General features: G+C 39.7%; 4 protein-coding genes across 4 annotated transcripts in view; 3 read left to right on the top strand and 1 right to left on the bottom strand.

The window, feature by feature from the left end:
- The window catches only part of synpo2la (synaptopodin 2-like a), a 9461-nt gene extending 1517 nt beyond the window's left edge, over positions 1-7944 (top strand). Inside the window, exons 2-4 of the mRNA XM_070916392.1 lie at positions 2142-2293; positions 2634-3352; positions 5315-7944. Of these exons, the coding sequence (XP_070772493.1) occupies positions 2142-2293; positions 2634-3352; positions 5315-7944 (3501 nt within the window). The remainder of the gene's footprint in view (positions 1-2141; positions 2294-2633; positions 3353-5314) is intronic.
- A 5070-nt stretch (positions 7945-13014) lies between these two features.
- Positions 13015-18018, top strand: myoz1a (myozenin 1a). The gene is made up of 6 exons (XM_070916296.1): positions 13015-13095; positions 14890-14976; positions 15506-15693; positions 15927-16197; positions 16977-17142; positions 17218-18018. The coding sequence occupies exons 2-6, from the start codon at positions 14892-14894 to the stop codon at positions 17447-17449; spliced, it is 942 nt and encodes a 313-aa protein (XP_070772397.1). The 5' UTR covers positions 13015-13095; positions 14890-14891; the 3' UTR covers positions 17450-18018.
- Positions 18019-19273: 1255 nt separating this feature from the next.
- Positions 19274-32060, top strand: hhat (hedgehog acyltransferase). Its single transcript, XM_070916438.1, has 11 exons — positions 19274-19394; positions 19498-19562; positions 19663-19776; positions 19870-20064; positions 21089-21301; positions 21659-21836; positions 22366-22516; positions 24242-24277; positions 26829-27030; positions 27528-27672; positions 31975-32060. Exons 1-11 carry the CDS (start codon positions 19274-19276, stop codon positions 32058-32060), a joined length of 1506 nt encoding a protein of 501 aa, XP_070772539.1.
- Positions 32061-39127: 7067 nt separating this feature from the next.
- Positions 39128-71879, bottom strand: kcnh1a (potassium voltage-gated channel, subfamily H (eag-related), member 1a). The gene is made up of 12 exons (XM_070915523.1): positions 71807-71879; positions 66157-66280; positions 62876-62982; positions 62381-62509; positions 60634-60752; positions 60013-60405; positions 54562-54719; positions 52249-52520; positions 48054-48253; positions 45853-46105; positions 43029-43225; positions 39128-39997 (listed from the first exon to the last, which is right to left on the bottom strand). The coding sequence occupies exons 1-12, from the start codon at positions 71877-71879 to the stop codon at positions 39128-39130; spliced, it is 2895 nt and encodes a 964-aa protein (XP_070771624.1).
- Between the last annotated feature and the right edge of the window lie 210 nt (positions 71880-72089).

Genomic DNA, 72089 nt, shown 5'->3' with positions numbered 1-72089 from the left:
TTACAAACACACATATCCACACACACTTTCAATAATTGTTGACCGAGCAGAACTACTTTTCCAGGTGGCTATTTTTGGTTGAGAAGCAACAGGTCACGGGGTCAGCCAAGGTGTGTGTTTCAGCTCAGTACTCAAAAATTTACCTCATGCACTATTTTTGTACGGGTGCTACTCAGTATCTTGCTGCTTAAAGAAGAATGTATAACTTATTTTTGCAGGTTCGCGTGCAAAGGAAATCCTGATTGCTAAACCTCTGTTGTACTCCATATTGTTCGTGTTCAGGCATCACATGAGCTGTGAAAAAATGACCAGGAGGGAGAAACCAACTTGCTATGGTCAACCTCTTCGGCCCTTCAGACTTTCAAATAAATTTGTCCTTAAAATTTTTAATTTTTAAATTAAAACCCATGACAATATCACAGAGTATATTCTGTATTTGCATGTTCCAGCAGTTCAGTGACGTTTTATGATGTCCTGGTCATCATTTTGTGCACATTTCCTCAAACAAGACATACAGTTTTAGTATCTTTGAAAACTGTGCAATGATTGCTCCTCCGGTTGGTCAATGGGATTGAAGAAGCATGCACCCTTTATGTATATACTGTATCTTAAACCTCTCTTATCTATCATATACCTCAAAAATATAAATTAAAAAGTTGTTCAGATAAAGGTAATTAAATTGGTACAACAATTCTAAATGAGTAAAGGAAATGTTTCAGCTTGAAGACCTCACAAATACTTTATGGTTAAATATGTTTCACAAAGATTCCCCTTTGCCGGACAAACAGGATTTCATATAGACAGTATTTAGCATCTTAAGAATGATTGCTCTTTAAAATGTTAATCCTACATGTAGTTGACTTATGCAGAATGTGGTAGTATGTACACAGAGAGTCCGGACACCATATCACCTTTATAGCGGTGGATGACAGCTGTTTCTGTCCGACTATCCAAAACAGCTTGCTCCTTCACCCCTGAGAGCAGGAAGGCGTTATCTTGTACTCATACTATACCGTCCATAACAGGTGGAGCAGTCTGGGGCTTCACTGAAAGAGCTGGTGTGTCAGAGCTGGGTTTGTGCCCGTGGGCCTGCATGTGTGTTTATTTATATGAGTTTAGGTGTATTTTTGTATCAGTCCATGCAGTGTGTGTGTGCAAGCATGTAAGGGTATTATAACTGTTATGACTTGCAACCACAAGGTGACTAAATGAATGAATAACTGACTTCCTGTACCACAAGAAGGCACAGGCCACTTTGAAAAGCTTAGCTAAATAGGGATGTGGGATTTCATTACAGGCAAACCAGAATAGCTGGAAAGAAAACTAATTAGGTCAACCAAAGCAATGCTTCTTTATCTCTAAAATCCAACATACAATATTAATTTAATACATGGCAGTGGCCTCATAGAGTGCAATCAACACTGCAGTCATTGTCTTTGAAAAATCTGCTTTGAATTTATCATGGAACATGTTGACATGGCTTACATAGACATGAGGCAATTTAGGGTGGGCATAACGCCATGGTCCTGACAGACCTTGGGCACAAATAGCAAAGCACCAAATGAAGATGGCTGCTGGCTGGCATTTCCATGTTAAAGTGTGTTTGAGTGTCCCACTCGAGCTGCAATATGTGGCATATGTCCGCAGCAAGATTGAGCTGTCAGGACAAAGTCTGCTCTCTGTCAGTCATCACAAATCAAGACAAGACAGCAGCATACCTCTGTTTTTTTCTGTCCCGGCATTTACAACAGCCGAACATACAATTCTAAGAGAAATAATAAAATAGCAGGAAAAGAAAGACAGGAGAAGAGTGATGATGTTTGATGTTTGTACCAGTTGTCTTAATATCCTCTTTTAAGTATCTGCTGTACATCAGAGCTCTTTAAACCAAAGCTACCTGAGACTTGGCCTTAAGTTAGAAGTCATATTTGATATGATCATATGATAAAATCCAGGAACAATAGAATATAAATACAACAGCATCAAGCAGGCCTTGCATAGCTGCACACCTTGAATTACTCTGCTTGTGCATTGAAGGGTCTTGGCTGTTTGAAAAACACTATAAACACAAAACTAAGAAATGTATATGTCCTTCCATTTAATTCAAGTATTTGAAATTATGTCTTGTTTTGCTTGTGCAGGTGCGTAAACGCAGCAAGGCATGCAGGGCTGGCCTGCGGGAAGCTGATGAACTGGTGTCCATCAACGAACAGCCATGCGGAGCGCTATCTCATGCCCAGGCTATGGACCTCATCGACAGTTCCCCTGGGATACTACACATTCGGGTCAAAAGGTCAGAGGAACAAAAGAATCACACTCTTACTAGAGATACCATCATATCAACATATTGAAACAGAACAAGAAAAAAATATATAATGCACAAGTCAAAGATTCAAATCACAAGACAAAAAACATGCACTTTTAACAAAGTGCATGTGTTTGACACTACTGTATATTACATTTCCAAAATAAATCAACATTAGGTCTCACAAATGTTTCTGCTGCTTGTGCTAACATCCTACTTACTCTAACAGACAGAAGTCCAGAAAAAACTAGAAAACTAGTTTCTAATATCACATCCAAGGGCCTTCATTTGGCCCCATCAATATTTTAAACCCTCCACTTGTTTGCAGGGTGCCTGCTGGTTTTCAGTCTGTGGTGCTTGTGACCCGTGCCCCATCTCCTCGTATAGACAAAGAGTACCGCGCTGCTCTGCGTGCCATGTCACCCACCCACCCCCACCATCCACCTGTCCGTGAGGTCCACCGTAGCCGCTCCTCCATAACCAGTGGCTTGACATCTCCACCTGGTAGTGAGGCTTACTATGGCGAGACTGACAGTGATGCAGACGTGGCAGGCTACGAGAGGCAGCGCCGACAGAAACGCCGCAGCCCCAGCAACTCCATCCCGGGGAAACCAACAGGACGAGCCTCCCCTGAGGGTGGGGAGACGTCAGAGATGAGTGGCTATGACAGCGCTCCAGATGCACATGTTTACCCCCGTTTGTTGGATGGACGTGGGGAAGATGGGGATGGAGGAGGGGGGCTACCGGGAGTGGCACGGAGGGAGGTGATTTACCAGCCTCCTGGTCCAGGAATGTGGTCCTCCCAGACATCCACTGAGACCTCCTCCATCATCTCCTCAGCAGATGACCAGGGGCCAAGGGATGGAGGGCAAGAGGAGGATAGTGGCTTTCTAGAGCCAGCCAATGTGCCACTGGTATCCCCTGAGAGGGCAAAGGAGGCCCTGATGCTTGGCTCCCGCAGCCAGCTGGTGCCGATGGTGGGTCCTGTGAATAAACCCATTGACGAGGAGCTTACAACAACCTACATGGAAAAGGCCAAGCAAGCCAGTAAGTACAGCTGAGGAAGAACAATAACAAGGACCTGTGTTTCACATGGGTTCTCCACACTTGTATACACATTCCTGATAAAGGTTACTGGTTAGTTCAAGAGTCACAAAACTCTTTCAAACTCAACAAAAGGATAATCATCAATTACATTGTTATGTTTTGTAGCTGATACAGATTCTTCATATTTCAATCTTTCTGTTTTTTGCCCTATGTATGCTTATTTCATTTTGTTATTATATTTTTTTCTATATATTATATGTGCCATCTGCTTTGCAGCACAGAAATACATCACTGAAGTGAAGATCAGCTGATTTCCTCTCCTGTAAAAATATAGCTTTACTTTTCTAGGCAGAGGTTGTATGTGTAGCACATGCTTTTGTTGAAGCTCAAGACCAATATGCCCCAAACCTCCCAAAAACCCCCATAAAGGTTTGATAGTAAGTTCAAGAAGCCATACCTTGAACACCAAACTGACAATACCGCCATCCACACTACCTTCTGTGCTCACATTTCATCTATAAACCAAACCTCCGTAACAGTCAACAGCTGATTTAAACAGATAACTTAATCAGCAAACAGTAAACTTAATTTTGCAACAAACCTGTCCCTTGAAAATACTTATTTACAATATTCATCCTACACATAGGCAGAGCCAAGTTTTAAAGCAGTTCAACACCTTTTCTTGTCCATTAATGTCTGAAAATATAACTATATACTACTAACTTTACTATATTTACCTCCAGTTATGTGTGTAAAAATCCCAGCGATCAATCTGGGAGCACTGAAAAGCATCTACAGCTGCTTTTAGGTATCAAGTAGCAAAGCAGGGATACTCTCATTTCCCCTGCCCCTCCCTCCCTCTCATCTCTCTCTGTTTCTCTTGCTGTTCTTTCTCTTTGCTATTTTATTAACTGTATGAAAGAAAACAAGTGTGATGTTTTGCAACACTCAAGATGACATAGGTTGGCTCTCATCACAGTATGTTTTTATGCTTGTGGAAAAAGCACCAACTTAGAGAGATGTGCCTCCACTAAACTGGATGATACGATGGTATGTCACAGATATAAAAGGGAACATGGAACAGTCACCTTGACTTGTGGTTGAAGATTGTGTGTGTATCTAAAATGTCACAAAAGGAAGCTGATGTTTCACAAAGTTTACCACATATGATAATGTATAATTTCTAGTTACTGATACAAAGTCATGTCTTACTGGTTTTGGTATTTACAAACTTTGTAGAGAGGTCAAAAACTGCAGTAATGCAGTGATGCAACAACAGATACAAAGGACTGACACTGACTAAGCATTCTTTCCTGCAACTTGTCATCCTGTCCATCATCCATAATAAGAACCAGGAAAAGGACAGACCTGGGCTATTTGAAGTCAACAGGCTACTTTAAGAACTTAAATAACTTTAGTCTTATAAATCCCCCTTGCCATCACTGTGTGCAGGTTTAGCATCTAGTGTCCTACTTAGGAACCCTGTCCTAGACAAATTAAAAACTCCCTTCACATGGCAGTGCATATTAGGGTAACAGAATTGGGATGCCTATGATAATCTGCTTAATACCATAACAAGTTAAAGGATATGTTGTGGCTACCCTTTGAAGTTCTCCTTCCAGTCACCTACAACATGCAACTTTCCACTAGCTTGCAAATATTTTTAGTTAAGTTAGATGTCAGAGTACATAAGACCAATAATGTGCAAATGTATCCTTCACCCCAGCTAATGTGAGAAGCTGAAGGCTTGCCTGGAATTTTCCTGGAAGTGCCCCAGTGGCAAGTTAAGAAATGGATGTCTGTTAAAAGCATGGCGTTCAGGACAGGTTTAGATGCTCATGTCAGAGTCTGTTCTTGGTTTAAAAGTTAAATCTGTTAATTCATACTTATCTGACCACACTGCAGTACTTGTTATGCTATTGTGCAACTATTCCTAATAGCTATGGCTTTCATACCCTGCAGAACTGAACCGAGGAGATACACCGCAAGACAAAAATGTAAAGGAAGCTAAAAGCAAGTGTCGAACAATTGCGTCCCTACTGACTGATGCTCCCAACCCTCACTCCAAGGGGGTGCTGATGTTCAAGAAGAGGCGGCAGCGGTCCAAGAAGTACACCCTCACCAGCTTTGGTAGTGTGGATGAGGATAGGCGCCGGGACTCACAAGAGGAGGATGGAGTATTCCCTGGCAGTGAATCAGAGTTTGATGAGGATGGCTTCTCAGCAGTTCCTGATCCAACTTGGGATAGTGACTACTTAGATATGCTGGAGAAGAGGGCAACCGCAGGCACTGAAGGTCGTGGGGACCTTCGTGGGGTAGAGGACGCCCCAAGTCCAGGGTTGAGTGACACTGCAGGCAAGGGTGCCCAGTTGTTTGAGCAGCAGAGAAAGAGGGCTGCTGAGCATGCCAAGAAGGTAGAGGCGGCACAACCTCAGGCTACTCCACAGTCTCAAGTCCAGGAGCAGGCTCAGATGCATTACTTGCATCCAGAAATACAACCACAGATGCAACCAAATCTCCAGCCTCAGCAGATGATACCACGTGGCCCTACAGCCATACAGCAAGAGGTGTCTCAGGCTCCAGGTCCAGTTGCAGCCCATGTAATGTCAAACGGAGACCTATCCTACTCTGCAGTTAGTACAGCTAGTATGGTGATGTCACCTCCACCTGTAGCACCAAAACCAGCCACTGCCTCAGTGACTATTCTGACCAGACCTGCACCACCCGCTGAAACACCATTACCAGAACTACCAGCTAGTAATGTTCTCAACAGAACGGCACGTCCTTTCACTCCTGGCTTTATCAGCATTCGAGCTGCGACTGCCCCTGTAACGTTCCGACCACCTGTCACAAAGACGGCCCAGCGTCCTTCCTCAGCAGCTGTTGTGCCACCACCATTTTCCGCAGCCTCTGAACTAGCCATTAATGCTGCATCAGTAATATCACAGCTACCCCCTGGTCCTCCGTCAGTGCTCTCCCCACCATTCTCTGTGCCTCAAGGTCCCTTTGCCCCGACACCAGAAGCTCCCTCCACCTTTCACCCTCCAGCCATCTCCACTTCTGTGGAGAAAATGCAGTCATCACCACCAATAACTACTGTTCATCAGGCTCCATTTATAACTGTGGCCCCAGTGTCTATGCCTTCAATGCCCCTGGCTGCACAAGTACCAATGGCTCCAGCCCTGGTTCCTCCTGTATCTCAAATTCCTGGTTCAGCTGACCCAGTTGCCCCAGTGCCTCCACTTCAAGTGCCATTTGCTCAGCCTCCACCTCAATTTTCTATGGCACCTGTAGCTTCAGTGTCAGTGGTCTCCCAGCCAGAAGCTGTAGCTCCAACCCCTATTCCTGGTCCAACAGGTCGCACAGGAATCTTACTTGAGGCTCGACGGCGTGGTGGCAAGCCCAAACCTATGTTCAATGTGCCAGATGTCACAAAGAAATCCCCCAATCCTGATCTATTGTCTATGGTGCAGAACCTGGATGACAGGTCCTCCCGACACACATACGGACAACCACTCTCTGAAACCATCTATGATGGTGCAGAAGAGGAGAGGAGTAGTGAGGTTGGCATTGGGAGGGTGCCTCCTCCAGTGGCACCCAAGCCTAGGGTCATCCATGAGGCCCCACAGTTTCTTCAAGCAGGGGGTAAGGGGGCCCAGCTGTTTGCCCGCAGGCAGAGCCGCATGGGTATGTACGTAGTGGACACCCCACCCGAGACCCCTTACCAGCAGGAAGTGGCCTCGCACAGTGCAACCCAACCCCTTGACTCCTCCCCCAATCCATCCTTTCCCTCTCCATGGAAATACTCCCCGAATGTCCGTGCCCCTCCACCCATAGGGTACAACCCACTCCTGGCCCCCTCTATACCAACAGGGCCTCAGAGGGATAGAGGCAAACCAGACAGCAGGGGTAGAGGAGGCTCCCAAAAAGAGGGCATTAAGGCTCTGGATTTTATGAGACGGCAGCCATACCAGCTCAACTCTGCCATGTTCAACTATGGGGGCAGTGCTACTAATCTATCAGCCATGCCTTCTCATCAGGCCCAGAGGCAGCAGGGTGACTACTCAACAACAATGGTGGGCAGCTCGTTAACCTCACCTCGGCAGATCCCCCTCAAAACAGCCCGTGTCTTCGAGGTCAAGCGTTTCTCCACACCCACACCTATGTCAGCTCCCACGCTGGTCCCAAAAGTCATTGCACCCCGCTCAGCCACTACCCTCGGAGAACGCTTGACTCATTCCGGCATGATCTCCCCACCTCCTGCTCCTTTCACTCCAACCCCGGCCCCTTTCTTGACACCAGCCCCAACCCCAGCTTCACCTCCCTCCCAACCAGCTAGACTGCCCAGCCTCCCAAAATTCTCTGCCACCCCTATTCCAAACCCTGTGCCCCCTGCAGTCCCTACACCTTACACACCAGTATCATACACCACTGGGCTCCAGACAGCAAAGCAGTTCCAGAGTGCTCCTGAGCTCAGCATCCTTGCCTCTTTGCCATCACTCAAGTCCGACCCAGTTCAGGCACCCAAACCACGTTTTGTTGCCACCAAGGGAGGCGTCCAGCCCCGTGTCTGGAGGCCAGGGGCAATGTGAACAGCAGTAAATCAGTCACTTCCACGCTTGGACATCTTCATGTACTATTTATTTAGTGCTTAAATTACTAGTTAATCAACAACAATTTTGTTAATTGGGCCATTGTTTAAGTCAAGCAAAAATGGCACATTTGTATTGGTTTCAGTTTCTCAAATGTGACAAAATCCGGTTTTTCTCTTCTTACATCATTGTAAATTGAATATATTTGGGTTTTGGGTGGTTGGTCAAACAAAACAAGCATTTGAAGATGTCACCATAGGCTTTTTGTGATGGGCAATTCTCTAATCAATTAAAAAAGTGACAAATTAATGAAAAAGCAGCCCTACATCCATTTATTTAAGCCTAAAATTCAGCTGTAAACATAAGGTGATGAAGTAACAAGAGATGATTAACTGATTCAGTATGAACTTGAAATCCAGAAACCAGTCAAGTTTTTATGTAAGATGTAAGAACTTGAATAATGGTCATAGATCATACAAATCTACGTGCTGTTCAAAATGCTGCTTATCACATTTATTCTGCTGCCAATGCATTAACTCACATTGTATCTGAGTGACAATAATAGAGTATACCAGCACAAACTGTATGCTGTATAGTCCACCGTATGCCTGTCCTGGGGGAGGTTTGTGTAAGGCTTCTGGAGATCTCTTTCTACTAATTTAGCAGAAATACTAAACAGAGCCTGTACTGAATATTCTTTGAAACTTGAAATGTCTGAAAGATGTTGAAAATGAATCGTTGCGATTCTGACATAGGATTAAATCACTGAAGATGTTTGTTGTAGTATGTTGACAGGTGGAGGATCATAAAGAAAAAATAGCAGGCTTTAACACTGATAACAAAATGTTTTTTACCCACTCTGTGTGTAGCACTATCAAGAAGAGACCCATGATGACCTCGTCTTCTTGTCCAGGGGTTTTAATGATGCATGACCCCTTGAAAATTGTAAAAGGTTTTAAACGCCTCAGCTCTCTGTGGAACTATATGTTAAGACAAGGTTTGCTCTTGCAAGTGTTACTGAGGTTGTGCCAAATACCTCTGCTCACTATAGCAGGGGAGAAATGCTATTTTTTTAGCATGGGTCACATTCAACAAGTGCCGGGGCTGTCACTGAATATACACTTGTCACTGGATATCAGAGCTTCCATTAGGCACACCAGAGCCTCTTTAGTATGAGTGTGATCTTTGCAGATATATGTAAATTCTTAACTTTTATTAAACAAATAACACAGACGAAGGAATGTGTATTTTATTTTGTTTAATTGTGATTTAATCTGAAGAGGTGCAAGGGGACGTTGACTTACTGAGAGGCACCAGTATTTATAAAAAGGTTTAAGAAATGAGAGTGGCTGTGGAGGGGGATATAGGCAGTATATAGGTAGGCCAGTTTACTGAATGGGGTCATAGCACATCATTTCACATAAAGGGTTGTGGTCAGATGTGGTTGCATGGCAGAAAATTGGGAATTAGGGTTGGATTGTACATAGTTATGAAATCCCACAGCCTGTAGAAGTTAAAGGAGGATGGCCAGGAAAGTTTGGTTTCAGAAGTTTGTTGGTAAAGCTAAAGAAGCTGATGGTGAGGAGCACAGACATTGAACTGGTGTCTTTCCATTAACAATGGTTGTTATTAAAAAGTAAGGATAAATATATTCAATGGCTGTATACCTTGAGAGACTAGGTATATTAATGGAAACAAGTAAGGAACAAAAAATGAATATGTTGTTTTCAGTTGTGGAATTCTTGGGGGGGATACTTTTGTTATTTTTTACCATTTTACAATTTCTCTTAAAGCTTTTTCTTGTTTTCATAATATCATGGCTACAAAAAAATCTAGAGTGTGGATATAGTTACGTTGAGGTGTAAAATATGATGAATACATGTCTCTGAATGTAGTTGGATTAAATAATAAGTGTGAAAAGGTGTGTTATTAATGCTGACTAGGAGACATTTTTAGAGGAATAAAATTTGATTTGAAAGCTCTCCAGTTGTGACATGTCTGATTTTACACTGCCCCCTGTTGCTGATTGTGTGATCCTGCACTTCTTTTAATGTAAAGTACATGCATGCATCAAATTATATTATTAATAATTGAGCAGTGCAATAACTGTAACTGTATATTGATTTTAATAAAGAATACATGTTTAACTATACACTCAAAGGGTAAAAATGCTTTAGAACCTGTTTTTACAGGGGAAATAAAAACACACTCACACACACATTTCCAGTAAGTATTTGAAGCCTATCTGGCATTCATTTTTAACATAGCATGGCCTCCATTCACTGAAGACCATCTGCACATGAATGAATATACATTACTCAGTTTTTAGCTGATAGATATTTAACTTACTAATTAAGTGAAGACAGATCCTGAATTTATATATTCTGAAGGTTGTTTCATAGGACAAGATTGTCCTATGAAGTTGAGCTTATTTCAGCATATTCCGCCCCAGCCCCATAAAGACTTACCAAAGAAACTTATCGTTCTAGACTAGCCTGGTCTGGTTGGGCTTGGTTTGAGTACTTCATTCAAAAAAAGACATAATACAATAGGATAATTGAACAGTATTTCATCATAAGGAGGCTATTATGTCTGATATACAGTTTACGGAAATACAGATTGCTAACAAAATGAATTACTAGGCAAGTTAAGAAGTTAAGATGCAGATGATAAGGATAAGACCAGAGGAAGAAGATTACAACAAGCTGAGCAAACTTATATGGATAAAAGAGGAAACAAAAGCAGAAAAAACTATACGAAAACAGAAGTAATGTGCATGCAACAAGGCACTAGAGGGTGCCAGGTTGAAAGAGATTTTTTAAAGAGGAGAGAGAGAGACAGAGAGAGAGAGAGAGAGAGAGAGAGAGAGAGAGAGAGAGAGAGAGAGCGAGAGATGAATTTGTGAAAAAAAAAAAAAGAAAAAGAAAAAGAAAAAACCTAAATAAATTGAGCAGACTCAATAAGACTTTCATCACCAGCACCACCATGTCCTATACTTTAGAGAAAATTGTGAGAAAAAGTGTCATCTACTGAGTCACAGGGTGTGGCATGGTAGTTAAAGAGACTCTCTTTAATTGACAAATCACAGTATCTATCAGAAGTGATCATGAGCAAAACAACAAATGTTTACCTTTTCACTGTTTAGAAATGTATCTCCATAACAGCAGCAGCAAAGCACTTAAAAAGTAAAAATCCTATACCACTAGGCCCATGCAATGTCTGGCAAATAAACACATTTTCTCAGCGATCCATCATCAAATCAAGCAGAAGTGTGTGCAGATAAACTGTGCCATTGCTGCTGGGAAGTTAAGAACTATTTTCTGGCAGAAATTCTGTCAGTGCTGAAGTCAACCTATCTGGGATGTCCTGATATCCTGAGTTAGACCTGGTAGGGCCACAAGGGGCCACACATGGAAATGATGGGAATATTTCTTTTCTTGTCTCCATGAACATTTTCCACTGAGTGGTGCTGTTGAGCCTGTGTTGCTTTGACTGAGCGCGCAATTAGAAGGACATTTTGCTGCCAACCTCCACACTCACAGGGTGTCTATATATAGGGCTGTTAATATTCAAAGATTATTTATAGAGAAAATGACATTTTGCCAGGACACTATTGTAATTAAGAATGTGTTCTTAATTTAAGTGCTTAAAAAAAGATCATATAAAAAAATGAATCTGGCTTCTCAGCTTCTGAAAGGTTTCTATTTCAAAATGTACAGTAGTCTCCATGGTATTCATGTATAAAATCATATAATTTATCAGATGATCTAATTATTCACTTCTCTTGATGCTTATCAACCCTTAATATCTCCCTCTTTCTCTTTATCCTGATATTTGGTCCATTTGTGTGTCAAAAATGTTGATAATATGAAGAAATTACAAAAAATCTCAAAATAGTCTTTTTTTTCATAATAGTAATACTAATCATCATCATTTGTTCCAAACTACTTCACAAAAACATAACATTATAGCAATATAGAAACAGGAGGATTAGATTAAAATTAAAATAAAACATCCTGAGAAGGTCTATACAGTGCAGTGGGCAAGTTTAAAGATGTGATTTGAGGGAAGACAAAAAGTGCAAGAACTAACACGCACTAAACCAACATGCTGCATGCATGTTTAGCATGCATCCTATTTTTACTTTTTTTTTTTCTTATTTTTACTTTTATTCTTATTTTACCTTTTATATTCTACATATTTGTTGTCAAAACAATAGCACCTTCAGACCACGGCAAATTCCTTGCAATGTATGTTACTTGGCAATAAACAGTTTCTGATTCTGATTCTGATTCTGAACTGACATCATGTTCTCAGAAATATGAGAATGCAGTATCAACCATGCACAATACAGTTGACAAACCTGCAGTCATGCTGCAGTTCACAAGTCAAGACATGCATTGTCTTTATTGGTTATTGGCCTTTGGGTGCTCTCCAGTACTTTTGCATGTGTTTGCACAAGCTGTTTTAGCCATGAAAACATTAGTCAGTATCTGACAGCTCTGTCTCCACATGTCCAGTCATAGAGAAACTGAAAATGAGATAATCTAGTGTCAGGTTAGAGTAATGTAGGGAGTAAAGGAGCTCACCCTCACTTTGAAACACAAACTGACATGACCTTAATGTACACACATATGCTTAACCTTAAACTTGCCCTGTGCATTTGTACATACTCTTCTCTCCCTCCCTCTCAATCGCTGTGTACCCAAACACACCCCACAGAGACTTTGAGGTTATCTTATAGCTGAGTTCTGTTCCCCTCGTTCTTTGCTACTAAATATAGGCTTCTGAAGCATCTGTGAGAATGATTTTGTTCCCTTAATATCCCCATCAGCACTTTCAGCTGGCCAACAGAGACTTCTCCCCCCGCCTTGACGCCCCCCATCCCTATTCATACTCCTAGCCTCAACCTCCTCCTCCTCCCGTCTTGACACCAACACTGCTGCCACCCACGACCCTCTGGAAGATCTGCCATCTGAGTGTAGGGTGGGTTTTGCACTTTCCGGGACCTGGGTCCAGCCATACGTAGGGTCAGAGGCACTGAGGGATTTGTAAACTTGTGATCGAGATCACCAGCATTGAGCCTTGGGTCTCCTCTTCTCTGTTTGGTATTTATAGGTCTGTCTCTCCCAGGATTACAACAAAAACCCGGTGAGTGGATCTGCATCCCATCGGTGTGCTTTGTCCTACTAATCAACCAACAGCTTGGATTTAGATTCTGGCTACTACAAAAACGGGGAGAGGGAATAAAGATGTGCAACATGTTCCCAATCATAATTTCTGTGGGTTGTGCAGCTGATCTGGGGAAAAAAGATAATGAAGGAAGACCTCAACAACTCAGTAAACCAGATCATTAATTTGTTTTTGATGAGAATGCTTTTCATTCTACCAACAAATAAAGTAAAATGGCTCTGGGAGTCACTTTGCTGCTTTTAGATTTTCTCGGTACTTCTTAAAATGACCAAAAGAATGGGTGAATGTGCTGACCACCCCTCTCTGTGGGCGTTGCAGAATTTTATATGGTGTCACCAAACCCTGATAGGGGGGCGGTAAATCTGAGCGCAAGGGGCCCCTAAGCTTGTAATTATTTGAGGGAATTAAAACAGTATAACAAACCCTCCTTGTTAACTTCCACAACTACTCCAGATCTCACGTTTTGAGAGAGGTTCAAACATACAGAATTGTTTTCTGGAGGTGTGTATTGTGTCCTTAAGAATTGTGTCAAGCCCATTTGATAGTCGTATGACGCCATTACACGTCGCTAAAATGTCTTGGCTGGAAATGGCTTTTAAAAATAGCTGCAGTGGGTTGAGTTACAGCCAGTAGATGTGATGTGATGTTTTGCCACTTGACTGGGCCTTAGAGAAGCTGTTGAGAGTTTAAGGTGTTGTTACGCTTGTAGAAAGACCAAAAACATTGTAAAATAAACAAATAAGATAATGTAAGAACAAGATAGACATTCCAGACTAGGGAGGCACCACAGGTTGTAAGAAATTTGGTTGTTAATGTTAATATGCTTCAACAGTGAGTGATATCTCGACAGATGAGACAGAGGAAAGTATTGCTCCCACTTTCCCTGCCTACATTTTCCCATGCAGGCTGCAGATTGGGGAATATGATCAGATGCTATTTTATGATCTTGAGGCCTTCGTTTTTACTGCAATAGAGTAGCACCAGAACGCATTGATTGTCGATGTCTGCCTGAACCACAGCGTGCTTCTGTTTATGTTCACTCAGTCTGTGTACAGATCTTGTGTCCCCAAATAACTGAAACACACATATGTTTCCTTTGGGGCAGACATCTGTTTCACTGGGGAATGCGGGGAATCTGAGGGCACTGACATCCCCCTTGAACTTGAAAAATGAGCAGGGCCCAGGCTTGTCTGCCTGTCTGATACATTTAGGTCCCATGGATTCACTTTCAGGGGTTGTTAATGGCTGAGAGTGTTGATGGTGAAGAGTGCAACGGTCGGAGATGATAGCAAAAAAGTCTGTTCAAGTTTCTTTCAATTGTGTGAAATGTATCTTAAAACTGAAGCACGATTTAGTCATATTAGTCACTTAATTATTAACAATGTTGTGTGAAATATAATATTATAATATGTCATGATAACTCATGACAGCAAGCAAAGCTTCCTCAGATTGAATGCATTGAAAACATTGTTTGCTTAAATTTTTCTTCTTTTAGTTTCTCTTTTCTCTTTAGTTTTTTTTTGTATCAAACATCCTGAAATAAATCAATGTCATTTATATAAAATATATAACTTAACAACGTCCTTTTCTTGAGAAGCTTTAACTTTACTTTGTTTTTGTCTCTGGAGAGAAAGAGGTTCACTTTCATTACTTCCATCACTGCTGAATATTTTTGAAAAGCATGTTCAGTTTCAAATTAGTTTTTTTTTTCAACGGTTACTGCTAACACTGTGTTCTTTCCTGAACCTCCAGTCATGCCTCTGGGAACACCTGCCCCCCTAAACAAGCGGAAAAAGCTCTCCAAGATCATAACTGACCTATCACATATCACTCAAGATGGTAAGGCTGGCATGAAATTACATGAATATGAAACCAAATTTCCATATGCACAGTACAGCTGTTTCATATAAACACAGAATACATAAATAGATGGATGATAAGTGATAGGTACTGTAGGTTGGGTGCTAATCTTACAGGATAGGCAGGGTTATGTCCACAGTACAAAAAAAATAGTATAAGAAATAACAAATAACATCAGCAAAATTAATTAATATAACTCTAAATATATATATGAGTTATAATAATAATGAATGTATTCTGCCCAATCAGGATACTGTGCATTTTTACCTATTAAGTCATAACTGTTATAAAGGGCGAAGCACATGCACATAAATGCACAGAGAGAGAAGATGAGGAAATATTGTAGGCGTCATGAAACATGCAAACATTTAAACATCGGTTATCCTAAAGGTTGTGATTATGATTATGTCAGTATAATAATCCATCATCAGACAAGACTGATTACTTTAATGTAATGCATGTCACTAAACATTTCTAATACTCATTTGTATGAATGTCCCTTACCTAGAGTATGAGTCGGAGCCAGAGGCATCTGAGTTCGACCTGGGAACAAAGATCAGGACTCCCAAAGACATCATGCTGGAGGAGCTTTCCCTGCAGAAGAACCGAGGCTCCAAGATGTTCAAGATGAGGCAGGAGAGAGTGGAGAGGTTCATCTACGAGAACAACCCCGACGTCTTCAGCAGTGAGTCGATGGTGAGAGCGTAGATCATGGAGAAAACAAAACATAATCACTTTTCTGTCATTTCAAAGGCAATTTTTTTTAATTGTCTAGAAAAAAATAAAGGCCTCCAATACACAATCATGACTCATGATCAGTAATGTGTGCCAGGTGTAACTTAAAGAAGAAGAAACATGGTTAATTAGCAAATACTGTATGAATGTGCTTCATGGCATATGGTTGGTTATATTGATCATATTTCTTTCAGGACAACCTCCAGAAGTTTGTTCCCTCTCTGGGAGGTCAGATGGGAGCTCAGATGGGAGGTCAGATGATAAATGTTGGTGGGCATTTTCTTAGCAAACAGGCTGGACAGCTGCATTTTGGAGGGATACATGCCGGAGGAGGGGCCCCTGTGCCTCCTCCAAAGCCTGGAAGCAAAGGTGCAGGAGCAGGAGGTGCAGGAGGTGCAGGCGGTGCAGGCAGTGCAGGAGGACTGGGCGGGGGAGACGAAGCTAGTGAGTGGTCTCCACTAAAAGGTTGGTATCATTTTTTTGGGCTATTTTTAGGAGGATTCTGTATTATGGTAAATATGCATTCACAAAAAAGGATAGGTCTCCTGAGATGTTTTTGATTTTGCTTGACTGGTCAAAACTTAAACGTATTCATTCAAAATGAATGCATGGAAGGATGACAAAAACAAGAAATATGAATAATTAATGTACAAACATAAAGGTATAATTGAATAAATAGGTTTCTAATCCAAGACTATGCACTTAAGTATTAGTTGAATAATTATTCCACTTATTACTGCACAGACCTCATGACAGAGGTGAAACAGACTTGAAATTTTTCACCCAGAAGTGTAAAAATAATCTTGTCATCACCATAAGGTTGCCAGGCAACCAGTGGAGACTCCAGGAAGTCACTGCACACGGTCAAGAAATAGTCAGGCACATAACCCCCCCACCACAATGTGTTGTTTTTACAATTCGATATAACATGGCAATTTGTGAACTTTGAGGTGTTTTGGACAGAAGTAACCTAAGCTAAGCTAAGATAACAGCTGCTGGCTCTAAATATTAAGCGTACAGTGGTATTGAGCTTCTCATCTCATCTCAACACTAGGCAACAAAACCAATCAGGATTTTTCCCAAAATGTCATTTTCATCGACATAAATGATCCACAAACATCACAAATATTACTTAAGCCAGTCCATCAACTGTTTAATATAATTTTACAACTTTAAATGAGTGCTACAGTACTAACTCCAATTGAGTATGTCATACGCTCTAGCCATGGATGTATTCTTCACAGGAGGTGGAAGGGATGACGCGAAAAAGATGCTGATTCATGTGAAGACGTACGTGTCGCCATGGGAGAAGGCCATGAAGGGTGATGAAACTCTGATAGCCACTCTGAAAACTTCAATGCCTGGTCCCATTGAGAAAAAGGACATCTGCAAGTACAAATGCTTTAACAGGTACTTCTCTCAAGGCCTGACTTTGCTTTGTAACAAATAGGGGGCTTTAATAATCTTCTCACCTTGCTTTGTTAGGTTTGCCATGCCTTACGGCGGCTTCGAGAAGGCCAACCAGTTCATGAAATTCCAGCTGCCAGAAACTGAGGCGACCAAAGAGGAGCCTGAGCCTGCTGTGTACCAACATGACATCGGCTGCCGGCCTTCCTTCAACCGCACTCCTATTGGCTGGGTGGGCAGCAGTGAGGCCAGCAGTATTCATATGGCGACGGATGCTGTGCCCTTCGATGGAGAGACCGACGAGCTGTGAAAAAATATTCTTACTGTGATTACACTCACTGTGCACGACACATACACATGCGCAAGCACGAATGCATGCATACACGTTAGCAGACACACACGCACACACACACACACACACACACAAGATAGACAAGCTTACAATTAACTGTTACATTGAAGAATATGAATCTCTCAGTGTGGATAACTGAAAGCGTACCTGAAATGTGGACATGTTCTTGTTTTGCTCTGTATTTGGTTGTAAGGCAAAGAAACAAGATACAGATGTTATGGGGAGATTAAACATCAAAACGTTCTAAAGACTCCTTTAGTTTGCCAGAAAAGTTGGTGTGAAGTTGCAGATTTTGTCACCGAGGAAAGAATGTGTGAAGAACAAATTTATGCTATGTTACTGTTGTGCACGCTGTCTTGATGTCAACTTGTTACCATATATGTTATTTCACAGTGCCTTTTTTGTTGTTAAGATCTTTTATGGAGCTATGAAACAAACCTGTCTAATTCAGGATGCATGCATGGAGTCAATTGCTGATCCATTAACCTACTGTACCAACCAACAGTTTATCCACAATAAACCCTTTCAAACTGTAACAAACCTCTTGTAGAGTGATTAAAAAATGTATTAAAATAAAATGAAAGTCATTAACTACAGTACTTGCACTTGGTTACTTTCCACCTCTGGCTAAAACCTGCAGAAAATACAGTATTTTTTCTGACATAAACTGACGAGCCACTCCCGCACAGCTGGGGGCGGTCATGCTCTACGAAGTTGTTTACAACTCATCATGAATAAATCAGGGAAAACGAGGAAGAACTCAGTACCTTTGAATGTTGGGTTGGATGGCTGGGTGTACTAACGTTATGTCCCTACGGTCCAAGCGCTATCAAACAGTGCAGTCTACAATTTACAGCAACGCAATGGAAAACAGCCCAGTATTATTAGGTAACAGTGCAACTTGTTCACATCATCAACTAGCGTAGTTTAGCTAACGTTAGCTAACTGCCGTTCGAATAGGATTAGCTAGTTTACGGAAGTTTTCGGGTGACTTAACAACGTGTGAATAAAACAAATGGCCAATTCACCACGAAAACTTGTACACAGTCGCCGACTTGGTCTTAAAGCCTGATACTAGAGGTCTTACCATACTCTCAAATGCCAAGACGATGCTAAGTAATGTTAGCTGGTTTGGTCACTGGAGACGTTAGCTAACGTTACTTTACTTTTCGGCAACCTCCAGGCTCCGTGTTGCTTAGCAACGACAGTGATTGGTATTTGTCAACGGTTTGGCAAAAACCTCACGAAGCTAAACTATTACAGTCAGTACGATGAAAATAATAAATAATAATGAATAATAATAATTCTATTGCCATACGCTACTTCTGTCAACAGCAGCGCACCATATAACGCTTTATAACGTGTGAAAGTACGTTTTGAATCCAGGTTATTTGTGAAAAAAGAGTCAATCTCAGAATCCCACGAACTACTATATATCATATAACGCTGGCGTTACCACAGTTGGTGTTTGGGGTTCAGGAGTTTCCTAATAAAGCAATGTAATACAATTATATTTAGTTTGATTTATTTTAAATTTACACGAGTCTCTAACAGAGTGTTTTAGAAGTGTAAATAATGGCACAGCGCCATTGTTTCATTTGCTAAAGATATACCAGTAGGTGCTGATGTCTCTTTTTATTCATCCAGTTTTTATTGAACACAGACACTGTGTGTTTTTATTACATTTTAAGCAACTCAATGTTAGTGCCAATTACTGCTTGTAGATCAGATTAACTGACTGACTCTGTTTTAGGTGCACTAATAGCACAGTGATCTTGCCTGATGACATCTAAATCAAAGGCCCAGTTGGCAACCCTGCCATGGACAGAGATCCTTGCGTATTGGGTGCTGTCCTTTGGCTCTCATCTGTACTCTTTCTACCAACTGCACAGGTTCTCCAAAGGTAAGGTATATAGACAGATAGTTGGTCAGTATGTTGGTTCAATGAATTCAGAAGAAAAGGTTAAGAAAAGAAATGTTTCCTGTTTTTGTTTTTTTTATCTCAGAGCATGAAGCAGGATTACAGAGAGAATTCCAGTTGGAAAAAGGCCTTCTTAAGGGTTTTAAAAGGGTAAGAAAATAAGTTTGTTGTGAGTAAATTGTTAAGATTAATACCATTTTGACTGTTCAGAGGCTTCAGATGTGTTATAAAGGTTAGTTGTATTTGTCAGGACCCATTGGATTTTGAGTGGAGTTTCTGGACTGAATGGGCTAAGAGGTCTTTGCTGTGGACTCTTATTGGTCATGGCGTGGTATCAAGATTGACCAGCATATTCTACCCTAAGGTAGGAAGCAGCTGCTACAGTCTTGTTAAGTGGAATATTGTTATTAGCTGGGAGGTGTTTTAATCCAACACATTTTTGATGTTTCTCCAACAGTTTAGGGTGCCAGCACTCACAGTATATGGCCTCTTAGCAGCCAGTGGTGTGTTGGGGATTAAAGGTGTTAGTGTGCTGCTGGTACATCTGGGCCTGTCCTTTACTGTGGCCCAACTGCGAAAGCCCGCTCTGTCGTGGGCCTGTAACCTGCTGCTGCTTTCCACACTTCAAATCCAACCACTTCAAGAGATCCAGGTGGGTTGTCTCACCTGGATTATACTGTTAAATTGTTTCACCTACCATTTGGTTATCACTAAATGTCATATTTGCAAAGAACACAAGAGGGCACAAGATACTAAGGGGACATACAACCACTTGGCCACTCGGTTCCATTATTCTATGTTCATACCACAAGATAAATGTTAAGTGAATTTATTGAAAGCATATGTATCAAGTAGGTTATTTTCAGTATTTCCTGAGGATTAGAAATTCAGTGTCTTTGAAAATGGTGGCTAACAGTGAGAGGCAGTGGGAGACATGCTAAGAGACAGTCCTCAGTCAAACATTTATTGCAGTGAGAATGAAAGAATAACCACAGCAAAGTGAGATTTTATCAAACTGCCTTTTCTTTAATACAACACAATGAGGAACACAATGAATTACAAACCAAAATTATTAAATTTTTTGATTTTAATATGACTTAACAAACTCAATTCCATTCATGTTTACATTTATTGGTTATTATGGACACTGGCTGTTAGTATTTCACCATGTTTAGGGTGTAAACCTTTGATCTAAAAATGCCCTTTAACTGCACAGCATAATCTGACGCATCAAGCATGGTTACATCCAGGCAACTACGCTGCAGTTATAATGGTTAGAAATGTTAATGTACTGTAGTAAATGAAAAAGACCTTACAGAACTATGCCTGCATCTAAAAAAATTGCCTCTTTCCCTCCTGGGCTCACTCCCCCACACACATGCAATTGCATACAGTCCTGTGTGCAAGCATGACTTTGAAAGCAGCGATATTCCCAATGCTGTTGAGCAGAACTCGTTAAAAGTTGTCTTAAGCATATGTTTATTCGTATGTGTTGACAGATTTTCATAACCAGTTGAGTAAAGCCGCTGTAATCTGCTGATGTTCTCATTTTGATCGGTGTCATATTTCGAATAAAGATATATCGTTTTTAAATCTAGTGTCAAACTGTCACTATTAATATAAGGATTCCCCAGGAATGTGTTAAAAATAATTGGCCTTCCCTCTGTATTACACAGAGAGGCTGGTATAAGACAGAGGAGGAGTACTATCTGCTACTCTTCAGTGTTGCTGTCTGTGGCCTACGCTTCATCAGCTTCAGCCTGGAGCATTGCTGGTGCCCTCTAGACCGTGGTGGAGTTGTGCAGCTCGGTTGGTTGTTTTCATACACCTTCTATCATCCTTTTTTCTACAATGGACCCATCATCACGTACAAAGACTACATTGAGCAGGTAAGAGAGCCAGCAAAGGCTACTCCTGAATTTAACTGTGATTTAGTCTAAAATTGCCTCTTTTGTTTTTGTCTGGAGGAGTCTGAGGCTGATTGCTGCTTCTGAGTACAGGTGATCTCAGGTCACGTTTTTAAACGCATAGTAGACAACACATCCGTGATGAGCTATTTACAAGAGCATAGTAACTTGAATCTTTCAGATTTGTAGAAAAATAGGTAACATTTATTTGGTCTGATGTTGTCTGCCTGCTTGTTTTCATTCACATCTTTGGAGTATATTTACATATCCTGGTATTTGTTCTTTTAGTAAAGATTCAAACGACACCCTTAACAACATATTCACTCTTTACACTTGCAGATGTGCAGACCTGCTGAGGAGGGTGACAGGGACAAATCTGCTTTTAGTTACCTGGTGCTCAGTTCAGGAAGGATCATACTGTGGTGGTGCATTGCAGAATACATGATCCATGTAATGTACATGCACTCCATCCAGTCTAATGAGACCTACTTAGAAATTCTTCCTCCTTGGGCCTTGGGTAAGTTTTTATACTGTATGTATTTTTGGCGTTTCCCTGCCACTTCAGACACACACTAAACATGTTTTTGTGGTGCAGAATTTAAAAACATGTAACCCCCACAGGATTTAGTTGGTTCTAATCTCCATCAGATATGCTGATGACTGACTCTCTCATCTGCCTTGATTCATAATCCAGTCGCCACGATCGCTGGTGTGATGTTGTTTATGTTTTAAGTGACAGAATTTGTGTCTGTTAAGTATTTATTTATTTGCTTTTACGTATTTTCACAAATTGAAGGCAGAACCAGCCAGGTTAGCCTCTAATAGACTCTTTGTTTAATAGTCTTTGCAGGACACTTGGAGTCCTAAGTTTTGAGAGGTATATATAATTTATGCAGGTGGCTGCTGTACTGGCCTCCTTTTTCCCCTTTTCCAACAGGGGGTCTGAGGATAGAGGGTGTTGTATGCTGGGCAGATTGTATTGAACTTGTCTTAATCATTAAATTAAGAACTATTAGTTTGAACATCTCCTTTTCCTCCTGTCACAGGTGGTCTGGCCCTGGCACTTGTCCAGTTCTTCTATGTGAAGTATCTGGTACTGTTTGGCCTTCCATCCATGCTGGCTACTTTGGATAAACTAGTTCCCCCAAAGCTTCCTCGTTGTGTCAGCATCATGTACAGTTTCACAGGGATGTGGAGGTAAGTTAATACCACTGACAAACAGTAAATACATTTTGATCTCGCAGCATTCCTCAACACTTAAGTGACTAGAAAATCAAGCATCCCTGGTATCCTTGAGGAAAAGGTATATTTAAAGTCAAGTGCCTTAAGTGCTCACTGTGCTTTGACAATAAGATTCAGACTGGGCACGGTGAATTGTCTCATCTTCTGTCATTACTGGCAATCAAACCAATAGGACAGGTCACCTCTGCACCATCAACATTATATCATTCTTTCAGACTCGAGGTAAAATGGTTTGTTCACTGGGAGCGTTCCTACATTTACGGGCCACATCTTGTCTTTTGACAGGTTAGCAGCAGTATTGTCAAATGCCATGGATCTGACAAATGCCAGTTTGTCAGTATATAACGCCGTCCAGCATGACAGCATAAAAGAGAATTTTGCTTTATTTTTCAGGTTACATCAGTGATGGTTTATCATGAGTTTCACACCTACCTCCACAAAGAGTGGACATTATAAAAGTAAATGTCATGATAATTCCACCATTTTTTAGGCTCATTTGTTTTGTTACAAAGCAAAGGAAAAATACTGCCTGGTTTATACTGAAGGGGTCACAATTGCTCAAGTTAATGAACACACGTTGCAGTGCCACAGTGTTACACAGGGATAAAGCACCTTAATCAGCAAGACTTCATATATAAAAAGGTATAAGACAATGAAGTTTCCACTGCTTGAAAAAATATATCAGGGCATGGGAATATTTTGTGTCATAGTGCTGTTTGTGTTTAGCTTTGAGCTCCTCCAGGATGCACACCACTTCTGGAAGAAAGAAAATACTTAAATATCTTGTAATATACACTAGCTACACCTAGCTAAAACTAATGTACAATTGTTTTACAGACAATAATGCATAATTAAAGTGAAGACACTGAAGAATGTAGATCAGATAGTGAGAACAATGATAATAAAGTTGAGTCAACGCCTCTGTAAAACAGTTTCCACAAAGGCTGAACATTATAACCTTCATGAAGGGAGGATTTATTGCAGGACTGTTGTATTAGACTGCATTAGTTTTAGCTACACTAGGTATACCGAATAAACTGAAAACTGGGCTTGTGAGCAAGGTTTAGACATACATGCAACATGCAGTTACATGCAAAACCTCATAATAAACAATGAAAAAGGCATTAAATCTGGTTTACTTCATGATTACTCTGTGAAATTACCAGGGAGTGTAGAGTATCGCAGCATTTTATGTCACTTTCTCATAGTGAAATCGCTCTGTTCTTAAATGTAATTAACAATGTGGAAATGCTCTTAATTTACAGCACATAAAGTTGAGATGGAAGGCTGTGTGTTTGGTTTTGCAGTAAAAAATGCACTGACTGTAGACTAGATTGACCAATGTGCTGACACCGATGCACTCCAATCCAGCCTGTGTGTGCTGAGCTGGCCAATGTTGACAACATTGATGGAATGCATAAAGCTGTCCACTGACATCACTGACAAAACAGCTTCAGTTTATAGGCAGCGCAAAAAAAAAAAAGGGAGAAAAAAACACTTTCTTAAATCTCCTCAATGACAAAGCACACAGACATGCATGAATCATACAGTATACAATACTGCACATGCCTCAGTTTCTTTGAAGCCCAGTGCTCAGGTGTTTCTTACTCAGAGCTATATAATTATTATTATGTAAATTTGTGACTCAGATATCCATTTTTCTTTTTTGTTCCCTCTCAGGCACTTTGACGAGGGCCTGTATCGATGGCTCATCAGGTAAGAGGCACTTCATGAGCGGTGGACAGACTAATTCAGATGTTAATGCTTACTAAAAATGTGAAATGTCATCTAAATCAAATAATAGTTCTTATGTTAGAATATCTATCTATCTTGCTGTCTATCTAGTCTGCCTGTCTATCTGTCTACGTTTTTAATCTAGCTGGCTATCTTATCTGTCTAATCTATTTTATCTGTCCACCTGCCTATATATTTATATATCTTTATATCTATCTATATTTTTTATTGCCTTATATTTGGACCAGTATGTGTTTAATCATACTGTATCTGTTATTTGTTGCACACTTGCTGTAAACAGCTAATTTCCTGCGGGGCATTGAACTTGTCAGTTGATAAACCTTAAAAAGGTGCTTTTCTCCAGCTGCCTGCCCGCATGTTTCATCATAATGGATAAGGATGCTGCATTTGCATGTAGGCTTTCTCATGATTATGAGGTTGCATGTCGTTGGTGAATAGTTCTTCTGTTGTGTTACTGTTCCCTCACCCTGGAGAAATGCCTCTTTGTTTAATATGTGCATATGTAATGGCAGCATTATGTGGTTGCTCACTTGTACTTTAGACAACGCAGATTATTAGTTTGTCTGCTTTTAATGATGCACACTCGGCTGAATGCAGCCTATTGGGGGTTTATGGTCCGCTTGGTAGAGGCGGGTTGCTACGTTAAGGCAACACTACACAGCACTGTTGTCAGACAGCACATTGATATTCTGTGAAAATGTTCCCTTGTCTTTGTTATTGTTTGCTAATTAGGTTTGTGTTTTGACATGTATGATGGTGTACATGTACTCCTGCTTTTCAGATGTTAAAGATGAGTTCAGAATGAAATGTAGCATATCAGACTGTATCAGAAGTGGCTCCAATTAATTTGCTAAAGATCCCCGAATTTAAATTGCAAATACAAGTTTCCATTTTAATCCATGTCCATTGGAAATTGTTTTCTCCTGCTTAATGGCATCACTTGTAATTATCCTACTGCAGATGCCAAATGATACCCATGACCCAATGCCCCGACGTTCTTTCTTGTGAAAGTGCTTTTAAAGAGGTTTTAATGCGGTTCTGAAATTCTGTTGAAATTGTCTGAAGAGTGCTAGATGAGCGCGTAGGTGTTAAATGATGTGCTCTACATGACTCACTGACACCTCGTCTCCCTGGGCAGCTAAGTGGCTCATTCTTCGCCATTCCATTAGGCTTTTGCTGTCTGTGTGCCACTCCGGTCTCCGGTCCTCTGTCTCGCACACATACAGTTATCGGCCAACAAAAGAGCTCTTACCGGCTGTTTGATTGAGTTATTACAGCTACGTATGAGAAGGAGCGTTTGATCCCAAAAATTAGTGGTACATAAATAAGTAGGGGCATGGATTGGGTTGGAGGGGCGTCAGCATTTAACTTCTGATTGCACTTAAAACAAGAATGATCAAGTCCACTGCATGTCTCTATACGAGCTCATACTGTCTCATTCCTGCTGCCAGTCTATAAAGCCTGCATGTTGATGTAGTTAGGTGTTACGTAACACATTGATTAATCAGGGTATTAATGTATAGCTAAAAATTATCATATTTTGATTAACATCTGTTTAAAATCCATCCACATCTAAATAATTTACATACATGGATAGATACTCAGTATGTTTAGGTATTCAGTTTGCTCTTGCTCTAACAAGAGGTTCCTCTCCATCTGTTTCTGCACCTACTTTCATCCTCCAATATGGCCAAGCTGGCCGGCCACTCTATTTAAGGCTCAGAAAATGCTGGCTCATCTTTCAGGAACATTGATTAGCCACAGGGTGGCTGAGATAATTAGTTCCCAGCTCAGCAACACGAGACGAGAGAATGTGAATGTTTGTTTCAAAGCGCGTTTGAATGATGTAGCATGTTGAGACTCTCTGTACCTCTGGGACAGACAAGGCTCTCACAATATCTGAGACCATTTTTCTCCACGACATGCAGCATGTTCTTTACTGATTGGTGGGATATTATCCACACCAAGTGGGCTATCGCATGAATACACAGCTGCTATTTTTAGATCACATGAAGTGTAATCTCATTTAAACCACAGTAACATTACATGCTTATGTTATGTGCTAGATATTTGCTGTTTGATAATTTAACTACATAAAAATATACTTTGCATCCTCAATTAATTAACCAAAATGTTGAAATCAGACCTAAACCCAACCAAAACAAGAAGCTAAACCAAAGTGAATTTGATGGGTTTGGTGTGAATCACAGAAACCACTTTGGAATCATTAACCCAGTTGCAGCATTATTAACAACTTAGCAGGATTGATATTCCCTGGAGTGCCTCTATTTTTGTACTGGGCGTCAGAGCAACACTTATTTGATTAAAAATCAATGAACATGACATGATAATTTATACGACAGGCAGACCAATTCATCGGTGCACTGTGGTGCCATTTCCAACCCCCCTTTGTTTTACATCTGTACTATTCACTGGCTGCAGTCCATCTGTGTCCTGCCCTCACTAAAGAACTGTCTGTTTCATTTTTTTATGCTATGCGCTCATGTTCCAGATACATCTATGTGCCGTTGGGAGGTTCACGGCATGGTCATCTTTACAAAATGTTATCCACTGGCCTTGCGTTCGGATTCGTCTGCCTCTGGCACGGTGGCCACGACTACTTACAGTACTGGGCCTTGATGAATTGGGCTGGAGTTCTGGTGGAAAATGGACTGAAGTCTCTTTTTGCCTCATCCTTTATTCACTCCATTGTTGTAAGTTTGAAATCCAAGCATTTACCTCTGACAGGTCAAAAATACTTGGTTAAATCAGATTAAAACTGTATATAGATATGATGCCATTCAGTTAAGGTATTTGAAGGTGATGAAATCTCTCCTGTAGCTTGAAATAAAGGGGCCATGAAATCTGATTTAATAAAAGATGATGCCTGGAGCTGCTACAGTAAGTACAGACAGGAGACAAACTGGTTGGATCCTGTCACATCTAATTGGCATGTCCAGTTAACACCCAACATTAATGTGAGTAAAAGTCTGTCGTTCAGATTATTCTTGCTTCTCTAGCCTTGGGAGAAGTCAAATTTCATGTTCTCAAAATAGTAATAAAGTCTGATGGCATACTGTGTAATCCTCCTCGTTTGTGGTCACCCAGGTCATTAGTGGCAGGTGCTTTGCTGTTCTCTGTTTCTCAGATTTACAGTGAAAATCTCTTGTGGTTCTCCTGCAATTTGCTTATTTATTTACTGATTTCCCAGGAGCAGAATTTCTCCACGGCGATGGAAAGGCGTTGCATAGCCCTCCTCTCTGCCTTCTCCACTGCCATGCTCATCCTCTCTAATCTGGTGTTCCTCGGGGGGATACATGTTGGCAGAATCTTCTGGAAGCGTGTCTTCATTCAAGGTAAATTGTCTTTCACAACACTCGCTCAATAGGATTTGTGTGTGCTTTTTATTTTGCAGGATTGTTTCAGCTGGCATTTATAAATGTGTTTCCAATATGGATTCATGTGGTCTTTTAATTTGACAATTTAGTTGCATTGTAGGACATTTCACATGTCTAAAGCAACAGTCACAGAGGCCAACTCACAAAGGCGGAAAATAAAATCATAAATAAAATATAATAAAATGACTGAAAATGCTGCTGTTCAGTAGGTCTGTTTAGTTTATTTATCAGTGTTTTCAGTGGATGTTGAGGCTCTGGTTATACTGGGGGATTTTATGCATCTGCATGGGCAAACTCTCCCAAATAGAGAGACATCTGCTTCATGGTTGTGCCAGCCCCTGTTTTACTCCCTGTGTCTTTATTTGGCTCATTTGGTACCTAAAGCAAGATGGCATGCTCTCCTGTAGCCTTTCTACGCCTGATAAGCAGTCTGAGCTGCACTCGCCAATGGGTCGGGCTCAGAGTCAGTGCTGAGAGCTCAGGTCTGATACATCATCATATACTTTATACAATTTAGTAATAGTCAGTAGAGAATTCAGTAGAACTGTTTATTGATGTTGAAATAAAATGCATTGTTTACTAGTTTTATTTTGTATTTGAAGTTGTGTTTCTGGCCACCCAGCGAATGGAAGTCCAGTATTTACTCTCCTTATAGCTCTTTCTTTCCTTTCCACCAAGTCCTGACGGAAATATGTGGCTCTTTAGCTGCTAAATGCTCCACTATGTTCACCGGCTAGTCACTAACTGTGTCTGTCAGCCGTTGGTGAGCTGAGCAGGTAGTGTACAATCTGTTGTCAGAGCTTTTTAGCTGAAAACAGCTTCATGTTGCAGTTGGAAACGATGATGATGAAAGCCGTGAGGCTGAATCAAAACAGTAAAGTTGCGGGCTGTAAATAAGTACTTTATTTTTTCTCTTTGCCTATAGACATATTTTGATGTTGAGAGATGGGGCTTCCATAGCACAGAGCAGTTCAGTGCCTTGCTCAAAGGCTTGACTTGAACCGGCTACCTTCTGGTTCCCAAGACAAGTCCCTGACTGAGCTACTACCACTTTTCTATTGTTTACCTGTGTTAAAATAAATTGATACCAATTTGAAAGGTTTGGCGTGATCAGGGTTAAAGGTTAAACAATATGAACTAAAAAACTTTTCAACTTGCTCGTCTTACACTTCCTGTTCTCTACAATCTTTGTTTTACTTTTTTTCTTTATTGGTTCTTCAGACTAGAAGATGTATTCACTTCAGATTATGTCACACAGTCTTTGAGCCTCTGAAGTCAAGCCTAAGTAGCCCGATGAAGGACATATTCCCGTCACCAGTTGAAAATGTGTTGGAAGCCTGGCAGGCTCACAGCACATTGTGTGTAACAGTATGGATCTTCTAGCACTCCTGACCCCTTTCACACACGCCATACTGTAGACTTGGTGTAAATAAGTTAAGAGAAACCTAAAAATAAGAACAGTGTGTTTGAAAATACCATTTCTGTTGTGAATTATTCAGAGTAAGAACTAGAAACTAAACTGAGAGTCTCAGTTTGCTTTTATGATGATTCATTTGGATCATTAAAAAACTAAAAATAAAGAAATGGCACTGCGTGACGCTCACTTAAAAAAAAATAGACCATTGAACAGACCACTTAATAATTGTGTTGCTTTCACTGAGTGCTTGTGTTTTTGCACTTTAAATTGAAATGTAATGCATCCACCAGAAATGCCTAAAGCCATTCCCTGTGTCTGCATGTGTCTGTACAATAAACCTCTGAGGGGGAGTTGTGGTTTGCTTCATTAACATGAGATCAATGCTTATAAATCAGCCTGTCTGGGATTTTTACTGGTGTAGGCAATAGCGTTATTGCACTCTGACCTCTGGTACAAAATCAAATTCCTAATCACACTGCGTATATAGTCGTACATGCTGACTGAGGATGTAAGTTTAATATGTTATCTTCACATGCCACCTAATGTCCCCCATGTTAGATCACTCTAAAGTAATAGTGTTGAGTTACATAGAGAGTTGTTGAATTGTAACATACCAGTAGACACAGTATTTAGTATTAATTCAAAACTATGAATCATTACATTATATTATAATAGCTGGAATAAAAACTTCTTTACTTTCATATCTCATTTCAGTGGCTGTTTTTTAAAGTTAAGACTGTAAGAGACAGATGTTGTTGGCGCTCCACAAACACTGGAAATTGGACAGTAAAGAACCTATAATGAATAATCTGTCACCACAGAGTAATATAACTTTATTTTGTGCACTTTTACAGTATTTCTGATGTCCTTTTTTCTCCATGTAATCTAATTGTAGCTCTGTGCTGTTAGTCTTTTAAAGATCATGTCCAACAATGTTTCCTACTTAAGAAATAAAGTTTCCTAAACTCCTTTAAATATATTTGAATGTTTCACTCCAGTAGCTTTTATATCTGTTTAAGCATGCTATCAGTGAAATAACATTACTTTTACTAGAATAGGACATTGAATTAGTTTCACTTCTGGTTTCCAGTAACATGACTTCTCCTAGAAAAACAAGAAAACAGCCACGCCAGCAGCTCTGTGAGGCTGTGCTGCAGTGTTTTGTGGTGAATGCTAACGTCAGCATCACAATGACAATGCTAACATGATGATGTTTAGCAGGTTTAACTAATGTTAAGCGTGTTAGCATGCTAGAATTAACAGTACAGCCGAGGCTGATGAGAATGTCATTAGTTTTGCAGGTATTTAGTCATAAACTAAAGTATTGGACACATTTTGACCTAATGAGAGCACTAGATAAAAAGTTAAAGGTCACCATAGTCACTATGATTCATCCTCTGGGAACCATGAATGTCTGGCAGTCCATCCAATATTGAGAAACAGACATTGTCATCTCTAAAGTGATGCCACCAGCATGGCAATGGCTCTATGATAATGTATCCAGAGAGATGGGAAAAGGAAGAGCTCAACCGACAAGCTCAGTTTTATATTTAGTTTTGAGTTGCCTCTCTGCAAGTGGCCTTTTCACCTCGTCTGAACTTGAAGCACTCTGTTAATCAAGTGGCAAAAGAAACTGGCATAATTACAGCACTGGTTGATTAGAGCCTTCGTAACTTGCAACTGGAGGAAATAGGTTATTCATTTAAATGTTTCTCCTCTCCGTCTCTTTGCCAGGACTTAGTAATTAGTAGTTTGTCTTTGAATGGTAGAGCCTGGAAACAACTCTGTTGCGTTCCAAAATTGCAAGTACATCTGACTCACTTCTCAGCCAAAAGTTGCTCACATTTGGCTAGCGGGGTACACTTCCTTCAGGTTCTGCTTTTCATTCTGTTAGTTTGAAGTCAGTAACAGCAAAAGTTGGACGACTGGTTGGAGAATATACTTCACACTGAGGGTGTTAATGAAATTTACATACCTGCAAAGACAAAACGCTGGGACGTCTTGCCACGACGGCAAGGCTTGCTCATGCTGCACGCGGGGCCCCCGGCTAAAGAGCTTTGAATTATGAATTTAGACGTCAGAAACGCATAATATTTCAAAAGTGCGCATGAAAATTGATGATGATGTAATTGATTATGCAATGTGATTAAACGAACATGAATAATTGGCTGGCATTTACTGGAAACATCCTTAAGGCTCTTTTTAAAGACAAAAGCAAACAAAACAATTATGCAAATTTTCCGCATAAAGTTTTACAAAACACAAAACTTTCACTTCAGCATACCATAAAAATATTCATCATCAAACTGTCTCTTTTCTAGTCTTAGCCCGTGTAACCTTTGTCTTCCGCAGACAGGAAACTGACGTTACAGCTGTGCATAAAGCAGCCTGTGTGTACGTGAATTAGATTTTGACATGAATAGAAAAGAATAGACCATTGAAAAGCATTGTGGGTGCAGGTGCAGGTTACTGAGATAATCTGGAGACAAGCCAGTTGGGGAGGAGGCGCAGACAGCTGTCGTTACCTGCCTGCCCGACCCTCTAAGAAGCAGCTATAAATAGAAAAGGAGAATGACTGTAACACATCACAGTACTACTACTACTACTACTACTTATACTACTGTCTCTCTCGCTCTTGTAAAAGAATGCAAGTCTTTATAGTAGTTACCTTGAAAAGCATCAGTACATAGCGGTTACTTTTTAGCTGAGTGTAATTTAATCCATCAGTATTTATAAAGGAAATTGTGTCCTGACCCAGAATAAAATGAGTTATGGACTAAATCTGCAGTGAGATCTTTTCCTGTTACAGATAAAAGAGATGATTGGTTTTCTTTTAATTTCAGGCTGGTCTACAATGGCCCCACCCATGCTGGCTTTCCTCTACTGCTTTGCTCAGATTGGACTTGAGTGGACTTCTCACCCACCATGAGTCACCTTGACTTTACATCGGAGTGAGAATCCCTGCTACTGGACAACCAGAACGACCTGCTGAGTCCAGTGCCTTGTCCTCACCAGCCAGAGTCTCTGCGGCGAACCTGGCTCGTGGCCACAGAACCTGTCCAAACCTGGCTGAAGTGCAGCTGAGCAGCCACTTTTCACAACCTGCTGGACCAGGCACAATCTGTCTGTAAGCTAAGACTTAAAGGATTAGTGTTGGTTCTTTCTAAGGAGAGAGTTTCCTCTTCTTGGAAATTTTAAGTACACACAAACTGTGATAGAATGAGTGTAATACTGTAAATTCAGGGCAGTCTAGCAAGTTTTCTACCCAATAAGCTTCACTGAATCACTGTTAAGAAAATATGTGTGTAATGGTTATATGACTCTGCTCAGAAATGCTAATTCCATATTTACCATCCTCCTTTAGCTCGCCACAAAAGCAGTTGTGTATTCAGAGGTAAACAATAGGCACAAACGACTGAATGGAGCAGCATTAACATGATCAACGTCATTACATCCCTCACAGATGTAATTTGTGTAAAGTAGAATGATACTAATATTAGTAGTTGTGTTACCAAAATGCTTTAGAGGGACTACACACTAGCTTTTAATTCAACACAATGGCAATGGTAGATGATGTTTATCCACTGGAATTCAGAGGAAAGATATTTCTTGATCTAAAAATCCACGAGCTGTAAATTTTGCACATTTGGATTAAAACTTTGTATTTCAAGTTTCATGATTATGAATATCCATCCGTGTTATAATGATAACCAGTCATTTGTGTGTATGCCTTGATTCATACAAGTCAGATCCGTATGGATGTTCGACTGTGTGAGTGTTTATGGGTCTGTTGAAAGGGTTAACCTGCCTCCCCTATAGATTAAGAAAGTCCTTCAACCTATCTTAAATCAACTTAAATCAACAGCCAAAACAACAATGTGTAAGTCCGTTTCTTTCTGACTTCCCTGCCCTATCTGTGGCACTCAGCCCCAAGTCCATTCACTCCTACTGCTCCTGAGACGTAAATCACATAAAAATGCCATAAAATGGGTCAAAAATGTTGAAGCTCGGACATGGATGATGAGTTTGAAGCTTTTGTCTTTAAAAAAGTTGGACCAGTGAGCACAAGTTTAGTGTCACACCAAAAGTATAATATAAATAACTTGGTAATAAGTTACGCATCTTTAAATCGTTTGCGTCTGCTTGGATCACAGTAAATAATTTACTGTGTAATCCAGTAGGGGATGACTAGTCTGTCGCCAGTTTTTAAAGATATGTTCCAGGAAGTGATAGGAAGTTGCTTTAAAAGGCTTATCAATGCTTTTTTGTGTCTTTTGAGCTTAGAAAGTGTGTGATGTGGCAAAAACAATCTGATCCTCTCACTATTCACAGTGCACAGTAAGGAAAGCAAACAGCTTCAGGGCAGGACTCCCAAGAAGATTAATAGAAGATTATTGAATTTTAAGTCAAAGGTGCCATCGCTAAGATTCATCATTAACATAAAACTCTCACGTTGCCTTTGGTCCTCTGGCTGTTTATTGTCATGCCACAAATGACTGACACAATTGACTGTTCTCAAGGTTTGTATGTTCAGTTTCTCAATCGGTGAACTATCTTACCTGCACAGGTCTGTCATTGATGAATAAACAGTCTTGTGTTCGTGAATAGTAAAAGTACTGTGTAAGTCTGTTGTTCTGGTGAGCCTCGAGTGTTTCCATTAGCTGATTTCTCTTCTTGGGATTATCACATCTGTGGCACTAAGTAGGATCAATGTGAGCGGGGGTCAGCGACGGATCCTCTTAAAGGGGCACAAAACTGTGAGGTTTATCTGATGTAAGACGATCAGCAGGAGAATACACCTGCTGAGTTACACTTTCTTGGAAAAGTGCCCTTATCACTGGCAGCGGAGCTAAAACACAAAGACAGAATGGATGTTTTACGGTGCCATGCGTTCCCTAAAGAGAGCAGACGGGGTACAGTATGTATAAAATATTTATTATGAATAGTACAGTATGTCACAGTTCATAACAAAGAGTTCCCATTGTGCTTGAAATAGTTACATTTCTCATCACATGACGTGTGTGAACATAGAGGCATGTGCATATTACATAAACCACACACCAAAGTCGTTTCTTTCTTAAGAATCTAAACATTGCAATATATTTTGTGCATATATATTGTATATGTAGGGTTTTATAACTAGGCAGCTTTCTAGAGCTGACCACAAAAATAGTTCTGTGTTCAAATCGTTTCAAAGGAGCGACAGTAATTTGGATATTTAACTGCTTTTCTCACTGCAGGCCTGAAGGGGCAATCTTATGAAGGCACAGTGTTGCATGCTTCTCAATAGTAATCAAGGGTAACGACTTAAATAATATTAGGATAAATGTGATGAAGTGGTAGTGGAGTACTGTAAAAGCTCTTCACACTTGGTAGTTTAAGATTTTCATGTTTTCATCACCGTTCGTGGATCTTTGTTAATAAATGTTACAGCACAGAACTACATATTGCTTTCAACGATCTTGTCTCTGATTTTTAGAGTGCACCTACATCCCATTTTAGTAACGTATATTTATGGTGTTTGTAAAAAAATTCAGCCTCTTGACAGGCGTAAGTGAAAGTACCCTCCGCATGTTGGTCTGTTTTCAAATAAAAAGAAATTGGACTTTAATCTGAAACAGATTTGATCTTTTTACTGATTTTACCATGAAAAATCAGTCGGATCTGGTTCTGTTCCTGTTAGATACTGTAAACTGTAAAGAAGCTAAAAGATAATTGTACATTTACAGTGTAAATATAACCAATCACAATAAGAGAGTACCTCCAACAAAAAAGACCAAACAAACAAGGCGAATAGGTCGTGTCATTCAAAATGAAAGTTTAAAATATTCTTTACAAATATTATCAATTCTGTCATTCATCTGTGTCATTGGTGAAGTGAAACAGTTTATTGTGGCTAAAATGAAAATATTCCACCATAAGTAACTTCAAACAAAACAATTTACATTCTTCAAAAAGTGACAATGATCTGTTAAAGAAAATAAATATTTTTCCATGTGGTTTTATGGTTGAACCACATAAATAGAAATGTGAGAAGAAAAATGACAAACAGTCAGCACCTCATTATGATGTTTTTAGCATTGTTTGTATTATTTAAAGTGTTTCATTTGTTTTAATTGAGTTTAAACAGTTAAAATCTGCATCACGTGATCTAAAGTGAATCTTGAGCCGTCATGTAAATGATTCCAGACTAAAGCTCACAATCCTCGCACAAAAGTCAAAAGCATCAGTTCACTTTCTTCTCTAAGAAGAACTATTTAAGAGAAACTTACTAAGTCATAACTTAATTTCAATAAATAGTTTGACATTTTTTTGCTTTCCTTATGAGAGTTAGATGAGAAGATCAATGCCACTCTCATGTGTGCATTATATGGAGCTAGAGTTGAAAGTCAATTAGCTTAGCTTTGCATAAAGACTGGGAGCAGGGGGGGAAACGGCTAGCCTGGCACATAACTCTCCATACGACCACAACATGTCGTTTTTTACATTTTGTATTTTGTACGGATGAAACAAACAAGATAAAATGTTGTTCATTAATGATCTCTAGATGTGCTGGTAGCCATTTTAGAACTTTGAAAGAGCCAAGCTAGCTGTTTCCCGCTGCATCCAGTCTTTCTTTTTTTTTTTAAACACGGTACAATGACACATGAGTGGGCGAGACTGATCAGGATTATCCTTTATCTGCACTTGACTAGTGGAGCGGAGAAGTAAACAACTCTGTGCTTCTTCTTCTGCTGGCATTAAAGTGTGTGTCATGTGGAGTTATGTTGAGCTTTTCTCAACTTTCCCCAGGCAGCAACAGCAGGTCCCATTCACAATGAATAGCAGCCTATCGCTCTCTCCAGCTTTTGTGGGGCGGCCCATAACTATAGTTAATGTATATGTGAACGGCCCATAACTATAGTTAATGTGCAGACATGAGAGTGATATCGATCTTCTCGACTCATTCTCGGCAAGAAAGCAAATAAGCGTGTTTCTCAAAATGTCAAACTATACCTTTAAATTGTTCTTCGCACGCTATTGATGTTCTGCACAATCCTAACTCAGAGCTTGGTTTGCAAAAACAACAGTAAACGTTTGACCTCATTATCAGTACTGGATTTGTCCTGTGGTGCTGGGATCGTGAGTGCAAGATGAAAAATAAAGTGTTGGGTCTTGATGCACCTCTGCTCTTCTGTTTTATTATAAGTGACTGTGTAAAAATACTTTAATAACCTTTTACCAAATGTGTTTCCCGTGTTAATGGGTTTTACATCCTGTCTTTCACTACAGCGACTCTGTCGGCCCCCTTTTAGATTTCTAAACTTCTTACTCATGTGAGCAGCAGCTTTATGAATCTCTATGACAGAGTGCTTTTCGTGCTTTTTTCCTCTATAAGATCAAAATTCAGACCCATAAAGACCCACAAACACTGACTCTAAACCAAATGAGTTCTCACTTCTGTGATGACATGCCCATTTATTTTTAGTAAGCTGAATTTTTGATGGGAATATAGAAACAGAAAAACCCCAGCGTCTTTTTCCTCTCAGCTGTGTCCATCTCAGCTTGTCTTGATAAGAGAGAAGGCATGCAGGGAACATAAATTATCCATATGAATAATAAATAATATAGAATAATGGATATTTTTGCCATGTAAAAGAAATCTTTTACTGTATACTAAAGATAGATTCAAGCAGACCAGTAAAACTCCTGTTTCTACCAGAGGGAAACCCCGAAACCACTTTTTAGAGGTTAAAAACAATTCTTTGTTTTGTAAGTATGACTAATGTGAATATCAGTGATACAATACAGTATTATTACTGATTGCAATGAATTTATTCTGGACTTCTGTATGACATCATCAGTCTATAAAACTGCAAAAACTGTTTGATTGTTTGATTAATTTTCTTCCATTATTCATTGTTTTTAAAGAGCATCAACTAATGATGTTGTAGCACAAAATTCTAATATTGCAGCTAAATATGCATAATTATTGCTTGATACCAGAACGTATGGCTCTGCTTTACTTGATGTCTGATGCATCTTCTGCTGACATTAGAGTTCTGTGATGAATGAATGAATGATTTCAGTTATCACATCAATGCTATAAAGCACCTTTCCTCCCTCTGTTCCTCACATCCCCCATACCAATTCTGTTTTGCTTTTGCTACGTACAGTACACTGACACATTCATTCACACAGATTCATTTTGGTTAACAACATCATTTAGGAAGTTAAAGTTTAAAATTGATGGTGAGTCCGTCCATCAGTCTAACAATTTTGCCATGGTGCAAGAAGGACATATTGTTTCAGTAAAATAAGTAAGTAAGTTAATTGTTGGTAAAACATCAGAAACAAACCTCATCTCAAAGAATTTGAAACTTCTATTTTGTTATTGTGTAAGTTGTTTCTCTGTAAATGATTTTCCTTTGTGCTGAAATTGAAATTGTGTTCAAATGTAAAACTGTAAATGTAAAACTGAAAGAGAAAGTCATGACATTTACGACACAGTCTACTTGTCTACTTGTTCCTGAACATTTATTGTATTTATTTTGACTCTGCCCGATATTTCAATTCATTAGAAGGCAGTTTTTGTTTAAAAGAAGAATGAATGAAATAAAATTAATACATAAAATCAAATTCTAAAATCATGTTTTGTTTTATAGATTTTTGTGTAATAAATATTACACAATTACATTACATTTTTTAATCTTTTCTTTGGGAAAGTGGTTGCTCTGGAAATTATTTCTTCAGAATGTTTCCTGTTTTCTATTATGAAATTACTCTTGGTGATGGTGAAGGTGCATTTAGAGAACTTGTGTTTAAAGTCATGGGATGATGTTTTTTTTCTCGCGAGTGAATGTGAAGACAGACAGACACATTGAATCATGCACTCCAACTGGTGTAACAAATGTAAAAATGTACCTCAGTGGACATTAAAGGCAGAAATCATCCCTAAAACAGGTTCCAGTGACTGCAAACCTGCATTTTGTAGGTATTTATTTTACATAAATACATTTTATTATATAAGAAATATTCTGCAAAAGGGCATTCCTTGTTCTTGCCAGTTTTAAAATAAGGTCAAGGGGCACAGCCATTATCAGAACAGTCTGCATCACCAAAGCTAAAAATGCATAGCTCTCATACAATGCATGTATCATGTATGTGATTGTAGTGTTTATATATGACATATAACAAACACTAGATATCGGGAAAGATGGATAACGTGCACACTTGCTGCCACACTAGTTAGCATTGCATTTGTCATCAAGCCCATCCACCCATGGTTTATGGAAATAATAAACTCTGCCGAAAGATGTCTTTGAAAATCTGATTGCTTGCTTGGAGTTATCTGTTGTATAATTCATAATGATCCTGGCAGTTGATATAATAAAAGAGTTCATCAACTACTTGAGGAAATTACTCTGAGGCTGTTTCCACATCTGCAGAGACTGTCCTTTTTCACTGTCATGGTGAAGTAATGTAAATGACTCGCCGTGTGGCCTCCATTAATCAAATACGCACTGTCTGCAATTTGAGGCACACGTCTATTTTATGTGACATGCAAAGAATCTCATACAAATGATTCAATAACAAACCAGTGGGTCATGCTGTTTCTATTGGAGCCTCCCAACAGAGATACGACTATGTTCTTCTGTTGAGACTCGAAATCTGGTGGTAAACAGATTTTGGACTAAAATCAAACCACTCAAGCTATGTTTCCATTATAGTGCGATGGAAAAATAAATCAAACTTATGTACAAACATAGAGCTGTCAGTTTTTATGTAACCTCAGAGCGTTCAGTGTTCCCACACCTAAATCTGGGCTACGGCCTCGCCTTCCCGAGTTAACCAACAGGTGCACCCCTACGATAAAGGCCGGTGTGTCTTAAAGACCACACTGTTGCCTAATCTAAGTGGTGTGCCCAGTGCAGCCTCAGCTATTCAAGTAATCTGGATATTACCGGATTCCAGCTGAGTTCACAGTTAACTGTTGCCTGATGAGTCGTCCGTCCTTCAAGAGAAGATGTCCTCTTTGTCCAGTTCTGGTGAAGCAGGTCTAGAAATGTCAAAAAGAGGCTGCGGAGAGCCAGCACTTGATTTCCTCGCTTTGAGGAGTTGAAGTGCTTCTGTGAGTTGCGCCTCCAGGCCGGACATTCGAACATTCAGGCTCTTGAGGTCGTCCTTCAGCTCCAGCTTGAGCTCCTGAAGCGAGGCCTGAAGCGTTTGCTCTGGGATGGGGTAGAAGGCGTGCCTGGTCTCCGGAGGCTGGACAGGACTTCGGTCCTGGGGCGTCGTGCGAAAGTCACCCACTTTGTCCAGCCGCAGGTCACTTTTGGTGATACCGCTGTCGCATGAGTCTGTCTTCTTTAGAGACATCTGTGATTCATGCACCTTGGTCCGTTCAGGTAAAGTCTCCATGGACTCGGCTTTAGACACTTTGTTCCAGTTGTCGGTTTTGGCCATGGACTCCTTGAAGCGACCCCAGCCTTTGACTTTGAGTGGTTCAGCAGCCCGGCCTCCCACCAAAGAAATGGGAGCTGGTACCTGCAGCTTGGCTTTGTCTGAGGGAGCACAGCTGGTGGGTGTTGAAGATGAAGGCGATGAAGATGAGGGTGTTGCTGGGCTTTCTGTTACTGTGACGATGCTGGTAGTTGTAATGGCCGTATTAGCCATCGGGACGTCCGTGTACGCGGGGCCCTTCTCAATATCATGTTCATCTAGTTCTGGTTTGTCGGTCACCATGCGGGCTTCCTTCTGCTGTCGAAAGCGTTGGAAGAGCTTTCGTACCGGGTGATCTGGTGGCAAGTTCAGAGGGGCTTCATTTTTACGTCTCTGCCGCTCCTCTTCCTCTCGTTTCACATCACTGATCTTTCGGAAGACGATCTACAAGAGAATTTAAAGTTCTTATGACTGAAACACCATCATAATAACCATCAGTTCGTTTTGAATGATCGAAAATATCAGTGTTTGACAGCACACAAGCAAATTATATATTGTAATGCCTCTTCTCAAAGTCAATTTAGTCTCCTGAAGTGAACAAATAATAGTATAAAACCAGCTGTACAGGTGTATCTATCTTATTGAATGTACAGTTTTTACAGCGAGGAAGATTGTTAATGTTTCAAAATGTGTGTGCTTTGTAAATGTCACCTTAAAGAGGCTATTCCCGCGACACAGAGGGAAAGTTCATATCATGCCTCTGGCTTCAGGAGGGTGAAGACACCGTTACTGTAGCTTATCACACAGCTGCTGACGGACAACAGAGTTTTAAGCATTTGTGTTACCAGTTTTCCTTCTGTACGTTTGTGTGCAACATGATGTCTGAAACTTGGTCTTAAAAAACAAACCCAATGAGCCTATGTCATCAATTAAAGGCTGAATAAGTATAATATTCTATATCTTTATGTTCTATAGTTGTTGTTTTATTTTCTTATTTGCTTTCTTGCCGAGAGTTAGATGAGAAGATTGATACCACTCTAATGTCTGTAGGCGGAGCCAGCAGCTGCTTAGCTTAGTTTAGCAAAAAGACTGCAAACAGAGGGAAAAAGCTAGTCTTTCCACCTTCCAGCACCTCTAAAGCTCACTAATAACACGTTACAGTACATCTTGTTTATTTAATCCATACAAAAACCAAAGAACCAACCTCACAGTAACGACAGGACTCCAGGAAGTCACTGCATAGCTTTTTTTCCAGTCTTTATGCTAAGATAAGCTAACAGGCTGCTTTTTATTGCTGCTTCATATTTAGCGTCATGAAAGTGGTATCAATCTTCTCATTACAGCCGGACTGATACTGATATTTGAGAGTTTGAAAAAAAGAAAAGAAAAATCTGATAACATTACATCAGACGATACTTATTTTATATAAACACATAACATAAAAAGCCAATATTAATATGGATCCTTCAGATTTTTTAAAAAAGAATTGTGACCAAGATGCATACTAATGGAGAGATTTTAAAAAATGTACTCGTCAGTTCTCTTCTTGTTTCTAAATCACCTCCAACCTAGTTTGGCGTTTCCGCCCTGCAATTTTTGTTACTTATTGGCCGACATATATGCCGATGTCAATACATCTGCAATAAGCTACTATTGGCAGATATATCAGCGTGCTCGATTTATTGGTTACTTCTCCTCAAACTCTTGGCAAGAAAGAGAATACACGGATTTCCCAAAATGTCAAACTATTTCTTTAACCAAAAGAGTATGGACAGAAAAACTGTTTTATGTTTCAGCTGTTCAGAAAATCCCATTAAAGAATCCCTCTCCGAGTAAATACCTGGCTGATGGAAACAGAGGCTATCTAAAAAAAGAGCTCATGAGACGAGTCAAGTAATTGAACAACCAACTGGAAGTTTTGTGATAGCTCCAAGTTCGGGCATTGTGTTTATTTTTATCACTTTTTGTCATCTGCTCTATTCTCATTCCCGGGCATGTTGCTGAAATGCAATCAACGTTTTTGAAAAGGTAAGACGACATCAATTTTTCTTCTTCTCTCATGACAACACTGTTCTCACAGATTAATCAACTCGAATCCCGAACATGAGCTGGATTTCCCAAGTCGAAAACAGGACCTCACAAGCTCCATTTAAAGGCAGAGTTTGGCTCCTTATTCAATTCATCTCTGTATACATCCAGAAAGTATGGGACCCTGGTGAATTGTGAGTTTAATGCAGCAGATGAGATTGCCTCTTAATATGCAGGCAATTCAATCTCACTTGCACTCTCTTGGGCAGGCTAACCTTATTATGAATGAGGTAATGATTGGTAGCTACACTTGAGTTGTTGATCACAGCTGTTCCTTTCTGAATGAAGGATGTTAAGAGTGGCTTTAACTTATGGTGGCAGTTTAATGGAAATGTGATTTTGTATGAGGTGTAGTATGTGTTGTTTTGTATGAGCTCTGGCTGTGGGGATCTGATATTTAGGAAAATCATGCCCAGTGAGATACTTCTACGTTTGTGTTAATACATTAAGCAAACTTACATTTTCTAATGGATTCAATGTTTATGGCAGCAGCCACATTTTGGGAAATACACCTTTTCATTTTCTTGCCAATGGTTAGATGTTATGATAGATACCATTCTCATATCTGTCCGTTAGATATGACGCTACAGCCAGGAGACAGTTAGCTTACCTGTGTGAGCTTTGCTGTAGCAGGCTAGCTGTTTTCCCCTGCTTTCAGTCTGTGGCGTCATATTTAACTGGCAGGCACAAGAGTGGCAATAAAGCAAATTTCCCAAAATGTCTATTCCTTCACCAGGAGCAGCGGCTGCCGCTGTGGCTAAACAGAGAGGAAAAAAAGCTGTACCTGTAGAAACTGTAGAAAGAAAAGCGGTCACTGTACTCGCCCACGCATATTACTATGTGACCTCAGGGAAGCACAGTGCAGAAACACCACAGCAATTATGACTCGTCACCAAAATAAAAACAGGATGCAGGATGTCCACTTAAAGCTCAAGCTCTTATTAAAAATAAACAGGTCATAGAGTAACAGGTCGAAATGACTTGAAAATCAATTAACTATATTTTGAGGAGCAGAGAAACAATGTGGAAAAGAAAATTCATTGTTAGTGGCGGAGTGCGCTACTCCCCACTAAATTCAAATTACTACCGCCAACTCCTCAGCAAGGTAACCAACTTTACTGTGCCCAGCCCATGTGTGGAAAACAACTTGCGCCGTGTGCAGCATGAAGCCAGATTGCAGTTGTTCAGTTACTGACCTACTTCTTTATTGACTGTAAACAGATACACCGGCTCTTCTGTTGCATTTCTGACAAAGCAGCTGCTCAACGAGAGTTTGCTGTAGTATTAAACTGCACTTGCTGTTCCCACGGCAGAATACTGTGTAAAGCCCAAACAAAGAGTGGATTGTAACTCGTTCTTTCTTGGTGCTATTTGAAGAGTCACTCACCCTCTTTCGCAGGTTGTAAGTGAGCAGCAGATTTCTTGAGAAGTGGTTGGAAAACGCTGTGTAGAACTCCAGCACTTTCTGCAGAGCATCACGTTTAATGACGTGGAGGTCACAGTAGGTCAGAGCTCGGACGTTGGCACAGGCTTGAGCGAGAGTCACCTCTTTCCAGAAAACATCTCCAAATACATCTCCCTTACCTGCAGAGAGGGGACACTGTTTAAACCAGGTCATTCTTCCTAAATGTTTGCTCTTTAAGGTACAGAAATAGAGAAATACATTACATGTTGATTCTGTACCTCTTTTATAAAGGGCTTGTAAGTTGTAACGAATGGCTTTAATAATGGTTGCTAAATCATTTACTTTATAGATCAGTTATACGCCTTTTATGAGAACAGATTTTGGGTTGCCAGGTTGTGAAAATTCCCATTTGCAGTTCTTAAAGCAGGTCTCTTTTTCTGCCTAAAATTACCCCCCCTCTAAGTTATAATTGTTGAAAATACTGTTCATTGATAAAAACTTTAAAATGTCCTTTTATCTGCATACAACTACATTGTAGTGTGTCATAAACCATTTATTAAATGCGTATACTGTATCGTGCTATAGTGTTACCAGTGTCATCAATCCCCTCCAACGGACTGTTTGCACTATTCATTATAGCTTTTAAACTTTCTAATTTAAGAAACACAAGTATGTGCTCAACATGCATGTGTCATTTGTGCAGCACAGTCACAGCTGACCAAACCAGTGAGTCATGTAGAGAACTATTTTAAGTTTGAAAGGCTAATTGTGGCCATAAAACAGGTATGGACCATGAAGTGTTATGACTCAATATAATCAACATCAAAATCAGTAACTGAAAACGTCTGATAACTTCTTTGAACCACAGGATGAAAATGCAGCATATCCAGATGATAACATTTAGAGCTACTGTAGTAGTAGAGTAGTCTGAGGGATGAGAAGTCAAACAGCACCAGTCTGAGGATTCGATGAGATGTTCGGTCTTGTTTGCAGGTGTACTTTACATGTTGTTTCTGTTCTACAGTTCCATTAGCTTAATGAGAATTTGATTCATCGTAGTAACTTGTTTATCACTTCGGGCTCCATTACAGTCTCCATCCGGGTCAATGGTATTAGCTTGACAGCATATTGATTGTTGCAAAGAGGAACCGATAGCAGCTTATTGACGGAAAAAACAGTCAAGATCGTGTCGCTGGGCCTGCCAGAGCATGCCATCAATTATTCACTAAATCAATCATTAGGTAAATTAAAAGGTTTTAAAAAGCAAATACTCTGCTGAGATTTAACCGGGCCAGTATAAGCGAGGAACATTATCCTTTTTTCTGTAGCATCCTTCCTTCGATCACATCAAGGTGCAATGGAAGAGGATCTGGGCTCACAAATTGCTCCGGTTCATTCCTTATCAGTATGCATTAAGCATGGGTTACGACAGTTTACAGTACTTCATAGAGCGTGCAAATTGTACCCAGGAGTGCACTCAGAATCATCTCTGATCATGTGGTACATCATAATCACTGTGGGAAAAAATATTTCTGCAAATCAGCAGCCTATGTACAAAGTATGCAATTAAATGAAAATTACTTTTAAGAATTTGATTCACAGATATTAAACCCGCAATAACAGATTTCTTTGGCCACTTGGGGGCAGCGGAACACGGAGAAACATTATCATTCACTTGGAGTCGTGTTTGCTGGCAAAAATAAGTCTCTTTTAGCTCTGGTTTTGGTCTCCTCCAACTCCTTTGGGAAATATGTTTAGCTGCTAAATGCTCCACTATGTTTAACAGCTAGTCTCTAACTGTGTCTGCTGTTTGGTGCTGAGCAGGTAGCGTAAAGTGGGTTTTTACAGTTCAAGCGTTCAAACGTCTGTAATGTCATGTGAAGGAATCTTCTCCCTCCTGTACTTTTTTCTCCTAATATTATATTATATTTATTTATGGGGACTGGAGCTGCAACAATTGACCTATTATTCGTTTAGTTGATCTAAAGAAAATTAAATCGGCAACTAATACTTGCTTCTGTTTCAGTAACTTTTCAAGCAAAAGTGCAAAATATCTGCAGATTCCAGCTTCTCAAATGTGAGAATTTGGGTTGTTTTGGGTTTTGAACTGTTGGTTGGACATGACAAGCAATTTGAAGACTTCACTTTGGACTCTGGGAAATTGTGACAACATTTTCTAGACCAAACAATTAATTGATTATGCGAGAAAATAATCGTCAAATTAATCAGATTAATCAGGCTTTTGTGTAATGTAAAGGTGATGTACTTAAAATACAGACCACTGTTCAAAATATGTGTCATTCTTTATAGGAATTGTGGTTTTCGTCGGATTAAAACTGAGATCAAGTTGAAAAAGTCAAACCGTATTCAAAAGGTTACTGAGAGGATTTTGTGTCTGTGACAAACAAATTCTCGTCCAAATCCTGAGTTCATGACTCAGCAGATGACAGACGATCCCCAAACAGCTCTTTTCACTGCAGTCAGACACAGTGTGTAAAGTGCTGCTACACAGAAAGCAAAAAGGAGGATCTTAAGTATATTGTCTAACAAAAACATTTTGTTACTATGATGCTAAACCCTTGGTTCTCTGTCACATTTTGTAAAGCTTTAGAAATCTTGACAACGTGAGTAGATGTGGGGCAGGTCCTTTGACAGTTGGGGGAATGGGAAGCCTTGACCGCCTCTTTCATGAAATAAACATGAGTCGTGAATTCATTCCATTATTATGTCAAAATGTCAAAATCTGTGTAATTTGGTGAAAAAAAGATATACATCAGGACTTGTGAAAAGTTTATTGTCAACTCACCTAAAATGGCCACAACCTCGTCATCCTGAATGACCTCCAGTGATCCCGACACCACAAAACAGAGGCTGTCCACACTTTCACCAGCGTGGTATATCAGATCGCCAGGGGCACAGTGGATGGTTTGAAACTCCATGGCCAACGCTCTGAGACATCCATCGCTGGCAAGCCGGAAAGCCGGGTGCTCTTTAAAAACCTTCCGGTTGAGATGAACACAAATATCTGCTCTCATGTCCTTTGGACAAATCTGCAACACCTGGTGAGAACCAAGAGTAGAGAGAAGAGAAGAGCTGTAGCTCAAAGGAAGGTCATAAATTGTTGCCATCACTTGACCGAGAAACATGGCAGACAACACGTTGACCACACCTTGCCGTCTTTTCCCAATATGAGACGGTTCCACTTGACCTACTTGGCTATATTTAAGTAGGTGTGAGGTAAATCTCCCTGCCGAGAGGTGGATATACGCCGTATATCTGCATAAACGCACCACTACACCTCTGCGGCGCTGCCACTCAGCCTTGCTGCCAATTTGTCCCAGTAGCCCAATGTAAAGTCTATGTGCTGAGCGGGAACGAGCAGGCAGGTTCAGCAGGAGAAACATGTGCATGTGTAGTGGGCCACACAACGCAAGAGCAAACCTGAAAGCTAGAAAACCTTTTTGGCTTATGTGATGAGACATACTACAGTGGATAAAACCAGGAAGTGTTGCACCTGACAATAATGTTTGTTCCTCAAATTTGTCGGGTTTGGCTGATGTTGTGTAGTCTGAATTCAGCATTATTCAACACCCAAGACTTGGTCTAGTGTAAATAAACAGATGCTTTGCCTCTGAAAAGAACTGAAAAGTAAAGATTTCACTTTCTCACAGAGAGCATAGATATTCACACATCTGTAAAAAGACCATGGCCTGGCGTAAAATGTATATATATTTCTTTTTTTCTTTTTTACAATCCTAAAGAGAAGAAAAGTCATTAAAAGAAGCTGTTTCAAAGCTATATGCAGCTTAATAATGTTAAAGTCTGTCTGTGATACTTGGACATGTTTTTCCAGTACATTCCAGGAACTGAGATTTTACAGTTGACTACTTTTTATTTTATGCTGTTCATGCATGTTATATTGTTTATGATTTTGAAAGTCCCTAAAACAAATGTACTCTAAAGTCTTTGATTACTTTTCTGCAGTATCAGCCTCCAAGTTCTTCAGAAGTTAGTATTATTGTTCTCAAAAAATCAATTATCTGTCTCTAAAAAGCCTAGTTTTTGGAGTTTCTTGTTTTTCAGTAGCTTTGGGAAATACTTCACTAGGAGTCGACTTATCTATGGGTTGGGACGGAATATGTCCAGTGTCAATTATGTTTGATGGAGGAGTTTCACATGAAGGTCACATGGAAGTTGCTACCAGCTCAGAGTCCAGCCGCCTCTCTGCTGAGTGTCACTGAGAGGCAGCATGTTGTTCAAGTACACCTAATCAACAGGATGCCAGGCCGTCACAGGGCTCTGCCTTTAAAACAAATCTCTTTGAAGATGAATGTCAGGCAGAGAGGGATTATGTGCCATTTTTAGACCCTTTAGTGTGGCCTGAAGCCAGACAAATAAATAATACAGAGATGCAGTGCAAGCTTAACATATAAAGGACACAATAAGTAGATAAGTACAAATTAACCATTAGGGCTCACAGGTTTTCCAAGTGTCAAAATCCCTGCCTTATTAGAAGTTGTGTTTCTAATTTGAGGTGAAATAATACAACTTCCTCCATGATTGGATTTTGGACAGGTGGATTTAAATATGATGCAGTGATATGAATGCTTTCTGGCTTCAAATTAATCAGAGTGGCACCAGTTCAGTCTATCTGCTTCCAGCTTTAAATGCTTAATTTCCACACACTCAAATCATTTTAGCATCATCGGAATTCAGTAGGATGGCAGGCGGTAACTGTCGATTACTGTGCCATAAACGCCATACCACTGTCTGCTTTTGATAATAGGCTGCTGTATTTAGCCACAGAATAACAACAACAACAAACCAACAATGAAAAGCGACTTTTATATGTAGTGTAGTGTTCAGGGAGCATCAATGGCATAGGTTTGGTGGGGGAAATCCATTTTTTTGGTTTCTCAACCAACAACAAAAACAACAAAAAACAATGTGAATACCAGTAATCACACGCTATAGGAGTGCCATTAAAGATGACACAGTGTGACATACCTTTTCAGTGTCTATACCCCGTGACATGGACCAAGTGGAGGCAATGTAATCCATAACTCTTTCACTCAAGCCCTTGGGCACCTGGTAGAGCTTGAGGAAGTCCCGCACACTGTTAATCATCTCATGGTATCGATTCGTGTTGGCGTACATCTGCTGGAAGATTGTTGTCACGTTACCAAAGATGGTGGCGTAAAGAAGGGCTGGGAAAATACAGAGAAAACGAGAAGGGAAAAGTTTAATTTAAGTTAACAGAAAATAGGAAGCATTATCTGAGATTATGTGTTGGCCTTGAAGAAGAACACTGTTTGGGACGGGGGGGGGGGGGGGGGGGGGGGGGGGTTTATTGTACGGTTTGCTGTTGAAGCTGATACATATGGGTATCGACCAAGTTTCTATTGCTTGTATGGACTTGACCTAATGAGGAAAATCGTGTGCTCAAAAAAATCAATAAAATAAATCTGTGAAAACACAAACAATCGTCCATTTACAGATCTGATAGGCACTGGTCTGGTCATGACATTTATAACAGGGATTTAGTGTTTGGATGGTGCTTTTGTGTTTAGGTTTTTAAGATTTCGATTTGAGATCATCCTGCAGGTTTTGAAAGATTTATTAAACATAGGAAAACATAATACAGCACGAGATTTTAAGATTAACCATGAAAATCTCCAAAGCTGCATTTACAAACTCAAAAAATCTGCAAATCAGGGTTTACAAGGACATAAAAATCTCCATGGTAGGTTTTAAAAAAGACCAAAAAAAAGCTCCAAACCTGTATTTACAAGCACAAAAACATCTCCACATCGGGAATTACATGGACATAAAAATCTCCAATACCTGGTTTATGAGGACACACAAATCCCCAGAACCTGGTTTGAGCACAAAAATCTCCAAGACTATTTTTAAGGGCATACAAATCTCAAAAAACGTGGTTTATGAGGACATAAAAATATCCCACACTGGCCACAGAAAGTTCCTGCCTGACAGTGCTGGCTTTTATATACACTACATCACATGATGTATCAGATCAAATGTGCCTTAAGACTTAATATTGTTTTATGTGGTGAGCACTTTAATCAATCAGGTGAGACATTAACAATTACCACTCATCATTGCCTCCAAATATAATCAACAAAATTGTCGCCAAAAGGGAAAGAAAATAATTACCTCTTTGTATTGAGTGTGTGTGTAACCATCCATCCCCAAGCAGTTACGTCCTACTAAATAAGGATATTTTTTTCTTAACTCGTCTTCTGATAGAAGAATTAAAGAAAAGGAAAAGAAAGAGTATAGCGGCACATCTCTGAGGTGGTTGGATGGTTGAACTGGTGCAACAGCTGGCGTGTGTGCGTGGATCAAAGCCATCAGATGTCTGCTCTGTGTGTGTAGTGTTCTCTTGGCAATGGAGCCCTAATTAGCCCTGCTAGAAGGGACGGAGGGGAAACATGCCAGCCACACATTTCAATTATCCTCAGATGATGACAGTAACCTGTGCATGCGTTTGAGTGTGTTTGTTTATTTCACAGCGCACAATCAAAGTGTTGAAAAACTGCACAGGGAATAATACTAATTAAAAAGTGCTCAAAACACCTCAAGGATAACCACAACTTTAATCCTTTCATCCCCATCGCTCATTTGTGCAGCCATGTTATCAAGCGTTGCAGTATGATATTCTTTATCGCCTAAACACAAAGAATATGCTCCTGGTTGTAACATATTCTCAGTGCTGCACATTTGCAGGCATCAAAATCAGCATGTTAACAGATCGAGAAAGGTTTTAAAAAAGGTTTGAGCCTATTAAATCTAAGATGATCTGATGTTCGTCTCCTTTTGAAGTTGCTAAAGTTTTGGGATGACTGCTACCTCGAGCCTGAGCACAGATGGCAGCGCTCACTTCTCTGATAAGCAGAAAAATGCTGTAACAAAGGAAACTCAATCGTTCCCTGTGGAACGGAGCTTCATCTAGTCCCCAACATCGCTCTTTACTTGCTGACGTACACAACTTTGTTGCAGGGTTGCTCTGCACCCAACAGCTGGCTTGTTTGAAGGTAGTTAAAAGACAGTTGTCAGAAACTCAAGCCCCAGGCCAATAGTTGCTATAGAAACAGGACATATGTATAGTGCCCCCCTTCCCTGTGCCACCCCCCCCAAATCCCCCGTCACACTGTGATCTTCTACTGCCAGCACAGATCCAGCGCTGGTGGTAAAAATAGAACAGTATCAGGGCATCCATATTTCATAGAGAACAGCCATGGACTACAGTAGATTGCATCTACAACAATCCTCCTGAGGCGGTGTGGTTTTTAGATATTTACGCTGTAAGATGATTTGTATCTCACAATGAAAAATTTAGACAAGTCTGCAGATGAGTTTTGCGAGTTCCCCTGTGAGTGTATTCATAAACCTGAACAGCCAAGAGATAGAGAGAGGTGGAGGGGACAATCATGCTCTCGCCTCAGGGTTGAGATTGTGGCTGAAAAAAGTACAACGGAGGTGAGGAGTGATTGCAGAGGGATCGCGGGGAGCACTGTGCTAAATTGATGCGGCGGTGTCAGTTATTGCTTCGAGGTGTTGCTCTCCGCGTGCAGTTACACATAATGGCACTGCACTGTACATGGTATTATGAGCCACACAAGCAGAAGATACCTTATAAATGTTTAATATTGAGATGTGGAAAGAAGGGCATGCTGTGTAAATCTGCCTCCTTTTTTTATCAGATTAGATGTTTTGTTAGTTAGTAACGGAAGGTTTCTTAACTAAATTATAATCAAGTTCTTTGTTATTTATGTCTACAGCAAAACTGGATAATTCTGTGTGTTGGTAAACCACAACCCTAACCCTAGGTGACATAAATAGACATTGTTCCTACTGTTAATGTCATATTTTACCTATCTTTTTCAGATATTCATGTATATAATGGCTGTTTTGTTCTGATTTATGACTCATATGTTTCAGTGTACCAAAAGAGGCTTACAAATTGCCAGTAAGGCACAACATTCCTTAAAAAATGCTCCACTAAACTCCAGCCTCTGAGGAATAGCCTTCTTTTTCACTGTTACAGCTGTGTTTTATTTGTTTGAGGCACTTCAGAAATACTGGAAACTTGTGTGAGTGATGCATCACGCTCCAGAAAATCTCAATAATTCAGCACAATATTACACAACAGACTGAGGTAATTAGTCCAATGTAGGAAGGAACAACAGAGCTGCTGCTATACTGTTTTAAATTGGACTGACTGGAGTTGATAGGACTGAAAAAGAAATTGGTGAAAGTCATACACAAGTTTTGAAAACAATTTGGAACTCAGAGATAATTTGTAATTGTATGAATGTGTAATATACATTGATACTGTATAGTGTATCATTGTATTTTGGTCTATACCACTTAGGGAATGTTGAGAATGGGGATGCCATCTTTGTGTGCCAGACCCAGAAAAATAGCGGCATCCGTGAAAAATAGCCACACAAAAATTGCCCAGTGCCGTACAGATTACTTGCAGGGCCAGTCGGTAAACTATGGTAGCTGCCGGGCAAATCCATAACATGCTAAGGAGCCTGGAACATGCTAGCACTAATAATAATGATCATAATAATACTGTGCCGTTTACTCCCCCTGGCATTTTGTTCTCAGGATTAGACATAATTTCATTCGATAAAGAGTTATTGAAGGGGGATTATGTCTTTTTTTCCTTTTTAAAATGCGGGGGGGGGGGGGGGGGGGTTCTCATCTTTTTCAAATTCACAAAATGTCAAGTTTTTGAAATTTAGTAAGATATTAACTATGCAACAACCATTATCAACAAATTTTCACATCGAAATGCAGCCACATTCCCCTCCTTGAACACTGATGTCAGAAGTCACACGTGTATTGTTGTATATGATGTGTGTGAGTGCAGGTTATGATAGAGCAGGTACATGAGAGTGTAGGTTAAATAAAAATCACAGTAGTTTAGTATAGTCAGTAGTTCTGGCACTGAAATATATTCACCCTGTGCAGCATATTCTAAGTTACAGGAGAGTTAGAAATATTGCTCATCTAATCATCTGTGAAGTTCTATTTTCTGAACTTTGATGGCTCTATTTATAATTCATTTATTCACCCACCTTAGTGGAGTGTGGCTTTAAAGAGCATAGTTAAACTTCTCATGTTTCATGTATCTGCCACATTGGATGGAAGATAAAACGCCTCCACTCACATCCAATCATCATCATGGCCACGGCAAAGATTTTCTCTACGTCTGTCGTCGGGGCGATGTTCCCGAAGCCGATGCTCGTCAGGCTGGTCATGGTGAAGTACAAGGAAGTGATGTAGACAGAGTGCTTGTTCGGCCCGCCCTCCCACTTCCCTGAGCCGCTGGCGTTGAAGCGGTACGGTGTGCCCACCGTCTCAGCCAGGATGTAGAGCCAGCTGTCCATGCGCACGATGTTGGTTTCTTCATCGATAACCTCGTAGTCACCGATGCTGTACCTGGTACCGATGTGGAGAGGCAGAAATGGACAGGAAACACAGGAAATAAACAATCAGTTACGTATTAGCCACTGCAATTCAAACTTACAGACTGTTAGATTGTATTTTGAATTGTATCGAACAGTTGTAGTGAGGAACTGAAAATGTGTTGCATGCTTTGTAGGTTTAAATCAAGACTAAGAGTCTGTGGCCATGCTAGCAGCTCTGTACTGTAGACACAGTGGTGCTTCAAGCTAAATGCTAACATCAGCACGCTAACATGCTCACAATGACAATGCTAACATGATGATGTTTAGCAGGTATAATGTTTTGTCATGTTCCCCATCTTGGTTTAGCATGTGAGCATGCTAATATTGTTAATTAGCACTAAACACAAAGTACACTGACGCTGATAGGAATCTGATATTTCATCAGTGTTTTTTTTTTTTGTTTTATCCTAAATTGTTTGTGTAATTGTTTACAGACGGGAAAGAAAAATTCAATACAGAATGAGTTGGCTGTTTACATATGTTGGAGAAAGCCTTGGAGAAGAAAACAATCCTTCAGAATATAAATTAGGTGAATCTGATGACGCAGCAAACATCAGCTTGCTGTTTTTCTTCCTCCTTTCTGTTTCTGAATGCGCGTTGATGTGGTGAACATTCAAAAGGAAATGCTCATATCTGTTGTGTAACGCATCGGTCCAACCTTTTTTTCTTGTGACCCTTCATCACAGGAGACACGTCTCTCGGCTGTAAGCGTTTTTTCCCTCATCAGGCTGTTTCATTTGAATCGTTTTTAGAGGCCTGAGGAGGTAAAACTGAACAGCATTTCAAAGGAGAAAATCCAAAGAATTTTGTGTAACATGTTTTAGATTTACTCATTTGTTACCCTGGTGATCATGATTGACGATGGTTTAACTTTTCACAACTCAACGCCGCGGATTGGCGTGTGACCATGGCAACCACAGGCACCACACTGAGGGAAACGATACAGGAGCTAATTTTTATTGGTTTTGAAGCAACACTAGCTTCATTCAGGTTCATTATACTGTCTGGGCCAATAAACAATGTTTATGATATTGGTTAGAGCCTCTTGTGGGGTCCCAACTCCTCAGTTTGTGAATCACGAGTATAACATTGTTTGAAATGTTGCATATTAACATTGTTGAAATCCTGCAGATGGACATATTGTCCTGGTTGGTGTTTTCTTTGATTATGAATATATTAATAGAGGATGTCTTGTAATCCTATGAGTGTTTGTCATGACATGAAAAGAGTGTGTACATGGAAATGTGTAAAAGTAGTTATTTTGTAGTTGGAGATAAGTCATAACGTAAACGTAAAAGAACACATGCAAAGAAAAAATCGGTGTTCAGCATCAAGTATCAAACATATTTTCCCTGTTTTTATGTATTCAGGACATTAAGTTGTCATAATGGCATCTGTGTCAGTCTGTGTGTGTGTGTGTGTGTGTGTGTGTGTGTGTGTGTGTGTTTAGACGTTCTCATAAACATAATAAATCAAGCACAACACATGATGGAAACTTAATGCTTCCACCGCACTTGCCCCCCTGTAGAGTAGATGATCTGATTAGACCACGCTCCATAAATTTGCATATTAATGAGGAAAAACGAATTCTCTTGAAACCACTATAACTCTGTCTGGCTTTAAGGTACGAAAAACATACAGTTTTAATGCGTGAAAACAAGCATGTTGACAAAAAGTAACTGCTAATTACTGCATTAATTAGCTTAATCAATGGCCTCATTATATTAATTGGCTCTGCTATTAATGTATCACAGTGCTGGCAGAACGTAGCAGTATCAGAATGTGTTATGAAATTTACATGCATATGTAAGTACAGTAACTCCAAAAATGTCTGTTTTTATTCCCTTTTTGACAATTGTATTAATGAAAATTAGAAATCCTGATTGGAATATATATTCTGTATATAATATATTGTATGTAATGGCAGGAGAACATGCATGGAGATTGTTTTATGAACGTTAACAAGTGAAAAGCAACAATAAATTAATAAAAAATAAATGTCATGAACGCACCAAATGCAGGCCAGCCAGTGAGCGGCCAGTCCAAAGACACACACCAGCAGGACCAGTACAGCCGCCCCGTACTCGATGTAGTGATCCAGTTTACGGGCAACCCGACCCAGACGGAGAAGCCGGACCACCTTCAGTGAGCTGAACAGACTGCTGATCCCCTGAAACAGGAACGAGACAGAAAGAGAGGCAGACATCAGAAACAATATTTATAGAAGACAAAAAGAATTATTTGCTAGTTAAAAATGTAGTTATTTATGTTTTTATTATTCTGTTTTCCTATCAACCTCTTTGTGTGTCTTTATGTTGTTTTTGTTTCGTGATTCACGAGTGACCCGTTTCCCATTGTGATTAATTAAGTGCTCACCGGATAAAATTAACTTTGATAGCTCTTCATTTAAAAGAAAATACTGTGCAACATCTAATATGTTTTTGCTTTGTAATGAATCTAAATTTCAAAACTTTTGATCTAGCAAACTTCAGTATAAGGTGACAAAACGTTAACCATCTGCCTCAGAAAAGCTCTCACTCTAAATGATCTTTTTTAATCACATAAAAGTAGCAATGAAACCCACTGTGAACATAAAGTATGATGAGGTGATGTACTCCGACTTCCACATCAGACATTAACATTATAACGCTATGAAGAACCGCTATGAAACAAGCACTTTAAAGCATTTTAAAGAATCAACATGAAAGCATGTGAACCTAAAGTGCTACAGTACATGTGACATGACGATAACAGCAAACACAGAATGTACAAACAAGACAAGGAAAAACACAAGATTCAAAGTGTTAACATATGCCGAGCTGATTTTAAAAACATTCCTGAGCAACAAGATGAAATTTTACAACTTCTAGCGGTTACATAACAGCAGCAGCTAAATGTCTACTCAGCTTAACTGTATATTGAAACACCCACTCAGTGATTCAAACAGACAATCCCATCAGTTTACTGGTAGTATTCTGTGTGTGTGTGTGTGTGTGTGTGTGTGTGTGTGTGTGTGTGTATGTGTGTGTGTGTGTGTGTGTGTTGGGAGGAGTATTGATTTTGCTAATGTGCTGTGGTCTGCAATCTGAGTACAACTGCAGCGCTCGCTGTCACTTGATCTGATCAAGCTGCCTGCCAGACACCTCAGCTTCTCCGAAATCACCTTACAGACCTGAGCTCCAGCACAATTAAATTATCAGTGCAATCGTGCTTTTTAGTTCTGCTGCAAACTCTACAAACACTGAGTTGGGAGAAAAGTTGATCACTGAATAGATATAAAAGACTTTTTTATTAAAAGGGATAGTGGGACGTTTTGGCAAATATGCTTATTTGCTTTCTTGCCGACAGTTAGATGAGCCTCTCATGTGTGTACGCTAAATGAGAAACTAGAGCCAGCAGCGGATTAGCTTAGCTTAGCATTACTGGAAACAGGGGGAAACAAAGTAAAAAAATACACTATCCGGCTCATTGGTTAACACAAATGTGTCATTTGTTTAATTTGGACGCAAAAAGAAATGAAACAACAATTTGTGGTTTTACAGGAGATGCTAGCTGTTTCCTCTGTTAACAGTCTTTAAAGCTAAATTAGGTTAAATGGGCCTGAATTGAAAATCTGGGAAGTTGCAATGATGTAAGTGGTGAGCTTCTTATTGGCCACCGGACGCCCCTGCTTATTCATTTTCTTGTCCAGAGTGAGATGAGAAGATTGATGCCATATTTTTAGTTTCAAGTTTTAGTTGAAAGACTTTATTCTACTACGCACCTGTCTACCAGATGTGTATTTGACAATATTCAGTTTAGTAACAACACATTCGACGACAAGGTACATGTACTATCAAAAAACATTTCTGAGCATTGGCTTTTTAGTTAAATTTATTATTGAATTTTCAAAAACCTTTGGAAAGGAGATATCTGCGTTTTTTCAGATGTATCTTTCTCTCTCATTCTCTCATTCAGTCATGATAAAAGGTGACTTTTGCTCAATAAAATAAGTAAGTGATCAACAGTTCGCAGGATGTTTTTGGTTCTTTCATAGTCTTTCATAGTTTTTGATTTGACGCGGCTATCTTTCTGCACTGCAAGAACTTAATTCTTAAATTCTTAGTAATTTCAGGTTTCATAAGCTGACGTGTTCTACAATGTCCAATATTAAAAGATCATTATGAAAAGTCATAGATTTCAGCTTCTGACACCCAATGTGGTCGCTAAAAAGAAAAAGATGATTCTTATAATGCACAGCACACTAGCTCCTTTTATTAAAGCATCTTTTCAATGCCAGGATGACTTTTATTTTTTATTTATTTTAACTGTATCACGTTGTCGCAGTCGATTTGTCAGAAATGACGTGTTACTGCTGACGTGAGGACTGAATCAGCTCTCATGCAGCTTTAACGACGGCGTTATTCATTTTCAAATTGTAGAACACAATCCGATCGTTCTCATCTGCTGGCAATGAAAAGCTTTAGCAGGGTAGGGGGGGGGGGGGGGGGGAAGACAAGCACCACAAATCTTAACTTGCCTTCTGCGACATTTATTTCATGCATCGATGCCTCTGCTGTTGTACTCTAATCGAGCACTACTGCTGAAACGTCGATGTGAGAACAAACTTCACAGGAAACGTGTACGACTATTGTTGTCAAAGCTTCACGGAGAGTTTATGTTACATGTTTGTCAGGTGGGCATGTGTGTCTACAAGTGAAATAAAACAAAAACAAAACTGTTCATTATCATATTCTAATCAAACTGAAGCCTACTTGAGTGACAGCTCGGTGGTTCCAATTCTTCCCATCACGTCCCATGCATGAATACAGGCAGAAGAGGAGGAGGGGGGGCATGCAAACAGAACGGAGGGATGAAAAAGAAGAAAAACAAAAAACGAAGCACAAGTAAGAGAGAAGACACTTGATCAGTAGTAAGCGATGAATAAACACGAGAAAAATCGATATTCAATAGAGGTTTTAACATAAAAAGAAAGAAAAAACAACCTTATCTGTGTTTGTAAAGCATGTGCAGTGTGACCGAAGCTGAGCATGCACTGAGAGCTCCTTTACTTTGTCAGCTTTTTGCTGAAACACTTGGTACAGCAACATGAAGTGGTTCGTTTGTTGTTGTTTTGGGTTATCAGTCATTAGAAACTGAAATGACACAATGACTATGAGGTTGAGTCAGTCTCGAGGTGACGTACGGCGCTTTAAGATTGCCAAGAATAACTTTGACAGCCGCTCCTCGTTAATGATCTTCCCTTCCCTATTTGGAAACCTGTTGGGAAAAACAGCCATCAAAGTTATTCATGTCAGTCGTTAAGGTCTGTGGCAGCAGCAAGATGTTTCGGCGCCGGTTTAATAACACGGGCAATTGTTTACTCGCTCTCATTTACCCTCGCCATGGACTGCCTCAAACAATTTGGAGCGAATTGGAGTCACTGAGTTGTTGCAGAGACACACTGGAAGATGATCCTGGAAGTGGACGGTCAAAGCCTTGTTGCAGGTTTACAGCCAACAAGTAAATAACCTCATCATGGGCATAATGTACATTTGAGCCTCACGGTAAATATAGATCTGCAACTCTGCAAAGTCTATAAAATGTTCTTCACAATTGTACATTCATATTATCAATTAGTGCTCTAGTAGTGCTGTGGAGACAATACATATTCCTGTTAATGGTTTCACATTATTGCACTGATCTACAGGTGGCAGTACTGTGCCAAGATATGTAGCAATGCACCAGCAAAGAAGAAGGTAAACTCAAACAATGCAGATTTCAGGTTTTGTAAATGTTTTATGAGGAAAGAAATGCATTCATAATGTTTGTTAGACCTCAAGGACACACACAAAGCTTTTCGTTGAGTAACAGTGAATGTACTTTTGTTTGTTCACAAGAAAACTCTAAAGGGCACCTTTAATCAACAAATGATAATGCACAGTGAAAAATGCACAACATGATTTCCCTGAGCTCAAATTGACATCTTTAAATAGTTTGTTTTGTCCAACAAACAGTCCAAAATGTAAAGATACTCAGGTTACTATCAAACAAGGCTCAGTAAAACAGCAGATATTCACATTTGTGAAGCTGTAACAAGAGAATTTGTGACATTATTTGCTTATTCAAACAATGAATCAATTATCTAAATTGTTGCCAATTAATCGACTAATTTCAGATTTCAGACACAGCCTGTGTTCATCAGCTATACGCACGCAATACTTCATTCTTTTTTGGTTTGGTTTTTTTCTTGAAAATACTAAAAAGATCAAATAACACCAGCGTTGTCTGTAAAATCACAAAAGCTTGTTGTTTTTCCCTTCTGCTGACCCCTGACTGATTCTGCTCCGGCCACTTGAACTTGTCAGCGTTTAGGATGCTGAAGCGTTGAAAGACTAGAAAGGACCAAAATGCTGGACCTGCAAATACAACTCGGTGCTCACGGCAAACCAACAAGCCTCTTTTTTAAAGCATTACCACAGCATGTAAGATTACCTTGTACTGTATGTGCTGCCCGACGCCCCCCGAGAGCCAACAAACACTGTGCTGTGTGTGTGTGATGCACAGCAGCTGTAAATGCTATCACAGCATTTTACACAGCCACGTTGTCGCAGTAACACACACATCATGAGACGTGACTCATATAAACACACGCAGGCACACACAAACACACACAATGATGCATTATTATAATGAAAACCGGAAAGTGCAGGATCCTGAGGCTCCACTTAATCAATGTGTGTGTGTTTGTGTGTGTGTTGGAAGAATAAAAACAGGGATCTCCAGGAACATTTGGTTTTTGAAGTATTCTGTGCAGTTATTTCTTCTCCTCAGTGAAACAAATGCAGGTATGCAAAGTTTTGTCATAACTGAACAACATTTATCCAGTTAAAAGTGACCCGACTCAAACTGCTCGTCTGGTAACATAACATGCACTCAGTCTTAATCACAGCACGTTTTCCCATGATTCAGTCCTTTTGTCAACTGTCATAAGGTGTTAATGGTTTTAGGGCATCAGTGACACAGCAGAGGACTGAAGAGTGCCTCAGTTTAATAATGTAACGCTCCTACCCCAATTAAAATGTGCCAATTATCTCAAGATCCTGTGATAGCTCTCCAGCAAACACTCCTCATTATGGCCGGACATTTATGAATTCACAAACAAGCATGTTATTATGCTGCTCATTCCAACTCGTTTTTATCACTGTCACTATACAAAACAACAACCAGTGACCAGGATCTGATGTACAGTGGTTATTAAAGGTGGTTTGAGCGCCTGCGTGGAAACCCAATAACCTCAGTCACCTTAGAAATGATCACCTCTAGGATTTTAACTCAAACTCTCACATTTGAGAAGCTGGAACCAGCAGGTGTTTGGCATGATAAATTAATCCACTAATCCATTAAACTAAACTAATAGTATCAACTAATAGTTTCAGCTCTGTGTACTAATGCCAGCACAAACACAGACCCACTGCACTCACCTCGTCCACATTCTCAAAGGCGTTGATGACGTCGTACGGCAGGCAGGACAGCAGGTCAATAACAAACCAGGTCTTCAGGTAGTTCATTCGAATCAGCTTGGGGTCTGAGATGACCTCGCCGGCGGGTCCAACGAACGTGGTGTGGAAGTTTAAAACGATGTCCACCAAGAAGATGACGTCCACGATGCTGTCCACCACCAGCCAAGTAACGTTGTTCTGCTTCGTCTTGAAGGAGACGTTGTAGGGCACCATGATGGCCGTGTAGAAGGTGAGGATGAGGATGACCCAGTCCCACGTGGTCTTGAAGAGGCAGTAGTGCAGGATGATGTGAGGAGGGGTTTTGGGGGTCTCCTGCTTGTACTGAGGTAGGATATCTGAGCCGAGCTGCAGAACCTGCCAAAAAGCAGCGAGTCAGGAAAACTCAGACAGATAAATAAATAAATAAACACAGCAGGAGGCCAAAAATACTGGAGCATGCAGCTTTAATTATGTCGTCCCAACGGTGACTGTCGCGCATCAGCTCATAAGAAGTGCTGTGTACGTCTTAGAATTTGACCTGAGTGTCAAAAGTTTGTTCTCTAGTGTACAGTACAGGAATAAAATCACATGTAACCTCCATACCTCAGCTAAGCGGGAGTGCTTGTGGACATTCTCTCCTTTGTGAACTGTTGGCTGCAGCTGTTGTAAGACTCCTCTACTGCTGGTTAGAGCTCGAGTCAGTCGGGCAAACTTTCCCCAGCCTGAGGATTATAAACACATACAGTATGCACAATCTTTACCATGGTGATTTTCTGCAAGTTTTCTGGTACAGGATATTTCCTGGGGCAAGCAGCATGTTTTCTGAGCTTGTGGGAGTTGTGAAAAGACTCACAGAATCAGGGTCAATACTGAAAATACTTTTTTTCTGAATATACTTTTTGCAGTATTGAACAATTACTAAGCACTTGATAACTGAGCTTATTAAACCTAGATTCTCACCTGGGCTTCAAAAAGCCTCAGGTTTGTGTTTGGATAAATTGACGATATCTGGAATACATTACAGCTGAAAACACCAACAAGCCTTTATATCTAAATCATTTTTTAAGCTCACTTCTTTCTTACTCCACACCCACAGATTTCTTTCATTTTCAAACTTAAGTAAGTATTCAGCCCCAACTGACAAGTGACTTAAGTGACATTGCTTAAGGCAATTTACCAGACTTTGTGCAGTAGTACTCTCCGAGACCTGTAAACAGACTTTGATGTGTTAAATCTGTGGAGTTCCTGTTAGAACTTTTAGTATGCCTTATTAGGAACCAAACAGTCAGGCTGTTCCAAAAATACCTCATATGAGGGTTTTCTGATCTGTTGCTCCTTTGGTCTAAAGTTTAAGGCAATTTAAAGCAGTTTTCCTTCAGTTCTATAGAAATTTAGTACTTTCAGCTGATGTTTTTGTTTTCTGGCGCGCAACTTACGTATTTTGGTTCACTCTCACTCACTCTCACAAACAAAATTAGCGACCAGCTGGTGAACATAGAGGAGCATATAGCCACATTTACAAAAATATTTCACTCAGGAGTTGGTGGAGGCTAAAAACAGAGCTGAAAAGGAGTGTGAATATTGGACTCACATGTGCCAGGTGGATAGTAAACATTACAGCTTGTTTGTTTGCAGCTTGTTTCTGCTGTCCCCAAGTGGCCAGAAACTACTTGGTTAAGGTCAAAGAGAGTTGGTTAAAAGAAACTAAATGTGACTCTTGACACTTTTTCATTTGCTGCTGAACACTGTACAAATACTGTGTTACTGGTGAGGACAGTCCTAACTTAGCTTATGGGTGTTTACTGCATTGTTTGTCTTCATCTAACCACAGTCCCCACTCTCTATTCAGGCTGCGATGCTTGTTATTGCTGCCTGTGGGCCATGTCCCATGTAAGAGAGAGGGTCCAAGCCAAGTCCCTACTGAGGCAACAGGCTTTAGCAGACTGCTACCTGTTGATGCTGCTGAAGCCTGAACTACGATCTCAATTTCATAGTAATTCCACATCCTGTTTTTGTCTCTATTGCTTGTTTGTAGTCGCTCACTTGCACTAATTCATGTTCTATTTTGGCTGTCTTCAAAGGTTACACAGTCCAATGAATAGTATTTAGTGTTGGTGGGTACTTGCCAGAGCAGATGCACAGTGCACAGGGTGATCACTGGCAGACTAATATTACCTCTAATATCACACGTCCGCCACGCAATGTGAAAAAACATGTAATGGATTTTTTGGGCCATTTGAAGTATTTTCGTATCTTAATCACAAAGTAGAATTAACTTTCATTAGCAGCTTCAGAGAGGCATCCCTGTTGAAGGCGTGCAGTTGAACAAATTAAATTTGTCGACTCTAACCTTTGGAAGAGTCGTCTTCAATGGGCTGTTTGAAGGCCGTGATATCACTGAACGTGCAAAGAAAGAGGACCACTTTCTCCTGTTCGTTTCGAATGGGAGCAATCTTCACAAAAAACCAAACAGGCGTCCCTGAAAGTATAAAAAAAAACAACACACACATATTTTTAGAGGAAATGACACAGAGTGCACATACAGTAGAAGTCCTGATTGCATAGAGTGAACTGAAATGTTCTGGACTTTCAAAACTTTTCTTTAACACCTGCAAGCAGAGGGAGGTTACACCTGCGAGTGGAAACAGACACAGCATCACATTTTTTTCCAGGAAGGTTTCTCTGTTCTGGCTCTCAACCAATTAGCACATTTCTACAGAGGTAGAAATGTTCTGCGCTGCCTTTGAACTCGGCTGTATGGTACACAGGCTCTGAATACATTTGCATGACAAGAGAGCTGAACTTCACATTTTTCTCTTTCTTCACATATGGCGTTGCTACTTACTGTTCTTCTTGTACATCAGTATTTCAAACGAGTTCATCTCATAATTCTCGAATGTTAGTCGCACTTTTTCCGTCGTGTCCTTGTCCGTGAGCTCCCCGTACATGAAGCTGGAAAAGACAAAGGGAAATAACAATTTGAATATTTAATAGACAGTGGTACAAGCATGCACGTTCTTGTACTGAAGAGTGCTGAGGAGGACTCAAATGTGTGAACATCTTAATGTGTTAGTTGCCAAGTATTCCCTGGTTACATTGTGGGATTTTGTTCTATTCTGCGATTGCTTTGACAGACCTTTTTGTCACCGTATTGAACTTCAATATCATATCTCATCCATGTTTTCCTCTTAAATTTCACTGTGTAGTTTCCAAAAAAACCCTAAATGATATGCCATTTATCAAGAGTTACACCTAAACTGTGCAGACCAGTTACTGATTTCTACTTACAGACCTCTGGAGAGGTGCACTGCATAATTAGGCTGTATTAAATATAGAGTCGACGCAGATTAAACCTCACTGAAATGTATCCTGAAAGCAAGATAAATGCAGTCTGGTGTCTAATTGGCCAAATGCAAAGTACCTCCCAAAAACAAATTAAACCTGAGGATGGGTCAAGCAACCATGAGCACATTTAACCATGCTGCAGAGACATTCATCTCACTTTGGTTGTTACTGCCACCCTCAGTGGCAGCCTGTTCCAGCATGATCTAAATATAACTCTGAGTTTGTTATGAAATACAAAAGGAAGGCTAAATTTAATGAGACTCCGTTCTGACGCTGCAGAGACTTTTCCGACCAGCGCTTGATGTAATATCACTGATGACTGTCCTCTCTCTTTTCTTCTTCTCCCTCAGAGCCGGGAGGAATGTGAATTTCTTCAAAGAAAAACACTTAAAAACGATTCCTCAAATTACTTTCTCGTCATGTGTGAAAAATTCCCACAGGTTTGTCACTGTAAGTTTACAGGATCCGGCATAGGAGAAAAAAAAGAAAAACATATACATAATTGAAAAGACAAAGAACACAGTAAGAGCAGTTGAGATGGAAATAACATATTTGATCCATGCATCCATCCACAGCTAAAGAGGCTCAGATATTAGACTTTAACACTCTGGGGTACATTTTATGTTTGAGTCATCCTCAAAAACATCAAACATCCACACTCTGAATGTTTTATGGGCTGTTTTATGGCAATGGTTTTTGACAGAAAAGTCTAACGTCAGTATCTACAGCTGAGAGTGAAACCATTAGTTTAGCAGGTATAAACCAAACCATACAAATTCAGATTTTGACCTGATGATGGCGCTAGATGAAAAGATAAGGGATCAGCAAATTATTACAATTCATCCTCGGTGGAAAATGAATCTGTGTATCAAATGTCATGACAATCCATCCAACTGTTGTTGAGATATTTTATTCTGAACCAAAAATGTCATTCTTATGGTGGCACTAGAGGAAAAATCAGGAGATCACCAAAGTCAGTATGTTTCATCCTCTGGGCACCATGAATGTCTGCACGTCATTTCATGGCAATCCATCAAATAGTTGTGGATATATTTATTTGCTTTAGCCTACTGGGCAAGTTACATAGCAGTTTAGCTGATGTTGTTACATCCTCCATTTTGTCAAATCTGTTACCAAAACCATCTCTTATCTGCTCCAAAAGGCCCTTTTTGGAACATTATTTGTGGTTTGTTTGTGGTTAGTTTTTCAGTGATCAGTTTACTGCTAACCAAGCTAGCAGTAACTTACTAGCTGTATGAGGCTAATGTGATGCTAATACAACATTCTAATTAGCCTAAATCTTACTGTTAATTTACTGTTCTACTAACTGTTATGTATTTTACTCTTTTTACTTGTACTCTTGTGGACTCTATGTGTATGTTTACTTGATGAATTGCGGTGTTGTTCTTCCTATGAAAATTTACTGGTAATACTAATTAATTTTCACAATACCTTTGGTCCAGCTCTTATTTATGGAATATCATCATTTTCTGATTTGTAATCACTGTCATTGAATTTGTTGTCCAATACTGTTTCTAGTTTCCCAATTGCTTCCAGTAAAAACGCAGTTGTTTACTGAAATGTTTGGTGGTATTTATACAAAACCAATAAAACCAGATCTCCAATTCAGTCGTAATATTTTAGTTCTGTTTTCCCTCCTCTTACAAACACCATCTAGCAACCTAAAAATAAACCTTAAATAAATCGTCACACACTCTGTTCAATATTTGTATTGGCAAATGTTCTGAAGCTTATGCTTAGGGACCCAAGGGTCTAAATCAGTAATAGCCGCAGTGCTGGCTGTGACAAACGCCATCTCCCACAACAGACGAAATCTCCCACGGTTGTCAAATCTGGCAGCACCAACTGTTTCCATGTGATCCTATTAATATATTGGTTACTGACATTCTTATTACAGGCACAATAAACACCAAGTCCAGAGATTGTTCACTCGAACAGGAATATTGCTTTTATTCCTTTATGTGAACCGTTTTGGAGAGAGCACCAGAGTGTTGCTGTGATGTTGTTGTGATGTGGAAGCAGTTTTTTTGTGTCTTAGTTGTCTGTTTTCTAAGTTTTGAGGAAACAAATCTGCTGAACTCTCTTAAATTATGAGTCTATCCTATTCAGTAATTGTGAGTGGTATTCTCATTCACTTCAACATGACTGATGTGATTTTACCTTAATCTGCTGAGACACTCTGCTGAAGGGAATTGGGAAATGTGGTTGATTCAGGGTCTCCTCACAGGCCTAGTATAAAGAAAGGCCCTTGAGAACTACAAAACTGAGCCCCTCATACTGTCACTAACAACCCTGTAGAGGAATCTCACCTTCATCATTAAGGTCACACCCAGAGCGAATAATTATATTTGAGGTTTGAAATATTTTCATAGCTTAGCCTTGTAGCCATGCTAGCGGCACGGCTCTACAGATGGCATTGGCGATCAGTTTGGCGGTCCACCACTTTAGTCCAGGCTGAAATATCTCAACTATTGGATGAATTGCCATGAACTTTGGTACAGATACTCGGGGGATGAATTGTAATAACTCTGGTGATCCCTTGACTTTTCATATAGCGCCCTCATCAAAATGTCAGTTTGTCCATATTACTTATAAACAATGCAAAAGTAGATCCATGTAAGGATCTAAGTGAGAGCTCCACACAACTTTTTACTGCATGACATTAAAACAAACCTTGTAAAGAAAGTCATCCTCTCTCTGACTGTATAACTGCAGCAACAGCATGATTATTTTAGCTTTGCCACAGATCCTCTGGCCTACCTGCAGGTGCTGCTTTTCTGCATCACCTCTGCTCTGTGGTAACCCGACAACTTGCAGAAACCATCGTTGCTGTAGACGATGGGCCAGTCCACTATCTGAGCGTTTCCCAGGACAAAGTTGGTATCTGTTTGAAAGTAAACGGGAAAGAAAAGGAGCAAATAACTTGAGGGGTTGCAGTATTTCCTAAAAACAACAACATACAAATACTTTAAACTATATTTTAGTTTGGGAAAAGGTTGAGGCCTATTACATTTGATCTAAATCAAAGTCAAGGATTTGTTGGAACTGCAACTGAAACAATTTGCAAAGAAGTTAGTTATTTAAATAATCACAGGACGCAATTGCAAATGTTAGGGCAAAAATATACTTTAAATCAATGTTTTTAGTGTTTCACCTTGAACATTTTATTGTAAATCAAGTATTTGTGTTCAGAGGAGTAGAAAAATGTCTCCTTCAATGGACAAGAAATGCACACACTCTGATACTTATCTGATATTCAGATCCTCAACACAGATTTACAGGCCAGAGAGCAAACATTTAGGATTAGAGTGCTGCAGCTGTTACACTGGGCCAGTACTGGGCAGGCCATTTTAAATATCAGGTGACTTAATCAGTTATGGTATGATGGAGGTTATCCCCTCCCTTCATACCGTATATGTTTATCTAAACATATATTTTAAACATTTAATTTATTGTTCAAAAATGTTTGTCTTGTAATGTTTCCCCTATCATTAATAGACTGACTAACCCTACTTTTAAGAACTCAGACACTTTAAAGACTTTAATTAGTGTCCATGATGGTCTATGGCCCATTTCACACTCCACACAGGGCATATATATATATATATATATATATATATATACACACACATATGTATATGTGTGTGTGTGTGTGTGTGTAAGCCAAACACAAGTTTTTTGCTTAGAAAACATCCAAATATCTGCTCCCCCAACTTTTTTATTAGTAGTTACTCCTTAGCAGTACTCTGTGTACAAGAACATGTTGCGTTGTGTCTTTCTGTGTGTAGCTGGCTTAGTTAGCCGTTTCAGAGGTGTTTGGGGTGAAAACAGTGATTACTTGTGTTTGAGAATAAATTTCCAATTTATAGATAATGATTATTATGATGATAAAGTACTCCTTATTGGCAAGTACAGTCTACAAATATCTGTTGTCATCAATTTCTAAATGTCATGGAAAACCGAGTACATTAATTCTCATGTGGCATATTTTGCATTTTTAAATGTTAGCAAGGCCTCCAGGCGAAACGTATTCATGGTCAAGATATTAATAAACCCAAATAGTCATTGAGTTGCATGTACATTTTTAATGGCCTATTTCACTTCCATCCTAATTTTTAAAACCTCAGCAATTTGATAATTAACATTCACATACTGTCATTGCTAAAACTCAAAATGGTCATAAGACATGAAATTAAAAGGGTAACGCTGGTGTTTTTCATTTTAACAGCTGACTTTTCTTTTGTTTTTGTTTTTTAACTCAGAATGACTCATAAAACATGCAAATTATCGCACAGTGTAGTATTTGCCATGGAAAAATATGCAAACTTTTGCCTGAACTTAAAACAAATGGCGGCATATGTTCTGTATGCCGCCATTTGTTTTAAAATGACCAAGTCATTTTAAAGGCGAGAACATACATTACGATTATTGAGCCGATTATGAATATGATTTGAACATGAAAACATGCCATCAATTTTTGCCTTTGATTTGTAAGAAACAAAATAAGTGTCATATTTAAAAATGCCATAATTGTACTTGTACAATTATGCAAGACTGGTGACATGATAACTCATTTGAGCATCTGCATGTTGACATTTTATATCAAATGAGTATCAATGTGTAAAACAAAGTGCATAAAATGCGTTCGTTTGCCAGTTAGCAATGACAATCACACAAAATTCAAGTAAAAGCTGTTTTTTTTAAACTATGAATTGTTTTTTTCTGGATCATTTTTCACATAATATTAAAAATACTTAAAAGTACAACAATCTCAAATCTATCCACGTCATTTTTGTAAAAAGGCAAAAAGGAGCAGATGTAATGGTTTTAAATGGGACAGGAGTAGTGACGATAACTGGGGATAAAACCTCAAAAAACAAAAATCTGTAAGGCAGATCTCAAAGCAAACCACCCTGCTATGAACACAGACTACAACAATGTGACGACACGGGGGTGAAAGAGCAGGAGGGGGAATTAAAAAACACCTGGCACAAAACACATACAGAAATGCTATTTTTATACCACATATGAACACACATACACACAGAAGAACATTTCTTTGATCACGTCAAAATAAAACACATTGAAATGCCAACTGAAAGCATGAGGACACTGATAGAATATGACGCACGAGACGTTCCATGCCAACGTGTTATTTTACAATGATCAGACGAACGTTAATCTTGTGAGTAAAGAAGCATAAAATCCAAAGCTCTATGATTGTTATTAGCCCTGGATTTGTTAATTTACTGCTTTGTTGCAGAGAAATTTCTCACAAACATTTTTTAAAAATCTCAACATGTCTAATTAGTTAAGTGCTTTGTAAATTAACAGCATTTGGTATAGAACATTTAGTGGTACACTACAAAGAGATAGATACTGTAGGGAAAGCATAAGCAGCACACCAAACTAAACTTCATAGTACCTGTCTGTCTATGTGACAGTGTCCAAACTGAAATTTTTGAAAAGGAAAGAGGGTTAACAGAGTACAGTGAGAAACATCTGTTCAATGTCAGACAAAAAAAAAAAAAGATGGGAAGTGTCAAGCAAAGGAGGCACAGGTGGTTACAACACTGCTGTGAATTCAGCGATCCTCACTGTGTTGCTTCAACCTGAATGGACGCTACAGGCTACAAACATGACAGAAATCTGTATGGCAGCTCATTTGTACAGAAACATATGCCAAGAATTACAGATATACGTGTTACACTAACTGCAGACTTTTGCTTATTAAAGCTGCATTCGTCAATTTTTCGCCATTAAGGGGCAGACAAACTCAGAAACAAGCCAACACACACGCAGCTAGATGTTGCCTTATTTGTTGCAGCTAACACATTAGCATACAGTTGCTTACTTATACATCTAGCAGACATAGCATTCATTTGGAGTTATGTTTCTGGCCATCAGATGAATTAGAGTTCAATATTTACTCTACTTTTAGCTTTTTCTTAGTCTTTACCAACCTCTGAGAGAAATATTTGAAAATAAATAAATAAATACGCCATATCAACTATGATACGTCAATGTTGTGTTCACAACATGGCCAAAAAAGAAATGAGCCAATTCAAATATGCAGCAGATCCGCAGATGCTAATAGTGCACAACTATAACCAGCAGCGGCCGTATGCTATTCATGCTAGCAGTTACTTCACAGCTGTTTATATTTTGTTTGCTGCTCCTCACCTCTCAACATTTCAACCTGCGAATACATTTTACCCCACATAGGATAAAACAAGCTTAATTTTTGATTAGGTGTCAATTAAATGGTCCAAGACCCCCCTATTTCTCACACTGGCTACATTTCATGTTGGCGTTCCAGGTCTCTGGTATTGTCTATGTTTGCTTACCGGCATTATTAACTGACACTCAAATAGAACAGAGCCATCATTAATGTTATTAGCTGCACCTGTGCATTTCCTGCTGTAACAGTCAAAATGTCTGAGAAAAACTTTTTAAATGTCGAGAAAATACATTATGTAAAATTCAGTTTTTTAAATTTAGGTGTTGAACTACTGGACATCTTGAACGGAGACAAAAAAGTAAACACGCTAATTTTGAAAATTGTCGTCAAAATGTAGCTCAGAGTTGGTTATTTGAACGATGAATGATTGAAAGTTACAAAGGAATGTGTCATTGTTTGTGAACGCCCACCCACCACTGAGTCTCTCACAAGTCACTCCGCTGCTTCTCAGTGGCATCCTGCAGATTATAGTCTTGGCTCTTTTGTTTCTAGCTTGCGAGAGATTTACTGCTCGCTAATCCATGGACTGCCCAAGGTCATAAGAAAAACATATGCATGTGCTTTTGTTTTTAAAGGGTGGATTTATATTTATATATTTAAATATATTATGCCCCTTAGGGATCCAGATTATCACACTGTTCATCTAAAGAAAGTCTCAGTCTGGAGAGAGACATTCACCCTTTCTGAACAAGTTGTTCCCTTCGGTCATAACACATTGTAACGTAGATATGTGCAACAGGGGCACACTGTCAGTGAGGCCAAAGGAGTGCATACACAGACACACATATTGGTTTTGCATAGTTCAGGGGGAACTAACCATAAATGATTGAAAAAAAACCCAGATCTAACTTTAACCAAACCCCATTAAAAAAATAAGTCATTAAAGCTCAAGCCAATTAGCTGGTGTGTATCCAATATTGTCCCCAAGTGTGGCTCGCGACAAACACACACACAAAGCTGCTGGTTCTGTTTCACAGCAAGCTGTCCAGTGTCATAACTCTCCAGTCTGTCCTGTCACTTCCTTTTGGATCTAATAATACGGAAAGGCCAAAGGATTACTGACACCAAAACGTCTAAAAACACTGTAAAATTCCATAAGAGTTTGGTAAGGTTAATCTGGACAGCATATTGCACACTAATTGGCCAAAATGAAATTTGTCTTAGTCTAATGGAACACTTTATAGACTTTTTTGACAAATTAACATCTAAGTAGATAAAGGAAATGATTGTGTTGTGATACTGTGATATTGAATATGTTTTGATTGCTGGTTTAAACTGAGAGGTCTGTGAGCTGAGTGTTTTCACATTGTTTAAAAAAATGAGTCAACCATTTTAATTGGTTTTACCACAATACATCAAAAAAATCCTCTCTGCTGGTTGAATGTGATTTGATTGGTAATGTCTGTGCTATAATGTCCACACTGGAAATCAGAAGATGGTGCAAAGTCTTCCAGGGCTTAATGTTGCTTCAGTGGCTATTATCCACAAAATTAAAGATGCAAAAAAATAAATGTATATGTGCAGTAGCCTTAACTAGGCACAGACTGAGATTTGGTTCAACAAACAGATTGTAATGGTTAATATTTAAAGGCTATAAGACATATAGCAACAAAAGCCTAATAGTTTAATATTCAAACCAATCTGTAGCTTCGTTTTCACAGCGGAGAACATACTGATCTCTGGCACAATTCTGCACCTTTACATGTTTTTAGAAATGAGTTGCACTTGATATGCGTTTGCATAGACTGTAGAAATCCCAGGTATCCTGACACTACATTTCTGCTCCATATAATTTTTCAATTAAGACTTGCAGTAGCCTTGTGTAAACCTAGCACATTTAACCTGCTGTCTCTTTGCTCTCTACACACTCCTGCAGGAGCTTTGTCAGAAGATTCACTCAAGTCATTCTTTAAATTATTACACTAATTGAATTAATGGGATTTACGTGAATTCGTGGGATTTTCAAACCAAACGTTTTAACTTAATGCACATGAAGGTGAGGGCTTTAACAGTAATTCGCCTCCTTCATTTTTTATTATTCCGTTAATTAGTTGATTGGCTTGATGAGACAGGCTGTCGGACTACTCATGTGCATGGTTTTTAAGAGAGGCTGGATTTAGTTTGCTTCAATCTTTCGGTTCAATGCACCATATTAATCCGCATCCTTACCGTTCGACCGTCTGACAATATTCTCCAAAAAAGTATTCTGTGGGGCCACAAGTCCCCTCCGACCCCCCGCCATCCTGCCTCTTCACTCAGTCGTCTGCAGGTGAATCTTTAAGAGATAGGATGAGACAGAACTTTATTTATCCCGAGGGAAATTGTCGTTTACTCCACAATCTGCGGTTCGCCTTCATGGTCTCTCCGGCTCCGCTGCGTGGATTTCTTTGGAGAGGGTCTGTTCGTCTGGTCTGCTCATTAGCTGCCTGCTCAGCCCGGTGCGGTGCGTTGG

The sequence above is a fragment of the Enoplosus armatus genome, chromosome 12 (assembly GCF_043641665.1).
Source record: "Enoplosus armatus isolate fEnoArm2 chromosome 12, fEnoArm2.hap1, whole genome shotgun sequence".
NCBI lineage: Eukaryota > Metazoa > Chordata > Actinopteri > Centrarchiformes > Enoplosidae > Enoplosus > Enoplosus armatus.
Note: the sequence above shows the minus strand (reverse complement) of the source record. Positions and strands in the feature narration are given on the sequence as shown.

Bases quoted from the DNA above. Each gene is read 5' to 3' on its own strand.
- myoz1a (XM_070916296.1), top strand. From the start codon at position 14,892: ATGCCTCTGGGAACACCTGCCCCCCTAAACAAGCGGAAAAAGCTCTCC. The intron at 14,977-15,505 runs GTAAGGCTGGCA...TCCCTTACCTAG, and splicing joins ATCACATATCACTCAAGATG to AGTATGAGTCGGAGCCAGAG. The intron at 16,198-16,976 runs GTTGGTATCATT...TATTCTTCACAG, and splicing joins TGAGTGGTCTCCACTAAAAG to GAGGTGGAAGGGATGACGCG.
- hhat (XM_070916438.1), top strand. From the start codon at position 19,274: ATGACATCTAAATCAAAGGCCCAGTTGGCAACCCTGCCATGGACAGAG. The intron at 19,395-19,497 runs GTAAGGTATATA...TTTTTATCTCAG, and splicing joins ACTGCACAGGTTCTCCAAAG to AGCATGAAGCAGGATTACAG. The intron at 21,302-21,658 runs GTAAGAGAGCCA...TTACACTTGCAG, and splicing joins ACAAAGACTACATTGAGCAG to ATGTGCAGACCTGCTGAGGA.
- kcnh1a (XM_070915523.1), bottom strand. From the start codon at position 71,879: ATGGCGGGGGGTCGGAGGGGACTTGTGGCCCCACAGAATACTTTTTTG. The intron at 66,281-71,806 runs GTAAGGATGCGG...ACTTTCAAACAG, and splicing joins TATTGTCAGACGGTCGAACG to ATACCAACTTTGTCCTGGGA. The intron at 62,510-62,875 runs GTAAGTAGCAAC...TTATACTTTCAG, and splicing joins ACTGATGTACAAGAAGAACA to GGACGCCTGTTTGGTTTTTT.